At 34.5% G+C, this 72089-nt stretch overlaps 1 protein-coding gene and 1 non-coding gene across 2 annotated transcripts; both read left to right on the top strand.

Moving 5' to 3' along the window:
- Positions 1-15646: 15646 nt before the first annotated feature.
- On the top strand, positions 15647-34302 carry LOC133199917 (uncharacterized). The gene is made up of 4 exons (XM_061335720.1): positions 15647-16093; positions 16227-16442; positions 16771-17019; positions 33676-34302. Exons 1-4 carry the CDS (start codon positions 15647-15649, stop codon positions 34300-34302), a joined length of 1539 nt encoding a protein of 512 aa, XP_061191704.1.
- On the top strand, positions 30110-30183 carry Trnat-cgu (transfer RNA threonine (anticodon CGU)). The gene has a single exon. It is a non-coding gene; the product is annotated as a tRNA-Thr (tRNA).
- Positions 34303-72089: the final 37787 nt, after the last annotated feature.

Genomic DNA, 72089 nt, shown 5'->3' with positions numbered 1-72089 from the left:
TCATTAAAAAGTTATAGATGAACGACTTTTGGCCCTTCTGAGCCCCTAATTTGAGGGGTCAGCCCCTTTTTCTTGATATCAAATGAAAGGTCTTGTGATTTTAAAGTTTTTTTGTTCAACAACTATTCAGAAATTTCCTTTCGTTTAAGAGTTATATAGAATAACAATATTTAGGGGCCGGCCCTCCAAGTCCTTAATGGGGATGTCTTGCAAAAATTAAAAGGGTGTACATTGTTTAGAACATAGCTGCAATAATGTAGCCCTCTCCGATTTTTTTTTATCTGATTTTTTCTGGAGAGGGCTACAATTCCACAGCATCTCTGTAATGGTGCAAATATATTTTTTAAATACGGGCGACTGCAGGCAAAATAAATTGTTTTTACATTCAACTTACTTCTAAAAAGGCGAAATTTTTATTCACTGTCAACAACATAGCCCGTTAAACGCGAAAACCAGATAAAATAAATCTGCTTGTTTACCAGTCGCTCTCATCAGAAGCCATGACAGTTCTCGCGTGATGCACTGAGACTTGCGCTTGAAAATTATAAATTACTTTGTAAAGTAGATTTTCGGGGTTACTAAATGATTATGCTGTATGGCATCATTAAATATTTATAAATAAAACTATTCCATGTGACATTTTTTCGTAAACAGCGATATTTATGCCTAAAATAAGGTAATTCATACAGAGATCCGCTCCCTAGAGATCCCTTGTCTCATTGGCTGTCCCAAAATAAAATCGATCAAGGTCAGTAAACATGGCGGATAAATTCAAGTTGTGATGTTGACATACACGAAAAATAACCGATATATGGATTGTTCTGTGTATGTTTGGATTGATTTATGTTTTGCATAACTACATTTTTGGAGTTCAGGTAAGAAATGTCAATTAAATAGCCATTTACTGATAATTTAAGCCGAAATTCGTGCGGGAGTGAATCACTCCCGCACTTGCACCATTACAGAGATCTTTAGGAGTTGTAGCCCTCTCCCAAAAAAAAAAAAAAAAAAAAAAAAAAAAAAAAAAAGGGAGAGGGCTACATTATTGCAGCTATTTAGAACATTATTCTGAACATCTTTTGTTCAATATTGCTAATCAAAATAATTTCCCTTTTCGAGATATAAAGTGTCAAAGATTTAGCATTCTGGCCCCTTATGGCCCCTTATTACGTAACATACGATCAAAATTTTATAATATGTAGTTGCAGAATGTTAAGATGAACATTTTTGCTTCAGTAATATATAACAAAATATTGATCATTAAAAAGTTATAGATGAAAGACTTTTGGCCCTTCTGAGCCCCTAATTTGAGGGGTCAGCCCCTTTTTCTTGATATCAAATGAAAGGTCTTGTGATTTTGAAGACTTTTTGTTCAACAACTATTCAGAAATTTCCTTTAGTTTAAGAGATATATAGAATAACAATATTTAGGGGCCAGCCCTCCAAGTCCTTAATGGGGATGTCTTGCAAAAAATAAAAGGGTGTATATTGTTTAGAACATTATTCTGAACATCTTTTGTTCAATATTGCTTATCAACATATTTCCCCTTTTCGAGATATAATGTGTCAAAGATTTAGCATTCTGGCCCCTTATGGCCCCTTATTACGTAACATATGATCAAAATTTTATAATATATAGTTGCAGAGTGTTAAGATGAACATTTTTGCTTCAGTAATTTATAACAAAATATTGATCATTAAAGAGTTATAGATGAAAGACTTTTGGCCCTTCTGAGCCCCTAATTTGAGGGGTTAGCCCCTTTTTCTTGATATCAAATGAAAGGTCTTGTGATTTTGAAGACTTTTTGTTCAACAACTATTCAGAAATTTCCTTTCGTTTAAGAGATATATAATATATAGAATAACAATATTTAGGGGCCAGCCCTCCAAGTCCTTAATGGGGATGTCTTGCAAAAAATAAAAGGGTGTATATTGTTTAGAACATTATTCTGAACATCTTTTATTCAATAGTGCTTATCAACATATTTCCCCTTTTCGAGATATAATGTGTCAAAGATTTAGCATTCTGGCCCCTTATGGCCCCTTATTACGTAACATATGATCAAAATTTTATAATATATAGTTGCAGAGTGTTAAGATAAACATTTTTGCTTCAATAATTTATAACAAAATATTGATCATTAAAGAGTTATAGATGAAAGACTTTTGGCCCTTCTGAGCCCCTAATTTGAGGGGTCAGCCCCATTTTCTTGATATCAAATGAAAGGTCTTGTGATTTTGAAGACTTTTTGTTCAACAACTATTTACAAATTTCCTTTAGTTTAAGAGATATATAGAATAACACTATTTAGGGGCCAGCCCTCCAAGTCCTTAATGGGGATGTCTTGCAAAAAAAAGGGTGTATATTGTTTAGAACATTATTCTGAACATCTTTCGTTCAATATTGCTTATCAACATATTTCCCCTTTTCGAGATATAATGTGTCAAAGATTTAGCATTCTGGCCCCTTATGGCCCCTTATTACGTAACATATGATCAAAATTTTATAATATATAGTTGCAGAGTGTTAAGATAAACATTTTTGCTTCAGTAATTTATAACAAAATATTGATCATTAAAGAGTTATAGATGAAAGACTTTTGGCCCTTCTGAGCCCCTAATTTGAGGAGTCGGCCCCTTTTTCTTGATATCAAATAAAAGGTCTTGTGATTTTAAAGACTTTTTGTTCAATATGTTTTAACAAAATACTTTTATTTAAAATGTTATTATAAGAAATGTCTCTAAAATTCACTCATAAATCACGTCCTAAATTTTGACCCCTACCGAGCTTCCATACTTCGCACTTCCGGAAAATTTGAAAACCAAGGTGCACAACTAGAACATGTCCTCTATTACCACTGAAAGTTTCAGCACTCTAGCTTTTGTCGTTCTTGAGTTTTTGTGCAGACACAAGGTCTATAAAAAAATCGATCAAAGGGCGATAACTTCCGACCGGAAGTTATTTCTCAAAAACTGAAGCGGCATTATAAAATTCAGATAGCAACGCATTAACCCTGAAAATTTGAAGCAAATCGATCGAGCGATCTCCGAGAAATCTTCTGCACAAAATCGGTAAGGAAAAAAAAAAGAATAATAATAATAATAATAATAAGAAAAGTGAAAAATCAACAATAGAATAATAGAAGGGTCTTCCGCAGAAGACGGAAGACCCTAATAATAAAGGTAAAAAAGAAACCGAAGAATAATAGAAGGGTCTTCCGCTGAAGACGGAAGACCCTAATAATAAGAAACAGTAGAATCACTATAAGGTCTTCCGTGAAGACGAAAGACCTTAATAAGAAACAGTAGAATCACTATAAGGTCTTCCGTGAAGACGGAAGACCTTAATAATAATAATAAGAAACAATAGAATCACTATAAGGTCTTCCGTGGAGACGGAAGACCTTAATAATAATAAGAAACAGTAGAATCACTATAAGGTCTTCCGTGAAGACGGAAGACCTTAATAACAAAAAATAGTGGAAAAGAAACCTAAGAAAAACAAGAAGGTCTTCCGCTGAAGACGGAAGACCTTAAAAAGAATAATAATCTTAACCATCAGAATCAGTAGAAGGTCTTCCGTTGGAACGGAAGACCTTAATAATGACACGCCAATTTCTTTAGAAATAAGAAAGATGCATTTCTCGCAATTCTTTCAGGCACCCCGCTGTCTGCGACTAGCTACACGAGTTTTTTCTGAAATGGAGATTATATGAAATGAAAAGCAATAGTTACAGACTCCCCCTTCTGTAAAACTAATATTTTGCAAGAAAAAGGTACATATTGAAGTTATAACAACACATTTATTGGCCTTTTCGAAGAAATGGCCATGTCATTATGTAACATTCAACGTTCAAATGAAAGCACAAAACCTTCTATTCCAATGGAAAATTTTGCCACTTCAGTGTGCTTCATTGTATCGTCATTGCTATTGAAGGGATTCATTGCTGGTATTTGACTGATATTTTCTTTATATCACTTAGTATATGTTCTTCCTTCAGGATTGGGTTACATGTATATAAAACTTGAATCTATAGTGGTGAAGTACATTTCTCCGAAAATAAGGAAACAATACAGTGGTCTGCCATTTAACATTGACGGCCATATCGAAAACTTACTTCTGGTTACATTTCAGGTGCAAGAGTTATGGCGTCCGATACATTTTTAACAAAAATGACATAGAATAAATTGTAATAGACGGAAAATAGAACACTATTTTAATACTTAGCTTTAGATAGAATGTTTTATCGATAGAATGTTTTATCGTTAAAATTATAAATGTACGTCCTACGGACCCGGTTGTGAGGGCCTGTCTCGAGACACAGTTAGGTTATTCTAACTAACTTAACTTGAATAATGCGATGAAGTATATTTATTACTTTTCAAGGAATTAATATCTCATTATATGATGTCCTTTAATTTTTCTTTTTACAATAAATATTGTAGATCCTAAGTTCAATTCACAATTAATATTTCTAACTGTTAATTTATAATAGAACTGAATCCTTAATTAAAATGCAAAATATTCCTTATAAATATATAATACTTGAGCAAATGTTTAATACTGACCTTAAAATATGACGAGGTTGAGGCTTGTCTCGTGTCCCGAGCGTAAGTGTCGGGAGGGAGACGGGAGAAAAAATTTAAACCTCCAACCTGTCCTTTGAGAGGTCACTCAAGGGGGATAATTATATTTAATTACAGTTGCCATTAATAAAATTTAATCGATATCCCAAACGGAGCCTTGCAGGGATAGCGTCCCTTATTTTCTAAGAGATTGATTCAACTTGCTGAAGAGCATCAACCCTTCCATAAAAAAAATTAACAGAATAGAATGAAGGAATGCATACATGCGTGATAGCCGAAAGCAAAAAAAAAATTAAATAAATAAATAAATAAAAATGTGCAATGACAAAATTGATTCATTCTTCTTGAAGTGGCATATCCCGGTGAGCTTGAAATAAAAGGTACTATAAAGTCTGACACATCTGTTTCATATTTGGATATTTTACTAAAACAAAGACGTTAGTGGTAATCTAACAAATAAGCTTTATGATAGACGTGATGACCTAACTGTTTAATCGTCATCTTCCCTTGCTTATGCGGCAATATACCTTTATCACCTGCATACGGGGTTTATAACTCTCAGTTGATTCGATACAAGAAAAACCAAAAGTCCTTGACTACAAGGGTAACCCATTATCTTCTAACATAGTCGAGTTCTTCTGGTACGTCTCATGACAATATTCATTTTAAAGAATGGGTGGACTTCACTAGCCAGAAAAAAATCCGTAAAGTTTCATAAAATGTTTATTTCTTACCATTATATAAATTCCCGGAATGTATTCATTGGTACAGATATGAATTTAAAACGTTCTTGACGAGGAAAACTACATTATTATCGAAGGCATGCGGTCTGAAGATTTCTTGATTGATTGATTGATTTTTATTGTTTTACGCCGAGTCGGCAATATTTCAGCCATATTTCGGCGGTATGAATTATAATACTGTATGAACGGTTTTGAAAGTTTTTGGGTTTCTCTGGCGGCCCCCAATGAGCCTACTCTTTTTCGAAAACCAGAGAAACGATCTTTAGCGTGCCAAGGAGGTTGTTATCCTTGTCACGGGGCACCGTTTTACGTCCCATCCGACGGACTTGGAATTTAAAAATAAAAACACTTAAATTGAAAATTATAAAAATGCTAATAAAGATATATACATTTAAATCTTATTGTAAAAATCAGTTTCTTGCAAGTATTGCAAAATTGCACTAGGACTCACATTTGAAAAAAGTTCATGCATCGTTTGCACACCATTAAAATACTTATTTCGAACAGGTGTAAAATCAGAACATTCTAAAAGTATATGATTCATAGTTATTGCACAGTCACAAGAGATACATTCAGGTTGTTGTTCCCCGTTCAGTAAATATGAATGTGTAAACCTGGAATGTCCAATTCTTATTCTTGAAATAATGACTTCGTCTTGACGTTTCAGGCCAAAGTCAGCTGATTGATTAACTTTGTTTTGTATGGTATACAGTTTATTATTATCACAAAAATCCCAAAATATTTGCCAAAGAGAATTTACGTAAAGTTTCACTAAGTACTTAAGATCAGTGTAAGGAATTTTAAAAGGTACAATTTCATATTGAAGAGCAGTTTTTGCAGAACTATCAGCCTTGTTATTACCTGGAATACCATAATGACTCGGTATCCAACAAAATTCGACATTTTTACCTTGTTTAGTGAGGTGATAAAACTTATTTAATATATCCTAAATGTATGGATGATCAGTGTTCATATTGTGTATGGATTGTAAACATGAAAGCGAGTCTGAAAATATTGTAAAAGAGTTTTTACTAGAAGTTTTTATATATTCAAAAGCAAGTTGAATAGCTTTTGCTTCAGCTGTAAAAATCGTTGCTTCGTTTGGAAGTCGTACAGAAAAAACATTATTATTGACCACTGCAGCGGCAGCAACCCTGCCTTTGTCCTTTGAACCATCTGTGTAAATTTGTATTGTAGGATGTATAGATTGCTTTATTTCGGCTAATTTCTGTTGAAAAACGAGAGGGTTTGTTTCTGATTTCTTTAGTTCGGATAGGGATTTATTAACTATTGGTTTAATTAATTTCCAAGGTGGTATTTCAGAAAGAGTAGTAGGTTTTACTATATCTAATGGTAATTCAGAATCTCTAATATGATTCTTAAATCGTAGACAGATTGGTTTTATGCATTTCTTGTTTTTATCATATAAATGTGCATGTTGTGTATGGAAAACACAGTCATAGGCAGGATTGTCAGTGTTCGCCTTTAATTTAATAATGTATTGTAAAGCAAGTTTAATTCTTACGTCCAGGGGTGGCTCATTTGCTTCCACATATAAACTATCTTTTGGAGAAGTTCTATAAGCCCCCAAGCACAATCTAAGACCTTGATGATGGATTGCGTCAAGAGCCTTTATATAGGAAGTCCTAGCTGATCCATACACAATACATCCATAGTCCAATTTAGATCTAACAAGAGAGCGATATACGCAGTACAGTTAAGGTGAGCAATGGAAATATCACCAATTTTTAGACGGAGGCTATCAGCCTCCTCTATTACTATCGGTCAGCTTGCATATGACGTCGATAATGAACCGGAAAGATTTGGCAGACACCACCTAGCGGCGAAATTATGTCTATCATACTTTTTCAGTTTGATAAATATATAAATATGCAACATTTAAAAAAAAAATTAATTTCGGTTATTTCGTCATCTACTGTGCTTAGAATAAGAATTTTATATTCTATACTCGCCCTTTTCCGTCACCGTTGAAATGGCTGAGTAGTTACGATTGTTCTATAAATATGTCACTCGGATCACCTTGGCCTATTCCATATAGATATAGGGTATGGTTTGCCGAATGATGAATATGTATGAGAATAATGAATAATGATGATGTTTGGGGTTTACATGCAGGGTAGTCAGTTAAAGAAATAGTTCAAATTGTTTATGTTATTAATTGCATCAATAATGAAAGTATATGGTAAAACGTTACATAAATATTGTGTATGTATATTTTTTATGCTAAATAGTGGAACATGGACTAATAAAAAGAGATAGATATTGTTTCATAACAATGCGGATGAATAAACAAAAATAGTGCGTAGCGTCATTCAGGAAAATTTGCAGGAAGAATCCAGAGGCATTCAAGCAAAGAAACGTCAACAAACACAGTTTTCCACGTTATCCAGAGTGTTCTCAAAAGACAAAGGTAAAGAATACTTAATTATTGTATTATTAAATATTCACCACAGTCTTGGCTCTGAAACGTCAACAAACACAGTATTCCACGTTATCCAGTAGCCTATAGTGTGTTCTCAAAAGACAAAGGTAAAGAATACTTAATTATTGTATTATTAAATGTTCACCACAGTCTTGGCTCTCTCTGTCAATGTAAACTATTTATGTTGGTGTAGACCAGTTTATTCACCAGCTGTAACGTTAGATCCTTTAATCTGAGCACGTGGATACTTACGATTTGACACTGTTTAGATCTAATCATTTTTTTTTCAGAAGTTTGTCAGTTTTCTCACATCTGCTTATCATGTCTTAGATGTCACTTGTTTAGAAATATTTCTCACTTATTTTAGTTAATACTGTGAGAAATTAAGCTTGTGAAAATTTTGTGAAAACATTGCTTGACTACTGAGATGAAGCATGAGAAAAGCTTGAGATGAGGATAAAAATTGTTGAATTGAAATAGAGAAAAAAAATAAGAAAAGTGTACAGAAGTGTGAATTGAGATACTAATTGGAACATACAAAACATAAGGGAATGCTCAACCTATGAACCTCCAACCATGGCGAAGCTAACATAATAATTGTGAATATTGTGAGTTTCACATTTTCTCAGAACACATCTTCAAGACTAAGATAATATAAACTTGTCAATAATTATGTAACCATTATCAATAAGTAGAATTCACAAATTTGAAATTAACTGCTACTGAATTTAGTTGAATTCATAATTCTGAAATTTAAGCCACTAAATCCTTTGCTCAAAGTTGTTCAAATAAGAATTGAACACTTCATCACAACAAAGAGTAAATATTGTTTAAAAACTGAATTCACTTTTAGTAAATCCTGATTTAATACACTTTGGATTTGAAATTTAAGGAATATTGCAACCTCACAGTGTTTGAAATTTCACAAAAATTGCCCGTCATGTTTGAATTTCCACAAAAATTGCCTGTAATGCAATTCAAATTGTTGATAATTTGTTGCTTTTTTAAATTTCTTACTTCAAAGGCACAAGAGGACCAATGCAAAAGTCTATGACTTTTTATTCCTTATACTTTGTAACCATGTAAGGCATTTATGATCTGTTTCTACATCTTTATGTATGTAAACAGGTGTGTTGAGAGAAGCTTTTGTTTTTTGGAACATTTTAGCTTATGATGTAATTAAAACATCAGTTATAAAGAATTTTGTTACTAGTAACAGTGAGTGTTAACAAGATATCAGAGTCAACAATGTACATATTTAATAAATGATCAATATAGAACGTTCAGTGACATGACATTCTCATCAGAAGAATTAGCAGCTCAAATCTAAAGATTATATACAATATGGAGCATCATCCAAGTCTTGCTTTGCCATCAAAGATCCTATGTGCAGATTATTCTCAAGGTGGATCCCATTTTCCATCAACATCAAGAGGCAAGCAATGTATGAGCAATTGCTTTATGTTTTTACTATTCACACAATTTGTAAAAGATGCACCTTCTTTGTCAAGACATGACTTGCATGCAATTTTGGAAGCTGGTGATATTTTATACACTTCCCTTCGTAAGTCAGATGAGTTTTTGCTGATATCAGAATTACCAAATCATGTCAAATTTAGAAAGAAATATTTTTCATCATATGTGAAAAAACCTTTGTGGGTTGTATGGGTATTAGTAGCAGTTCAGGGATTGGTGTGTCACTTGAAACTTCTTTGAATAGGACTTTAGCAGCAACTGAAAATGCAATACTCATTTTCCATTCATCTGCAGTTGCTATTAAGCATCATGGAGGATATTATTATGTTTTTGATTCCCACAATAGGGGTAAAAATGGCCTTTGTGATCCTGAAGGAAAATGTGTTGTTTCAATGTTAACTTGCTTTCCAGCTTTATGCCAGTTTTTGAGAAATCTTTGCCAATCTTTATCAGCAACTGAACTTCATAAAGTTCAATATGAAAGTTGTGCTATAACATTAAGAGAATTGTGTTCCAGGCCTCATAAACCAATTGTAAATATTAATGAAGATAGGAGGAGTTTTCTTTTGAATACCACTGGCATTGCATCGCAGTTGGTGGAAGATGTTACTTTAGGAAAGAGAGTTCATGAAAGCCTTGAAAGTGAACATTCAACAGCCAAAAAAATTTGTTGTGAAATGAAGGAGGATATTAATGAAAATGGTGTTTCATGTACTTCAGATCTACAATTATTAGAAAACAAATCAGACTCTAACAGAATAAACAAGGCAATAGAAAATAAATCAGAAAGTGATAAGGGAAACAAATTGAATAAACAAGTTCATTCTGCTATTGCTAACTTTAAAAATTTTGTTGCAAATGGTCCGTCATATATTTGTTCCTGCTGCACTCAGACATGGTTTAGGGAAAGCGTCTTTAAAACTGAATCTTTGCACTCCTCAGTGTTTGCTAGGGCATATTTACTGAACATAAAAAGTGCTGAAAAAACTGAGTGGGTTTGTTTGACATGCTATCGGCATTTGAAACGGGGGAAAGTTCCAGCTTGCTCAGTTCAGAATGGTTTTGGTTTTCCAGAAAGACCACCACAGTTAGATATAACAGAAATGGAAGAGCGCCTGATAAGTCCACGAATCCCTTTCATGCAAATAATGGAAAAACCGCGAGGTGGCCAAAAAAGTTTGCGTGGAAATGTCGTTAATGTTCCGTCTGATGTTAGTGAGACAGTGAAATGTTTACCAAGAATGTTTGCAGAAACTGAGACTATTCAGGTTAAATTGAAGCGCAAAAATGCATTCAAACATCATGTATTACATGAGCCTGTGAGACCAAATAAATGCCTTGATGCCCTACAGTGGCTAATTGAGAACAGCAAGCTGTTTAGGAGTGAAGGGATAACAATCAATGCCAGTTGGAATATCACAGAAGAACAGAAAGAGTGGTATGATTTAAACAGGGAACAGACAGAGGACAGTTCTGAAGAAATAGTCATGAGTGTAGAGGAAGAATGCACAGACAACTGGACAGAGGATCCAAACTTTCACACTAGATTAACTGGTAATACAGATACACTGATGTATCCTACTGATGTAAGGTCTCTCTGCAGAAATTTTTCTTTTGCGCCTGGTGAAAATCAAATCCCCCTAGGTTTATATCAGGATCCACATGCTGAATATCTAGCTTTTCCTACAATATTTTGTGGTCAGGATCGTCCATCTAACAAAGACAGGTTAGTTCCAGTCACATATAGTACCATATGTAAGTGGGAGTTGAGATCAAAAGACAGGAGAGTAGCTTGCTCAATGCCAAATTTGTTTTTCAAATTAAAAAAGATACAGGTAAAACAAATTCAAGACAAAGTAATTCTTGCCATGAGAAAGTGCCAAAAAGATGGCAAGAAGATAACAGCTAAGCAAGTTTTGAACCCTGCTGCTTTTGACAATATTGTACGATTAAATGAAGGTTATAGGGTTCTACGGACATTGAGAGGATCCCCTGCATACTTGGAAAGTGCTAAAAAGGATAAGACAATTGGGAATACCAACGTGGTTTTGTTCATTTTCAGCTGCAGAAACAAGATGGACTAGTCTGCTAAAAATTCTGAGTACATTACTGAACAAAACAGAATTATCTGATGAACAAATCTCTGAGCTCTCTTGGACAGATAAATGTGAGCTTAGAAAGATCCAGTGACTTGCTCAAGGTATTTCCATCACAGGTTCCAGATATTCAGGCAAAGAATCTTGAAAAGCAGTTTGAATCCGCTTGGGAAAATTGTTGATTTCTTTTTCCGTGTAGAATTCCAGCAAAGAGGTTCTCCACATATCCACATGCTCTTGTGGATTGAAAATGCCCCTATTTATGGAGAAATGACAAAAACAGACATAGAGGCTTTTATCGACAAGCATTGCACATGTAAAGAATGATGAAATACCAGAACTGATCAATTATCAAACACATAGACATGCTCATACATGTAAAAAGAGGGGAAAAAATGTCTGCCGATTTAACTTTCCTTTGCCACCAATGCCACAAACAAAGATTTTGGAACCCCTTGATGACAAGGAATTCGAAGAAAATACTCAAGTACAGCAGGATTATCTTAAGATTTTTGAATATTTAAATGAAATCAAACTAGGGGAAGAAATCACTTTTGAAAATTTCCTAAAGGAACTAGGAATAACATTTGAATCCTACGAAATGGCTATCAGGTCAAGTTTGAAATCAGCAAAAGTATTCCTGCAGCGTAATGTGTCAGACATAAGAATTAATTCATACAATGAAGTTTTATTAAGAGCTTGGGAAGCTAACATTGATGTCCAATTTGTGCTTGATGGATATGCTTGTGCAGCATACATAGTCTCGTATATTTCAAAATCACAGAGAGGAATGTCCAATTTGCTACATGAAGCTTGTGAAGAAGCAAGGAATGGAAACATGTCCTTAAAACAGCAAGTAAGGAAGATTGGAAACAAATTTCTCACACATGTGGAAATATGTGCACAGGAGGCAACATATCTAATATTGCAAATGCCTCTGCGTAATAGTAGCAGAAGTGTTGTATTTGTCAATACTAATGAACCAAAACAAAGAACATTTTTACTTAAACCGATGGAATCCTTGCAGGAACTACCAGATAATTCCACTGATATTGAGTCGGACAACTCAATTAAACGTTATCAAAGAAGACCAAAGTCACTACAAAATTGCTGCTTAGCAGACTTCATCTCAAAGTTTGATGTAATTTTTCCTGCAAAAGATAAAGGGCAACAACACATTGACTTACACCTATTGCCAGAGGATGAAAGAGAGGAAATAAATGAAGATGACATTTTTCAAGAAACAGATACTGCTGAAAATAACTACGAAAAAGAGTATCAAATGAAAGATGGTTCAATACTGAGGCAGCGAAAAACACAGAAGATCATAAGATATGTGAGATTTAACAGGGAACAGGACCCAGAAAATTACTTCAGAGAACAACTGATGCTGTTTTTACCATGGAGAAATGAAGACCATGACTTAATGGGGAACTTTGCCACTTATGAGTTGTATTTCTTTCACAATCAAGAGACCATAAAAAAGAACAAGAAACAGTATGAGGCTGATAAAGGAATAACAGATGTTGTAGAAAATGATATGCATCATATGTCAGTTGATGGTAATCATGTTGTTTCAGCAGAAATTCAACATCAAGAGGAACTTGACTTACAACAGGATGTTGAAGTATGCGAAACACACGGATGTTTCAATCCACAATTTATGGGAGCAGAATATGATATAGGCACAGATTTGGGAATCACAAGGAAGTAAATTGAGACAAATGATGTAGTATTGCATCAAATGACTGACACTGAATATAAGAATAAAGTACGGTCTTTAAATGAGGATCAAAAATTATTCTTCTACCATGTACTTCATAAGGTGAAAATGGGAAATTTTCCATTCTATAACTTTTTGACAGGAGGTGCAGGTGTTGGTAAAAGTTTGTTGACAACATGCCTATATCAAGCCATCACACGATACTATGCAAAACAGCCAGGAGAAAATCTTGATGAAATAAAAACTGTTCTGTGTGCTCCAACAGGTAAAGCTGCATATAACATAGGAGGACAAACCATTCATTCCTTGTTCTGTATCCCTGCAAATCAAAACCTGTGTTATAAACCTCTTGATGCACAACAGCTAGATACAATAAGAGTAAAGTTTCGCAGCCTGAAAATAATTTTTATTGATGAAATATCAATGGTTGGCAATAAAATGTTCAATTTCATTAATTTACGACTCCAAGAAATCTTTGCAAGAAATATTCCTTTTGGAGGGTTAAGTATCATAGCAATTGGTGACCTTTTTCAGCTAAAGCCGGTATTTGATGGGTGGGTGTTTGAAAATCTTGATGATGGATATGGGCCACTTGCGATGAATCTTTGGAGTGAATTATTTCAGGTGTTTGAACTAAAAGAAATTATGCGACAAAAAGAAGACAAAGACTTTGCAGAACTACTGAACAGATTACGGGAGGGATTGCAGACAGAACAGGACATAGAGCAATTAAAAACACGCACGTCTTGCTTGAATGCATTGCAGAATGTCAATCTTGTTCCACATTTATTTACAACAAATCTAAGGTAAATTGTCACAACATGAAAGCATATAATAGTGCTGCTATTGAAAACAAATGCACTGTTTCAGCAATAGACACAGTAGGTGGCGATGTAACCACAGATATTAAAAACAAAATTCTTGCACAGGTATCCGAAAACCCCTCAAAAACAATGGGATTGCATAAGGAACTTCATCTTGTGAAAGATTTGCCAGCAGAAATATGCACAAATGTAAATGTACAGGATGGACTAACTAATGGTAGCCCGTGTGTTGTAAAGAAATTGGATTTTAGAGTTCCTGGTTTCAAAAGATGTAGTATTGTGTGGACTTTGTTTGATGAACCAAGCATTGGGTCTGCCACTAGAATGAAATATGCCCATTTGTATACCAAAGATATTTGCAAATCTTGGACACCTATTGTTGAAATTTCACCAAAATTTACTGTAGGGCGTCATAAGTCCTGTTACGTTACAAGAAGGCAGTTTCCATTAAGGTTAGCCTGTGCCAAGACCATCCACAAAGCTCAAGGGTCAACTCTGAATGATGTAGTAGTAGATTTAGGGACTAGAAAAGAAGAACATATGCATTATGTTGCCTTAAGTAGAGTGCGCAAGATACAGAACTTGTTCATACTGTCTTTGAATGAACAGAAGATAGCAGCATCTGGCAACGTTATCAGTGAAATGCAGCGGTTGAGAGACAATGCTGTGTTGAGGACATGCTTACCAATATTGGGAAATATTGCATCAGATATGAAAATCATATATCAAAACTGCAGGTCCTTGCACCTTCACATGAAAGATGTCTATGCTGACAAAAATTTGATTTTAGGAAACATTATAGCATTCTCAGAATCTAGGCTTATGCATAAAGACAGAGATGAAGATTTTCAGTTGCCTGGTTTCAACATGTATCGTTTTGATGCAGATGTTTCAAATGAATTAGAACGCCTATGCACTGGAATGGTGCTATATTCCCAAATTGAGTTGAATAACCCAAGAAATTTTATTTTATGTGGCATAGAAACTGTAATTGTAACTTTAGGTTACAAGGAATGTGCACTAAACCTTGTGTTTATTTACTGTCCCCCGAAAAAAGCAAGCATCTCTAATTTTTGCCAATACCTGATATCAATTATGCAGTTACCTGAGGCAGACATTCCAATTTTGATCATGGGAGATACAAATATTGACTATTTTTCCCAAAAACAACTTTCCGCATTTATACAAAAAACAAAGCTGAGACAAATTATGCATAGTTATACAAGAGACTATGGAACATGCTTAGATCATATTTATACTACATATGTGTCGAATTCAGATGTTTCTTGTGCCACCTTAGAATCTTATTACTCGGACCACAAACCAATTATTGCTTATTTGCCTCTGAATTAATGGGAAACAATGATTTTTTTCTATACTGTTTCATGAAAATTTCATATTTATTGGCTTTTAGAATAGATGTACACACTGATCATGGGTACTATTTTAAGAATTTCCATATTTCCCCTAGAATGTTAGTCTAAGACAGCTTTTCTTTACTTTTTTTCTTTTTCCTGTAGTGTTTCATTTTTGTAGTGTTTCATTTTATGTTGCATTGTGAGACATATTTATTCGGTAATTGTGCAATAACAGAACATAAAGTCTTCAGATTTAATTAGTATCCCATATAAAACTAAAGCAAAGGTTAATGTTATTAAAGTGGTTGTTTATTTTCAATCTACTGATTATTAATGACTTCATCTTGTGTCAAATTTCTTGCCAGTTATCTATAAAAACATATTTTCTTAATTCAGATGCAAGAAAAATCTCTGAAAGAACTGAGTGAGGAAAGCAAAACCAAGGAGACGGTAACCTACCCACTGGGGAAGTTGGTTGTGAAAGTTGCTAAAGTTGGCCACACAGCAAAATTCACAGGAAGCAATGGAGTGCCAGGAAGCATGCTAAACTTTAGCATTGCTGATTCAACAGATGCAATGTTGGCTACTCTGAGTGATGAGACGCAATTTAACAAAATAAAGGAAGGAAGAACCCTTCAACTCAGGAACTTTCTGGTGAAAGGAAAGAGAGTAGTGCTTTCAGGGCACTCAAAAGTCATAAGTGCATCTGCTCTAGAACTGCCTGATGGACAAATTCAAAAGGCAACACTTCTCATCATGCCTCCATCTCCCTCCAAGACGCTGAGGGAAGCCATGGACTCCCCTCTGCGTGACATCGTAACTATTCAGGGCCAGATAATTCGGGTAAATATTAGAAGTTTGTTCCCTCTAGTAGTGCAGAAATTGAAAGCATTCATATTTTCCATTTACTCACATGTACATGTTTTGCTTTTATTTGAACATATTTCTATAATCTATTGTGTATATTATTTTTTAGGATGAAGCAGTTAAGTTTGTTCAAGTTGGGCAAAAGGAGACAAAAATTCGAACCATCACCTTAGAAGAACACGGAAACACAATGGAGGTAACACTCTGGAGGGATTTGGCAGAAAGCCAGCTTAAAGTGCAAGACTTCGTTGAAATTTGTCATTGTGTCGTGTCTGAGTGGCAAAAGAAGAAATCACTGAACACGACAAGGAACTCTTTAATCAAGGTAGCATACAAGTATTAAATAATGGAAAACTCAAGTTGAATATATATTTTTATGAATAAAAGGAAGCAATGTTGAAGCATCAACACCAGTATAATCGGTAAAATGTTTTAGTTCATGTTTTTGTTTAAAGCATATATAATTTTTGGAAATTGTGTATTTTCTTAGGTTCACTAATGGAAGGTAGTAGTATTGTTGTTCAGAATATAACTTGCTTGTTTTGTAAAGGATTGTCCTTAACATTGCTCAGTTCCTTTCTAGCAAATTATTAAAACTACCTTGCAAATTACAGTTAAATTCTGTAGCTTAAAATATCCATCATACTTTTCAGACTGTTGCTCCCCGTGAAGTTGATGTGACAGGCCAAGTAGAGGCTTTGGCGATACTTGAACAGGACGTGGAAATGTGTATCAGAGACGAGACGAAAGGTTTGAAAGATGTAAAATTTGAATTGGGTTTGCTGAAATTAGAGTTCAGTTTAAGAGAGGACGAAGGAACTATGGAAACTGATGCAGATCTGGAAGAATTCTTGATCACGAAATTGCCGTTCAAGGTTCAAGTCAAATTGACTGGATCAAATGTAAACTCTTTTGACATCCTTGAAATGTAAAGCTATGTTGCGGGTATAAATGACTCGCCTACTATTGTGTCAAAACACCAATGATTATAGAAGGTTTCTATTCTACTTGTGAAACTTCAAAGTTACTGCTATTTTTCATTCATTTGGTCTTTTTACAAATGCATGTGAATATCATTTCCATGTTTTTTTAGCATCAGAGATTTACAAATTGTGAAACATACAAGTATTGTAATGATCCACTTTGGTATTTTCAATAGTAAATGTGTGGTAAATATATGTGCCATTTTTACAGATAACTCAGGGATTCACTTTTACATCTTGTCACCTGATATTGATCAAAACATAAAAATTTTTCATATCATTTCAAGGCTCCTGAACAGCAATTGTCACTTGCAGCAATGCTGACGGTATGAAATGTTGCATTTAGATTGTTCCTTTGTATTTGTGTTACACTTGTAGATAATTCCTTGATCTATGATTTATGTACAGACAAAATTAAGAATGACACATTTTTTCAATTTTAAAATTCATTGCAAAGCTGTACTTCATTTTTTTTTTTTTTACTTTTATAGAGAATTGTCTATTTTCCCTTTATATTATTTCTTCTTTGCATTTGAATGCTACAGCTTTTTGCCCTACATAATTGCTGTGACAGTGCATGATGCTCAAGATATTTTGCGCTTGTGTACATAAAGCTTTTTTCCCTTGTCAGACTGAAGGCGATTCAATATTGTCAGCCTTTGATGTGTTAATATTAAAAACAGTATATGGAAATCGTTTTCATATCATGATTTAATGCCTTATGATCTGCTTAGTGTTACTTTTATGCACATTGATATTGTTTTGCCTTGCATAGCTCTAAGGATTTCATGTAGCATTGATTTTGGTTTTGTTCATCTGCAAAGATTTTTCTTTCTTAATCTTGCCAATACAGGACATTGTAGTATATGTTGTACTTTATTATTATTTTTACAAGTTTTGTATCATAGTATACTATAGTTAGGATAGTTTTTTTTTGTGTGTTTGAATAATTTGATGCCATGGGATTTTTTCCCTGCCAAAGTTTTGTGAAATACTCATGCAATGCAATTTTTCCTTATTGGTATGGTTTTTTCCTATATATACATTTGATGTGTGTAAGCCTTTGCCATATTTCTGCCCTCATATATTTCATTGTCATGGCATAAACGTAGCATAACAAAAATTCAGTATTATTTTGTTTTTAAGACGTCAGATGCTTTACCTTGCATATCAGCTTTTTGGACTAAATTGTGCTATGTATTTTGCCATTTGTAAAAGTTAAACACATTTTTAAACATTTATTGATAATTTGTTTTGCTGATTCTTCCAGTTTTTATCAAATTGGGTTTTACCTGGATAAAGTAGGCTCTAGCTGGCATCATTGTTCATTTGTTATCTGTAATATGCTTGTATATTGTGTGTTTTCTTGCTAAATTAGCACATATATTTAGCAACCAGTTGGCTTGCTTAATCATATTTTGATAATATCTTTATTGTCAATTTCTTTTCCATGTAGGTGAACTCTAGTCAGATCTGTTAGATGTAAGTTGACTTTAACCAGTGTGACCTTTTAGCTTAGTGGAGAATGTTTCAAAGTTGCTGATATATTTCCTATGTAAATATTTGACTTTTACTCCCATAAGTTTCTTGATAATTTGGACCATTATTCTTACATTACTTAGCTTAGGTAATGTTATTTTTTTTCCATTGGAAAGTCAAATCTTGAAAAAAAGAATCCTTCCAAAGATATAGAGCTTAACAGTAATTGAAAACATTCTTACTTCATGTTTATAAAATTTGATGAATTCAGACAAGGCTTGTATCATATTGTGTCAGACACCTATATTACTTAAATGTGCATTGAAACTCTTGTATTTTGTAAATGTCATATTCTCTTTAGTCTAGATACGTATTCCAGTTTATTCCATGAAATCATGTCATCTTCCCATTGCATTAGAAAAAAAAACCTGCATTTATTCTTTTCATCTGTTACTATGGTGCTCAACAATTCAAATCCTTAATGGTGCCAAACTGTGTTCAAGTTTTTGTATTTAAAAAAAGCATTGTTTTATTTTGTCGGAAATGTCAAATAAATTTTGGATTATTTTATATGTTATTTTGTTATTATGAATATTTAGCGATATATCCCTAAAGCAGAGGAAAGGATAAATGGAATCACCCTGCGTGTCCATCTTTGTTAATTTTATATGCAGGTCATAACATGGTGTACACTCGTTATCTGACTTTATGAAGCACAAGGTGATTTGGTTCAAGGTCTGTGTCAAAATTTGTATGTGGTCAATATTTCTGCAAAATGTTAAAATTCTATTTGATCTAATGTAGGATTCCTTGCACACAGAAACTATACAAACGGTGTTACAAGCTTCCCTGAATTGAGGAACAGAGCACTTTTATATGGTTATATAACAGAATGAGTTTGACAGGATGCTCTTATCAAAAGTATAAAATCAACCTTGCTTAGGTGCCATAATTAAACGCCCCAGAATGGACAGCCTCCGTCTCTCAGTACTTTCAGTACTTCGATTTGTGATTAAAAATATATTCATAATCAGGATGGCGATTTTTTTTAGTACATTACTTATATCGGACAATTGTAATTATGGTTGATATCTACATATTGAGGAGGATTAGATTTTATATTTAGACTTGACACGTGATGCGGCAGTCACGTGATTTAACCACATTTACTTGCGGTATTGAGGTCACCTTTGAATCTCACTAGTGCAAGGGCATAACCAAGTTAAAATTCTAAGTTTAGTTTAAAAATATTTTCAACACGCATTGTAGTTTCTGAAAAGTGCTGCCATCCTACCTAGATTCTGCTATTTCATTTTTAAAATCGTATTTGTATGACCGAATGCTGTATTTTTTGCTGGTCAATGGCATTAAATATAGATATAATTAAATTATTTTCAAGATTTCATCAGGATCGCAGCACTTTTCAGATACCTTAATACTTCTAGAGTTGATTTGTAAAAGCTTACTATGATCCATTGAGTGTATGCCCTTGCACTAGATCGATTTATTAAGACCCTCACATTACCCTCTGATGTACTTGCATACAAATATACGGCAGTGTCAATTAAAAAGGAAATATACGAAAAAATTTACGAAAAATATTTTAATAAAATCGTAAAGAAGACATTAAATCCAAGTTAATGGCCTATGAAATATCTGTAAATAATATTTTAAAGAATACATTTTTCGTTGAAAAAATATTACTTGACCCGCCTCTAACTGCATACAAACTGCGTCAAGTTTTACGAAATGACGTCACATCGACAAGTGCATTGCGATCAGTGACTTATTTATACCTTGTTATGTGGGATTTAACTAACGACAAAACAGCATGTTATAGTAAGTTTTGATGTAGTTTGATGGTCTCCTAAAGATTAAAATAGTAAATCACCTCATTTTGTGGTAATTTTAGGAATTGTTGGTTTTGTATGATGTCATAGTTAATTTTTCCCGTACAAATTAGGCTCCGCCCCCTTTTTGTAGCCTTAACTGTGCTGCGTAGTTTAAGTAGGGTACTTTTATCAGCTCCCCATTTTGTGTTTGCTATAACTTTAATAATATCTAGTGCTTTTGAGCATTTCTCTTTAAGCATCTTTATGTGTGGAATAAAGGAGAGTTTATTATTAAAGATGACACCTAAAAATTTTATTTCTTTAACTACTTTAATTGGAGTTCCGTTTAATAGCAATTGTGGATCATCATGGATTTTCCGTTTTAAGCAAAAATGCACACATGCTGTTTTACTCTGTGAAAATTTAAAACCATTACTATCGGCCCAATTTTGAATTTTGTTTAAGCATGATTGTAATCGCCGCTCAATGTAATTCATATTTTTAGACTTGAAACACAAAACAAAGTCATCAACATATAAGCTACCATGCATATCATTTTTAAGTACTTCAGCTAAACTATTTATTTTTAAACTGAATAAAGTGACTGAAAGGATACTTCCTTGTGGTACACCCATTTCTTGTTCGAAATTGTCTGAAACTGTAGATCCTAATCGCACTTTAAAAGTTCTATCATTTAAAAAGTCCTTAATAAAATTAGGTAAATTTCCTTTGAGACCAATATCATAAAGATCTTTTAAAATACCATATTTCCATGTAGTATCGTATGCTTTTTCTAAGTCAAAAAATATAGATACAGCATGCTCTTTTTTAACAAAAGCATTTCGAATATAGGTTTCCAGTCTAACTAGCTGGTCAGTTGTACTTCGTTTTTTTCTAAAACCACATTGTATATTTGTAAGAATGTTATTTGTTTCAAGAAACCATATTAAGCGTTCATTGATCATCCGTTCCATGGTTTTACATAAACAGCTTGTTAATGCAATTGGTCGATAATTATTAGGGTCTGCATGGTCCTTTCCAGGTTTTGGAATAGGAATTATTGTGGCTTGAGTCCAGGAAGGTGGGAATTGACCTCCTTCCCAGATTGTATTAAAAATGTGCAGAAGACACTCTTTACTCTCTCTAGGAAGATGTTTAATTAATTGATAATGGATTTGATCTGGTCCTACGGCTGTATCGTGAGATTTATCTAAAGATTTTTGCAACTCTTCAAACGTAAATGATTCATTATAACATTCTTTGTTTTCAGATGTAAAATCTAATGTTTTCTTTTCTTGTGTATTTTTATATGTTATAAAATAAGGACTCATGTTGTTTGTCGAGGAGTTATTAGAAATTGTATTACCTATTTCATTAGATATTTCCTTCTTATCAGTAATAATTTGATTTCCAATATTAAGATGTTGATATTTTTCAGGACCTTTTCCTTTTATTTTTCTTATTGCATTCCAAACTTTATTGATAGGGGTATGTGTATTAAGGTTGGAAACAAACTTTTTCCAGGACCTTGTTTTGCTAAAATTAATAGTTCTGCGGGCTTTTGCTCTAAATACACGGAAGTTGCGTAAATTTGTTGATGTAGGTAATCTATTAAATAATCTTTCTGCTTTCTTGCGAGCTTCTATCGCTTCATCGCATTCTTCTGTAAACCATGGCTTTTTAGTTCTAGTAGAATTTGCCGAGGTTTTAGGTATACATTCATTTGCAATATTTAATAGTATTTCAGTAAAATTTTGAATAGGATCAGGATGGTTTTCAAATTTTTCAACCGAAATATTCTGTAAACACAAGTTTTCAAATTTATTCCAGTCAGCTTTGTTTAATTTCCAGTTTTGAACATTGTTATTTTCGGAGGGTTTGAATACTTTAAGAATAATTGGGAAATGATCACTCCCGCATAAATCATCATGCACTGACCAACATAGATCTAGGAGTAAAGAAGGATCTACTAAACTGATATCTATTGAAGAATATGAACCATTACCCGGATGCAAGTAACTGTTTGAGCCGTCATTAAGGATACAAAGATTATGATGCAATATTGCGTTTTCAATTATTTTCCCTTTATCTGTGATTTTGTCGCTACCCCATAGCGGATTATGGGCATTAAAGTCACCGACAATCAGAAATGGAGCAGGGAGTTGTTAATTTTGTAAGGTCTAAAGGTTGTAATTGATAGTGTGGGGGTACATATACAGAACAAAGGGTAATTGATTTATCAAGGGAAAGGCGTACAGCTACTGCCTTAAGATTAGTTTTCAAATTTATTTGGCTGTGAATGTATTTATTGTTAATTGCTATAGATGTACCACCAGATGCCCTATCAGTCTGAGCATAATAGTTATAAATACTATAGTTTTTAATGCTAATCTTATCTGTTTCTTTCAAATGTGTTTCTTGTAAACATATAGCTACCGGGCAATGGTCCTGAATAAGTAAAGATAATTCATTAAAATTGACTCTAAAACCTCGGCAATTCCAGTGGATAAATGAAGGATGATTCATTTTTCTTGAATATCATAGATAATCAGAGTCATTCGTTTTTTCATCCTGAAATTAAGTCTGAATACATAATCAAAGTCTGAATACATAATCAGCGCATGTTTGTCGGTTATTCTTCAGAAAACTGAAGTTGTATATTTTATAAGATTTAATAAACATAAACGAGTCTTTAGAGGCTGTCACTTTACAAGGTCAACAAGATGTAACGTTTAAGATTTTAACAGCAGATTCTTCGATCAAGACCGAAATCACAGGGGACATTATGAGATGTAAGCATCTAAGAAACGAAGCTGCAGCCAAAGCTTTTTTTTTTCCTTGGAAAATGTATGGAGGAGTCTGACATATTTAATAACAGTGAAAAGGATTTTGGAAGAAAATGATTATAGTGACGATAATGATATGTAGTAATGATATGATTAAAGATGATTGGAATTTTTTTTTTCTATTTAAAATTAAAACATAACTCTTATAACTAAAACCTTGCAAAATTTCATTGTACATATAAATAAACAAATACAGAATAGAACTTAGAAGTTTTACCTAAATCTATGTTACTCTGTTCAAATAACTAATTTATATATGTATTTCCACCCATCCAGTGCTTAACTTCACATGTATAGACCATAAAAATAACACTGATATCAGCATACTTTGTGTCTAGAAACTAGGAAATTGCTTCAAAAATTCATAATTTTCCGGGGGGATGCCACCGGACCCCATTAGCAGGATCACGCCTTCGGTGTTCGCCACACGGTACCTCCTATTTTTGTTCAAGTACCACCTGGTTCAAATCTTTCTGAAAGCCCTTAAAATTTTCAATACTGAACTACTTTCTGCATTTTTCTAGCCAAAGCTCTCGGGTGAATGATGAAGTCTACGATATTCTAGAAGATGCCTTTCGTTGCATTATTTATTTACAAAGTCTTTATGTGTCTTTTCCACCTACATTTAGTTTTGCGTGCCAGAACCAACCGTACTCAAAATTAGAGATTTTCTCGTAAATCTAGGTGTGATGCTTACCTCTAAATAACCTATTGAGTTTCCCTTGTCCGGCATCATCAGGAACAAATCTAAAGGATTTGAATAACATCGCAGCAGTTGGTGCTATACGGAGCTATGTTAAGGCTCCCCAAAGCATTCAAAGCATATCATTACATATCCAGGTCGTTATTGATTCAATATGTAGACTATGTAAATACAAATAATGTGTACAACTAATCATCAACTTATTGAGAAAGAAGAGCATGAAGATGACACAGGAGCTAAAGAACTCAACATAGATTTTCCTCTCATTAACAAGGACAGAGTTATGGCACTGGAGGAAAACCTCAAATCCGAAAATGCCTTGATTGATTGATTATTGTTGTTTTACGCCGAGTCGGCAATATTTCAGCCATATTTCGGCGGTCGAAAATGCCTTGAAGAAAAAAGTATGCATCAACAAAATGATTTTTCACTTTTATTTTACTTTTAATTATGTATGAATTATTAAACGTTTGGAACTGAGTGCCACAAAGTATTCCTAAACAAAACAAAAATTGTCGCCTGCGTGGATTTTCACTATATAATCAATATAGAGCCCTACCCTCACACAAGAACCCCTGACGCAAGGGTCATGAAATCGCAATTTTGAAAGAGGCGCCCTTGCACATCATAACTACATATTTGGTTTGTTTGCTTCATACACAGGAGCAGAGATTTTCAAAGAATCAATGCATTTTCTCAATATAATCATTACAGCCCCGCCATATCACCAGAACCCCTTACTCACGGACCGTGAAATTCACAATTTTGGAATAGGTACCTTTCCTTTTCATAACTATGCATTGTTTGTTTAATACCCAGGAGCAGAGAAGAAGATCTTTAAAGAAATAATGCATTTATTTGACCTAATAAAAAATGACATCTCTGATACCACAACAGGTTGGGATAACACATTTGTTGGATTTGCAGGAGTTTAACTTGACATTGAACAGTCTTAAAAATGATTTTTTCTAAAATATTGTTTTGAATGCTCACCTTATTTCGGTTATCTGGTTAGGATTGAATTCCCAGTATCATGGTAATGGACCTACTTCAAAAACTTTAACATGGTAACTCATCTGCAAAAAGTAAGTCAAATCCACATCTGAAGCAAGTCCAGTATTGTGCATCCTTAGATGTATCAGCCATGCAAGTTTTATTTTATTTTGGAGACCGTACATTTTAATCATAGAACACTGGCTGATATCGATGAGGCAATTTTTTTAGCCCCCCAAAAAAACCCTGAAAATTTTATTCCCTAAAGCTTTCTTGCGAAGGTAATTTTTTAATGCTTAAATTTTCTTTGTGGCCAGTGGGATGCTTTGGTTAGTCATATACTCCTTGGCAATTGTAAATTGTCATTCACTGAAATACACTTTAATCAATTTTGCTAGTTTAACCTATCCCTGCCCTATCTTTGTTACTAACATTACCGTTTGTGATCGATAAAACTCGAAATATATTCACAAACTGGTAAATGAGACCTATTTCCTAGGATGTACTATGAAGATCAAGTACTTCCGAAGTGAGACTTGGGTTTCAAATTAAGCCAAACAGTTTGGCAAAAGGGGATTAAACTGACATTTAACAGTCGGAACGTAAAGGGATACAACAACGATCTGCATAGTCACACTATTGCTAATGTGTTTGATAATGCCAATCAATGCAAAATGCCACTTCAAATGCTGCTTTAAAAGACTCCCCAACACGACTGAAAGTGAATTTAAACTTAGGAGTAGCAATCGTAAGATCGGACAATGCATGATGCTTCTCTGGGACGTGGAGACCGGTCCTTCGGATGAGACCGTATAAACTGATGTCCCGTGTCGCAGTAGGTGCTGGCACAAAAAAGATCCTTCACTGCTCAATGGCTGTAAGTGCCGAGTATAGGACAAAATTTGCACTCTCCACCGGCAAGTGGTGGCGTCTCCATATGAGTGAAAAATTCTCCAGAGGGACGTTAAACAATATAGAAACAAACGTCCCAATCGAGATTCGAACTCACGACTTTCCGATCACGGAGCGAGCGTTCTGCCGACTGAACTACCGTGACTGTTAGCTACATTTCGAAAAAAAAATGTATTTCAGATCTTACCAAACTTTTTATGAAAAATTTTAATATTGAAGTAAAGCAAAATCGCAGAGTATATTTGCTTGTAGAAACGTTACTCCATAGTGAAAACGATCTCTCTTTTTTTAACATTTCACTAAGAAAACCTACACCTAACCATCGAAGAAGACATTAAATTTAATGACTGTCATGAAAATAGTTTCAGTATTTCAGATTTAAATGTTTTACAAGTAAAAGAAAAAAAACTTTATGATAATTTAAAAAAAAAATTATTCAATAGAAAATAATTACCAAACCTGCCAAAAATCACACCGTGTAGTCAAATGCAAGAAAACTTATATCGCCATCTTTAACGCGCAACTGTGCTGATTATAGTCAAGGAACATATGCAAGCATACTCATAAAGTTTTTGGTATATAATTAAAAAGAGAAACAGACCTGGAAGGTTAACAGATACCAACAAGTAATGTCCCAGATAAGATCCAAACTGCTAGTTCATCAATTACCCCACAATCAAAAATGACCGAATTGAAAGAAATTCATGAAAATAAAAAATAATTTCTGATCAGCTCCGAAATTACAAATCTGTTCAAGATCATAGGCTGGACAATGTGCTTCTTGCTTAGAACCATATCATATCTGCAAATGAGGGTTGCCCAAAAAAAATGTAACGGTCATTCCTGCAGTTCTCCAAAACTGAAGAATGGCATCAAATGTCTTAAATGAGAAACAACGAAGATTTAGATGTACTTAAAAAATTCTTCTGGGGATAAGAAAAAGAAACCTTCAGAAAATCTGGAATAAAATCGAGATTTTCAAGATGAAATCTCTACCTCTGATATGCAGAACTCAGATTCTGATCAAACTCAAGTAGAGATATCAAAGTACAACTTTACAAACATCAGAGTTATGACCATCTGTCTTCCATAATGATGTACTTCGACCTTCTTAGCCAGCAAATTTACCCATACAAACAACGGAACCCTTGTTCAATGTTTTCAGCAAATCAGCAAAAAGTTCTCTTAATACAAAAAACCCCATCTTTGTATTGTAGAAGAACAACAGGTATCCAAAATAACAGAAAACAAGATAAAATATTTCCTGTTCCATCAGAAAAACCAAATGAAAATCTTTGAGTGATAGTACCTTTCTCCTGGCTCGGAAGAAGTACGTAAAATTTGATGATTTCATCGCCACCGAGAAACACGGCAATGCAAGATAAACAGATCCACACTGGTTAGACCTCTCCAGTGAAAACGTTAAACTTTTAAGAGGTGTGCGTCTTGTAAAGGGGTTGTAGAGATATCGGCGATGAAACGGAAATATGGCAGACAATGCTTTTTTCGAGTAGTGTTGAGCTTTAATGTAACCTTCTGGATATGCGTTGAAAGGACTTTTTGTATTCGTTTCGGAGTTGAGCTCTTTTTCTTGTATTTTGGCAACATGAGTTAGAGCGATCGGCAGCCGTGATACTGACCAATGTATGTATTGTAAAAATCATGTTCAAAGAGGACGTCGGATTGACCACAGAGGCATTAACTTCGTGTTCAGTTGAAGATGTCTTTAAGTTATTGAAACCACAACGGAAATAAAATTCGGTATTATATATTGTTACAACTGATGAATATGTATTTTTTTCTTCTTTTCAAGAAGCTGTATTTTACGTATTACTGTGTAATTGCCTTTTTAAACATTTATGGCTTCTCTATTCATTTAAAAAAAAGGACAAACATTTATTTAATCATGCATTGATTGATTTTGTTGTTAATTTACGAATCTACAGTATGATTGTTTTGAATTTAAATTGACATATTTTGTTTACAAATCTCTACAAAATTAAACAATTTTTGCACAGTTTTTAACATATAAAATCAAAATTTTCTTTTATGTGTATTTTTAGGATGAATCAATTTCTCTTGAGCTCTTGATACTAAAAAAATCCAAAACCATGTAATCATATAAAAACAAGCAAACAGACAGAGATATGACCTACTTTAACATACTGTAGACACACGTTTAGGGTGTGTCTAGACCTCTTCCATTCATCCTGCTCATAATCTTTAATCAGCCTATGAACACCCAGATATTGTTATTGACTGTATTAATGCAGGTTTAAGGTGGCAAAGAATTTCAGGCCCATTTACACATCCATCCCTACCACATTTTAAAACTTCTCCAGTGGGGGTTACCTTAAATCTGAACCAAATAAATTTAGAATCATTCATGATCTTTCTTTTCCAGCCCAGGGTTCAGTCAATTCAAATATTCCTAAAGAGTGCTCAAAAGTCTATTATGATTCAGTTGACACTGGTACATCAGTTTGGAAAGGGTCTCTTATGGTTATTTCAGATATTAAAGATGCATTTCGAATAATACCAGTACATCCGTCTGATTATCATCTTTATATGTTTATTTATGTACACGTGTAATACACATGTTAAGTTATATTCATGTTCAATATGTTTTGAATATACCAGGCATAATTAGCAATTGATTTCATTTTTTAGCTCACCTCAACGAAGTTGGGGGAGCTTATGTAATACCGTCGGCGGCGATGTCGGCGTCCCAGGTTAAGGTTTTTGGAGCAGTTTTCTTTTCAAGTATTTCTATGGCCTATATTAGTCAGAGATGCATGGAGGATGCTTCTAGAGTGTTTCATTGTACCAGTCAAGGTTTCAGATGCTGCAATTTCAGCTAAAGAATTAACAGGTTACTGTTTTTGGAGCAGGTTAAAGTATTTGGAGCAGGTTAAATTTTTTGGAGCAGGTCTCATTTCCAAGTAACATCTAAGGATGCACACTACTGAACTTGCTTCGGATGCTGGATCTGACCTACATTTTCCGGATGAGTGACCAGGTTAAGGTTTTTGGAGCAGATGTCATTTCCAAGTAACTATAAGCCCTATATTGACCAAACTTCCATGCGTGATACATCTAATGATGCACACTACTGGACTTGCTTCGGATGCTGGATCTGACCTATATTTTCCGGATGAGTGACCAGGTTAAAGTTTTTGGAGCAGATGTCATTTCCAAGTATCTATAAGCCCTATATTGACCAAACTTGCATGGATGATACATCTAAGGATGCACACTACTGGACTTGCTTCGAATGTTGGATCTGACCTATATTTTCCGGATGAGTGATCAGGTTAAAGTTTTTGGAGCAGATGTCATTTCCAAGTAACTGTAAACCCTTTATTGACCAAACTTGCACGGATGATACATCTAAGGATTAACACTACTGGACTTGCTTCGGATGCTGGATCTGACCTACATTTTCCGAATGAGTAACCAGGTTAAAGTTTTTGGAGCAGATCTCATTTCCAAGTAGCTATATGGCCTATCTAAACCAAACTTGCATGGATGGTGCATCAAGGGACGAACAACCTCAAAACTTGCTTCGGATGCTGGATTTGACTTACATTTTCTGGATGAGTGACTAGTTTTAAGTTTTTGGATAAGTCTATTCCCAAGTAACTGCAAGCCCTATCAGACCAAAACTGCATAAATGTTGCATCTAGGGATGCACACTCCTAGATTATTAGTTTATTGTGGAACTTTGCCTTACTTAAAGACAACATTCGTTGAGGTGAGCTCTGTAATCTCTGATTACCTATGTTTTTTTTGTAATTTGTAAATAATTAAAATATTAATGCAAACTTCAAATGGAAAACTAAATGCCACATATTGGGATTTTGAACATGTAAAACCGATATGCATTGGGGGCAACAATATTCAAACATGTGATCGGAGATTACCATCCTTTTTGAAGGCGGCAACCTTAGCAACGCCATTAAATTGGAGCGAGAAAGGAATTAAAAAATAGAGTTCTCAGGTCTAAAATTCATTCAGGCATAATAATGAGTAACAGGGTATTAAACATCTTTCTCTCAAGTTGTCTTATTCTACTATATACACGAATATGTTTTTGATAAAGATATCAAGGTTAATAGGTGAAGATGCACTTGTAATATCAGTTATTGTCTTAATATGATATATATCTTGGAGTCTGTACAAACATTTGTTTTGGTTTCTTTGAAGTTTACCAAATTATTTATAATTTCAATTAAAGGCTGACCGTTCACGGTAGCTCAGTCGGTAGAGCGCTCGCTTCGTGATCGGGAGGTCGCGAGTTCGAATCTCGGCCGCGACTGACCTAAGTCGATAAAAAATGGGTAGCAACTGTTTCATCGCCATGCGCTCGGCACTTTGAAGTGAAAGTTGCGGGTCCTTCGGATGAGACCTTAAAAACCGAGGCCCCGTGTCACGGCAGGCGTTGGCACGATAAAGATCCCTCACTGCTCAATGGCCCTGAGTGCCGAGTAAAGGTCAAAATTTGAAGCTTCACCGGTATATGGTGACGTCTCTATATGAGTGAAAAATTCTCGAATGGGACGTAAAACAACATACAATCAATCAATTAGAGGCTGTGTGGGAAAAATTCTGACATGCAGCTACAAAGAAGACATTGAAAAGACGGACGTTAAACGACAAACGAGCAAACAATAACACATTCTTTGAAGACGTGTGTTTTGACTTTACTGGGAAATCACGTTTTTATATTGCAATCCCGACCCCGATTTCGACATTATTTGTATGAAAAATCTATAATTATCCTGTACTTAGACTCAGTACTGATTTCAGTTACAATGTCATGTATTTTAAAGAAATATCATCGTATCTCAGGCCCGTAGAACGCGGGTATGGGGGGGGGGGGGGCAGGACCCCCTTCCCCACTTTTTTTAGTATACTATTTTGCTAGTAAATTGTAGTAAATTTTTCTTTGAATCCACCCTCCTCCCACTTTTTGATGTTTTAAGGTCGAGCATTCGGACAATAAAATAATCTTTTCTTGCTTGTCAGTTGTCAGATAATTTTGGAAAGTTGCCATCCCCCACTTTTGGTCAATTTAGGTTTTTCTTTCTTTTTTTGACTTGTCAGATTATTTCGGAAGTAGCCCCCTGTTGAATGTTGAAACTGTTGCTACGGGCCTGTATCGGTATTTCCATTTAAATTATACCAGTTTTATTTGGGTATTGCTATGACCTAGTTACGCATGTTTACATACGGGTGCTTGATCTATATAGAGAGATGTACGGCATCTGTTAAGGGAAGTATCTCATGAGAATCCAAAGCAGTGTACAGTTGTTGAAAGGTATTTTACAGATGTTTTGAGTGACTACAGATTTTAATTACTTAAGTTATTGTAATTGAAGTAAGGTATTTAAGCGACTAGGTATTTTAATTATACTGCCGTACATAATCAAGGAGAGAGATAGAGAGAATACAGCATAGTGCCATAAATGAGTCAACTTTTTTAATGGCCGCCAATGTTTTCTTTGATACAAACAAAACTTTAAATGAACACTCACTTCTTCTATGATATGGTAAATGTTTAATACTTTGTAATATCTACTTTTTGGACCAACACCTGCCTGCATCGGCGTGGGAGGCTTGAATATAGTCGTTGGATATAAAATAATGGCACATCAAACCAAGCACGCAGCAATTCTGCCTTCAGATCATTTATACTGTGTACCAAATAATACAAATAATAAAATCGACATAGGTCAGTCGTGGTCGAGATTCGAACTCAAGACCTCCCGATCACGGAGCGAGCGCTCTACCGATTGAGCTACCGTCAACTGTCTATATGTTTAGATAAGTTGTGTGTAGTATTTTTAATGTAATGCTTTGAATCATTTAATACATAATTTCTGAAAATTAAGATGTATTATCATTTTTATGCCTGTAAGCAGGTGGTTGCTGTAGCAAACTTTTACCTGCGTTTAATTATAAGTACATTTGTCTGAAATGTGAGCTTAAAAAAATTGATGAGTTAGCAATTTATTTAATGTTGAATAATTTGAGAAAGAAAGATTTCAATCTTAGGTTATAATCCACTTATGCTTGATCTAAGAAAAAAGTAAGGAACACAGTTATTGTCTTAAGTGAAAAGGTATTTGATGTATATTACTTCACAACATTTTCTTGTAATTTTATTTTGTACTTTTCAGCATTTTATCAATTAATTACTACAGTAAAATACAATACAATATAGGTAATACTGCTGTCTTTGGAACAGTACAGTACAAAGCCTACAACTGTCCTACTGTGAATGCCTTCATCACCTTGACATGACATCTCACAGATCACAATGAGTGGGTGATCAATAAGATCCAGGATCCGATTCCTTAAAATCTGAAAATCTGAAAACAGTTGAAAACTGAAGAGGCTGTAAATTTGACAGATCATCACTTAGAATTAAGAATACACCGAAAAATTGCAATGACAGAAAATGTTTTTAACAGTTTAAACATCCATGAAGTTCTTTTTGCCTAAACAAAATGCGAAACGTTTGAGTGTACTTGAGATTAAAGAGTGTGAAAGAAACATCAGTAGAAGAACTAATAAATTTACATGGTGACAACAAAACGTGTAACTTAATATAGAGTCACAGTGCACAACCGACTAAAAATTCTTAAAGACATCATTCTGAGCACAGTAATCAGGAAATGAAACATTTTAACATGACATTAAGGGGCTACAGAATACTGAACGTTGAAGAAACTGATCCTAAACATGCAAGATCTAGTTTCAAGAAAATGTGTCGCACGCCTCACGATCCTCAAAATCTTCAAGCCAAAGTCTGTCATCGATCGCAACCAAGAGGTGAGCAAAGGCCCAGGCCCTGAAGGCTTCCATAAAAGTATACAAAAGATCACGCAAAACTAGAAAGGAAACAAGCAGTTGTCTTTAAAATGTGAAATTACAGAAAATAAAAGTGCTTTTGTTAACACAGAAATGACTATTGAACTGAAAAAGAGAATCTCGAGACCTGGAAACTGAAGCGAACATAGAAGAGAAAGGCGAGGAAAGTGATTTCATGAAATCCGCTCCTAGAGCAGGAAGTTTCATTAGACCGACTGCTTATGCATCTTCATCTGCTCTTACAACATCGACATCAAGTTTGCCTACTCAGCTTCTGGAGTAACATTATAAACACCATCAACTGCAGAAACAAAATCAATTAGATGCCTATTTTCTTTGTTTTAGTCTTTTATTTTGTGGAAATTTGTTTAAAAATATAATTCAAGAAATTGAAAAGAAACTTTTAATTTATATGTTTATAATTAGTTAAAAAGTTACGTATTTACATTAATTGACTTTATCAATAACACACGAATAGGCACTGCCACATGACTTCCTCAGTATTGAATTTTAGCGTCATATTTAAAGGGGAATATCTCAATTTTTGCTTAGAATTAGTAACAAAAGAGTTTTGTTCATTTTTGGTAAAATGAAAGTCATTTAATGCATATATAATCTATTGATAACGAATGAATTAAAATCAATAGAAACTTTATTTACATTTTAAAGTAAATGAATTAATATTTATTCATTTATAAATATTTAATATTTAAAAAAAAATAAAAAATAAAACATTCTGCTTAGACGCAAAACTCACCAAAGAATGGCAGATATACCACATACACACCACAGCATGATAGATATGCCACACACTCATTACAGCATGGTAGATATGCAACGCACTCGGTACTGCATGGTAGATATGCCACACACCACAGCATGGTAGATAAGCCACACATCCATAACAGCATGTTAGATATGCCACACACCACAGCATGGTAGATATGCCACACACTCATTTCAGTACGATAGATATGCCAAGTATTCATTACAGTATGGAAGATATGCCACACACTCATTACAGTATGGTAGATATGCCACACACCCATTACAGCATGGTAGATATGCCACACACCCATTACAGCATGGTAGATATGCCACGCACTCATTACAGTATGGTAGATATGCCACGCACTCATTACTGCATGATAGATATGCCACACACTCATTACAGCATGGTAGATATGCCACGCACTCATTACAGTATGGTAGATATGCCACACACCCATTACAGTATGGTAGATATGCCACACACTCATTACAGTATGGTAGATATGCCATAAACTCATTACTGCATGGTAGATATGCCACACACTCATTACAGCATGGTAGATATGCCACGCACTCATTACAGCATGGTAGATATGCCACACACTCATTACAGCATGGTAGATATGCCACACACTCATTACAGCATGGTAGATATGCCACACACTCATTACAGCATGGTAGATATGCCACACACTCATTACAGCATGGTAGATATGACACACACTCATTACAGCATGGTAGATATGCCACGCACTTATTACAGCATGGTAGATATGCCACACATCCATAACAGCATGGTAGATAAGCCACACATCCATAACAGCATGGTAGATATGCCACACACCACAGCATGGTAGATAAGCCACACATCCATAACAGCATGGTAGATATGCCACACACCACAGCATGGTAGATATGTAAATGATGCTGCGCAGCAGAAGCTCGTGATGAAATGTCAGCACAGCCACACATTTTCAGTTGAAGGGGCACTATCAACTACCAAAAACCGTTGACAAGCAAAAAAAAAAAAAAAAAAAAAAAAAAAGCCATAAGCCGTTTTTATTGAGGGGGCACAAGCATGTAGTAGTTATGTTTTCTATAGCCCACCGTGCCCCCCCCCCCTCCGGTTCCTACGGCCATGCCATATAATGGAAGCGTCACTGGACACTATTTGCAACATAAAAGCAGAAGAGGAGATAAGATATGATTATGGTGTTCCAAACCTTCCATGTCGAAAGGAAAGGACTGATTCTAAGGACCAGTTTCAATGCATATTGTATCTATTAAAACACATTTATTTGACAAAGATAATTTAGACATAGCCGGGTATAAATGAAGAGGCCTTAATTGATTATTATTGTTTTACGCCGAATATGCAATAATTCGGCCATATTTCGGCGGTATGAATTTCAATATTCTAGGAACGATTTTGACAGTTTTGGGGTTTCTCTGGTGGCCCCCAATGAGCCTACTCTTTTTCGAAAACCAGAGAAACGACCTTTAGCGTGCCAAGGGGGTTGCAGTCCTTGACATTTAACGTGCAATTTGACGGACATGAAATTTAAAAATAAATAACAGTTAAATTGAAAATTACAAAAAACACTAATAAAAATATGTACATTAAATCATGTTTTACAATTGTACAAGGATTAACGTTTGTAAAAACATCATGCACTGTTTGCACATTATTAAAAAATCTCTTTCGTATAGGCGAGAATTCAGAATATTTCAAAAGAATATGATATATAGTTGTTGCACAATCGCAAGATACACATTCAGGTTGATTTTCTTTGTCTAGAAGATATGAATGGGTAAATGTCGAATTCGTACTCTTGAAATAATGACTTCGTCCTGACGTTTCAGGCCAAAATCAGATGATTGATTAACTTTGTTTTGTATTGCATACAATTTATTATTTTCACAAATATCCCAAAATATCTGCCAAAGAGAATTTACATAAAGTTTTACTAAATATTTTAGATCTGTGTAAGGAGTTCTAAAAGAAACAATATCATATTGAAGAGCAGTCTCTGCAGAACTATCGGCCTTGTTATTACCCGGAATACCAATATGACTCGAAATCGAACAAAATTCATTTTTTTTACCTTGTTGAGTCAGATGATAGAACTTAGTTAATATATCCAAAATGTATGGGTGATCTGTGTTCATATTGTGTATGGACTCTAAGCATGAGAGCGAGCCTTAAAATATTGTAAACGATTTTTCACTATAAGTCATAGTTGTATAGCTTTTGCTTCGGCCGTAAGAATTGTTGCTTCGTTCGGAAGTCGTGTAGAAAAAACATCATTTTTGACCACTGCAGCGGCAGCAACCCTGCCTCTGTCCTTAGAACCATCTGTGTAAATTTCTCTTGTAGGATATTTAGATTTTATTTCAGCTCATTTCTGTTGAATTATGAGAGGGTTTGTTTCTGATTTCTTTAGTTCGGATAAGGATTTATTAACTACTGGCTTAAGTAATTTCCATGGTGGTATTTCAGAAAGAGTAGTAGGTTTTACAATATCCAATGGTAGTTTAGAATCTCTAATATGATTTTTAAATCGAAAACAAGTGGTTTTATGCATTTCTTGTTTTTATTATATAAATGTGCGTTTTTATTGGATGAAAGACACAGTCATGAGCAAGATTATCGGTGTTTGCTTTTAATTTAATTATGTATTGTAAAGCAAGTTTAACTCTTCGTAAGTCTAGAGGTGGTTCATTTGCCTCTACATATAAACTATTTTTTGGAGAAGTTCGAAAAGCCCCCAAGCACAATCTAAGACCTTGATGATGGTTTGCGTCAAGAGCTTTTATATAGAAAGTCCTAGCTGATCCATACACAATACACCCATAGTCTTATTTCGATCTTACTAAAGAGCGATAGAGTTTAAGTAGAGTACTTTTATCAGCTCCCCATTTTGTGTTTGCTATAACTTTAATAATATCTAGTGCCTTTAAGCATTTTTCCTTGAGCATCTTTATGTGTGGAATAAAAGAGAGTTTATTATCAAAGATGACACCTAAAAACTTTATTTCTTTAACTACATTTTTTGGATTTCCATTTAATTGCAAATTTGGATCATCATGGTTTTCCGTTTTAAACAAAAATGTACACACGCGGTTTTACTCATTGAAAATTTAAAACCATTTCTATCGGCCCAATTTTGAATTCTGTTTAGACATGATTGTAACACCGCTCGATAAAGTTCATATTTTGGACTTATAACACAGAACAAAGTCATCAACATATAAACTACCATGCAAATCATTTAAGTACTTCAGCCAAACTATTTATTTTTAGGCTGAATAATGTGACTGAAAGAATACTTCCTTGTGGTACACCCATTTCCTGTTCAAAATTGTCTGAAACTGTAGTTCCTAATCGCACTTTAAAAGTTCTATCATTTAAAAAAGTTCTTATTAAAATTAGATAAATTTCTTTTGAGAGAATATTGTAAAGATCTTTTAAAATACCATATTTCCATGTAGTTTCGTACGCTTTTTCTAAGTCAAAAAATATAAAAACAGCATGCTCTTTTTTAACAAAAACATTTCTAATATAGGTTTCCAGTCTTTCTAACTGGTCCATAGTTCTTAGGTTTTTTCTAAAACCACATTGTATATTTGTAAGAATGTTATTGTTTTCAAGAAACCATATAAATCGTTCATTGATCATCTGTTCCATGGTTTTACATAAGCAGCTTGTTAACGCAATTGGTCGATAATTATTAGGGTTTGCATGGTTCTTTCCAGGATTGTGAATAGGAATAATTGTGGCTTGAGTCCAGGAAGGTGGATTATGCCCTCGTTCCCAGATAGTATTAAATTTTTGCAGAAGACATTCTTTACTATCACTAGGAAGATGCTTAATTATTTGATAGTGGATATGATCCGGTCCTACAGCTGTGTCGTGAGACTTATCTAAAGATTTTTGCAACTCTTCAAAAGTAATTGGCCCCCGTGGGGACCCGGGGTGATAAGAATAGGTCCCTGGCACCCCTTTGCACGTCGTATGAGGCGACTAAATGGGGCAACCTGTTAGCCGTGGGTTGCGACCCGTGTTGGTGGAGAAGGGGATCCTGGTGGCTGAGGTCTGCAGGTGCTGGGTGTAATGCACTTGATAGACCAACTCTCCACTTTGGCCCCATATTCATCTAGACGGGAGGTCAAGTTTGGCCCGACTTGATCAATCGGCTAGTCATGCCGAGCTGATAATATCTACATGCTCTAGTATTGATGTTTCGCAATTAATTTTTATTGTCTGTTTACCTTTGTTTTGCAATTTCCAATACGCCGACGTTTCCATGTTGTTATTTATATATTAAGCGGTGGCTGAGGGTCAATCAGGCATATCGTGTCTGAGTATAGTTTCTTTGTATCCTCTTGGTATCAGTCTTACTGGATGTCCGTTTGACTAGATATCGCCCTTGTTGGCGCTCCGAGGCGGGCGGGGAGCAAGGATTCTGAATCTTTCTTCATCTAATCATGGCTCTCTCAAAAAAACGTTGTTACCCAGCAGGTTTCGATATTACTTTTAACGATGAGCAACTGAATTCGGTCGTTGAGAACTGGCCCTGCTTCATCACACTTGAAGCACAAATTACAGACCAACATACGAAGCCTTTAACAAAGGTATCGCCATTTGTCATACAAGGAATCATCGGTACTCCCAAATCTGTTAAAAAGTTGAAATCTGGTGCTCTTCTTATTGAAGTCACCAAAAAACAACAGTCAACTTCCTTTTTAAGTTTAAAAATGCTTGCCGATATTCCTGTTATTGGTAAAATTCACAGTGGATTAAACCAAAGCAAAGGTATTCTTTTCAACAGGGATCACGACCTGGATGACATTCCTGAACAGGAAATCCAATCTGAATTGGAGTCTCAGGGAGTGGTCTCTGTGAAACGGTTTACTAAAAAGCGGAATGATAACGTAGAACCGACAAATACATACCTTTTGACTTTTGGTATTAAAGTTGGGCTTTATCGAATGAAAGTTGAAATGTTCGTTCCAAATCCGCTGCGTTGTTTCAAATGTCAGCGATTTGGACATGGACAGTCCAATTGTAAAGGCTCCGAAGCATGCTTCAGGTGTGGTGAGGAGGGGCATGATGGTAAAGGCTGTCCAAAAGACCCCAAGTGCAAAAACTGTAAGGGTGGACACATGTCTTCCTCCAAACAATGCCCAGTGTGGAAAAAGGAGAAAGAAATACAAAAAGTTAAAGTCGAAAAAAGAATACCTTACCCTGAAGCCAAAAAATTGGTCAACATGTACAGTGTTCCGAGACCGAACTTGACGTACGCAACTGTTTTAAAATCGTCCTCTTTAAAGGACACTTCTACACAGTCTCTGAGAAAGACTTTCTTCAGCAGACCTCATCATGTAAAGAACCTTTGTCATCTAATCACAAAGGTAAATCTACTTCAAAACCTGCCTCTGCAGGTCCTGCAGTTGCGGCTGCACCAAAATCTGTAGCTACGACTACATTAAAGCCAGCAGCTGCAGGTAAATCAACATCACCAGGGAGACGTAACAAATCTCCCTCAAAAAATACCCCAAAACAGTCAAGTGATCGGTTGTCCAAAGGGGCCATCACTCTCCACAATAAATTTGGGGTCTTCGAGGAGATGGACATAACACCAAGCCATTCTTCCTCGCGAGTCCGAAGTGTTTCACCCAATAAAAATAAAGGGAGAATATCCCCCATTTCTCATAATAAATAAAATGATTCATCCTACTTTTATACAATGGAATTGTCGAGGTTTTAAAGTTAATTTTAATGAATTATCTTTACTTATGCAGAACCATTGCCCGGTAGCTATATGTTTACAAGAAACACATTTAAAAGAAACAGATAAAATTAATATTAAAAACTATAGTATGTATGACCATTATGCTCAAACTGAGAGAGCATCTGGTGGGACTTCTTTAGCAATTAACAATAAATACATTCATAGCCAAAGAGATTTAAAAACAAATCTCCAGGCAGTAGCTGTACGCCTTTCTCTTGAAAAATCAATTACCCTTTGTTCTGTATATGTTCCTCCAAACTATCATTTACAAGCTTTAGAACTTACAAAATTGATACAACAACTTCCTGTTCCATTTATGATTGTGGGTGACTTTAATGCCCATAACCCATTATGGGGTAGCGACAAAATAACAGATAAAGGAAAAAAAACTTGAAGATGCAATATCACATCATAATCTTTGTATACTGAATGACGGCTCTAACACTTACCTGCATCCGGGTAATGGTTCATACTCTTCAATAGATATTACTTTAGTAGATCCTTCTTTACTCTTGGATTTTACTTGGTCAATACATGATGATTTATGCGGGAGTGATCATTTCCCAATTATCATTAAACTAAATATACCCTCCGAAAATACCTCTATTCAAAACTGGAAACTAAACAAGGCTGATTGGACGCAATTTTGAAAATTTATGCTTACAAAATATTTCGGCTGAAAAGTTTGAGAACAATCCAGATCCTATTCAAAAATTTACTGAAATACTATTAGATACTGCAAATAAATGTATACCTAAAACCTCGACAAATTCTATCAAAATTAAAAAACCATGGTTTACCGAAGAATGTAATGATGCTATTAAAGCTCGCAAAAAAGCAGAAAGACAATTTAATAGAATACCAACATCATCAAATTTAAGCAATTTACGCATATTTAGAGCAAAAGCTCGCAGAACTATAAATTTTAGTAAACGCAAATCTTGGAAAAGGTTCGTTTCCAATCTTAACTCTCATACTCCTATCGATAAGGTTTGGAACGCAATAAGAAAAATAAAAGGTAAAGGTCTTGAAAAATATCAACATCTTAATGTTGGAAATCAAATTATTACGGATAAAAAAGAAATATCAAATAAAATAGGAAATACAATTTCTAAAAAATCCTCTTCCAAAAACACCAGCCCTAAGTTTAGTAAATATAAAAATTCACAAGAAAAGAAAACGTTAGATTTTACATCTGAAAGCAATGAATGCTATAATCATCCATTTACTTTAGATGAACTTCAAAAGTCTTTAGTAAAATCTCATGACACAGCGGTAGGACCGGACAAAATCCATTATCAAATAATTAAACACCTTCCTATAAACAGTAAAGAATGTCTTCTGCAAATTTTTAATACGATTTGGGAGCGAGGTCATTTTCCACCTTCCTTGACCTAAGCTACAATTATCCCTATCCCAAAGCCTGGAAAGGACCATACAGATCCTAATAATTACCTTCCAATTGCTTTTACAAGCTGCTTATGTAAAACCATGGAAAGGATGATTAATGAACGCCTTATATGGTTTCTTGAAACCAATAACATTTTAACTAATATTCAATGTGGTTTTAGAAAAAACCGAAGTACTATTGACCACAGACGGACGGACGGACGGACATACATGAACGCCATAACATAATACGTCCCGTCTAAAGACGGGCGTATAAAAATCAGAAACGAATTCTCTCGTTTTTAAACAAAAATTGGCCGAAATAAAACATTCTTAGGGTTCTACAGTCGAGATTTATACAGATGGTTCAAAAGATAAAAACAGAGTTGCGTCAGCTGCAGTGATTGGAGATAGTGTTTTCTCTACACGGCTTCCAAATGAAGCAACAATTTTTACAGTAGAAGCAAAAGCCATACAACTTGCATTTGAATATATCAAATTTTCTAATGAAAACATATTTACAATATTTTCGGACTCGCTCTCTTGCTTACAATCCATACTAAATAAGAATATTGATCAACCTTACATTTTAGATATATTAATTCAGTATTATCATTTCGCTCAACAAGGTAAAACAGTTAACTTTTGTTGGATTCCGAGTCATATCGGCATCCCTGGAAACACAAAGGCCGATTGTGCTGCAAAAACGGCACAACATGAAATTACTTTATTCAAAATTCCTTACACCGATCTGAAATATTTTGTTAAAATTTATGTTGATTCTCTTTGGCAAATTTATTGGGAGTTTTGTGATGAAAATAAGCTTTATGCTATAGAAAACAAAGTTAACAGATCATCTGACTACGACCTGAAACGTCAAGACGAAGTGATTATTTCAAGAATACGTATTGGTCATTCAAAAATTACACACGAATACTTATTGAATCGGGAGTCTCAACCAGAGTGTATATCCTGTGAATGTCCGATAACTATTAATCATATTCTATTGGAATGTTCCGATTTTACACCTATTCGAAGTAGACTTTTTGGTAATGTGAGAACGATGTATGAACTTTTTACAAATATTAATGTTTTTACTGTTTTAGAATATTTACAAGAAACTGATTTTTACAGTAAAATTTAGAAGAAAATAATGAAAGCAATTTTGATGAGAAGTACATGTACATAGATCAATTTATTTTTTAACAGTTTACATATTTTTAAACATTTTTAGTCCGTCGGACGGGACATTAAATGGTGCCCCGTGTCAAGGATTACAACCCCCTTGGCACGCAAAAGATCGTTTTTCTGGATTTCGAAAAAGAGTAGGCTCACTTGGGGCCGCCAGAGAAACCAAAAATCTCTCATAAACCGAATATTTAAACTTAGTTAATCCGCCGAAATGTGGCTGAAATATCGCCGACTCGGCGTTAAACAATAGACAATCAATCAATCAAAAGTAATTGGTTCATTATAACATTCTTTGTTTTCAGATTTAAAATCTAATGTTTTCTTTTCTTGAGTATTTTTGTATGTAACACAACTAGGACTCATGTTGTTTTTCGAGGAATTCTTGGAGATTGCATTTAGTTATTTCATTAGATATTTCTTTCTTATCGGTAATAATTTGATTTCCAATATTAAGATGTTGATATTTTTCAGGACCTTTTCCTTTTATTTTTCTTATTGCATTCCAAACTTTATTAATAGGGGTATGTGAATTTAGGTTTGAAACAAACTTTTTCCAAGAATTTCTTTTGCTAAAATGAATAGTTTTGCGAGCCTTTGCTCTAAATACACGAAAGCTACTTAAATTTGTTGATGTAGGTAATCTATCAAATAATCTTTCTGCTTGTTTGCGAGCTTTTATCGCTTCATTGCATTCTTCTGTAAACCATAGTTTTTTAGTTCTGGTAGAATTTGTCGAGGTATTAGGTATTCATTTGCGATATTTAATAGTATTTCAGAAAACTTTGGAATAAAAAAACATTATGATTGTACAGACAAGTACTCTGAAGTTGACATTAAAAAAGACGCTTGAGTTTCTGATTGACAATATCAATTGTTAATTTTTTCAAAGGTTGCTGAGGAATGTACAAAAGACCAAGGGAAGTTGCAGGAGAGGGAGAAGGCAGTTGAAAGTACATAGTTTTACTAAGATTAAATTGTTTATCATTTTACGGAAAGAATTGACATTCTTCAAAGGATATTCAGATGAAAATCATTCTTTGCCTTTTATTCCTAACAGGGGATGCAGAAGATAAAGATATGGAGAAGGGAAAGGTAACAAATGAACACAAAATAATTTTTTGGAAAGAAAAAGAGATAAAGAAAATCAAATTTTTCTCTCCCTCTTAGAAAAGGATTTAGAGCTTCGTCTCAATGGTTAATTTTTCTTCAAAGGTTGCTGAAGAATGTACACGACAAGGGGAAGTTGCAGGAGGAGGAGAAGGAAGTGGAAGGTACAAAATTTTTCTTAAGATTCAAATATTTATCGTATCATTTAAATAAAAAAGAGAGAATCTACAAATGATATTCAGACAAAAATCATTCTCTGCCTCTTATTCCAAACAGGGAATGCAGAAGATAATAAAGATATGGAGGAGGAAAAGGAGGGAAAGGTAACAAAAAATGTATTAGAAAGGGAAAGAGAGAGAAAATGGCAAAATTCTCTCTCTCCGAAAAGGATTTAGAGCTTCGTCTCAATTGTGAATTCTTTTCAAATGTTGCTAAGAATGTACAAAAAACCAGGGGAAGTTGCAGGAGAAGGAAGTTGAAGGTACATAATTTTACTTGGATTCAATGGTTTACGCCATCACCGTTTTCGGGTTTCTCTGTTACGTTAAATAAGGGGTATGACGCAAGCGCTTTATTTTTAAAACGCTTGAAAATATGTATTCTAGAAGCGCGTCTTTTGATTTTGAGAAGGCAATAGAATCGTGGCCTGTTGAAAAATTAAAAAAAGAACTGATATCCAGAGGAGCAACGACGAAAGGCAGAAAGGCAGACTTAATAGAGAGGTACAGGGCATACAGTAATTATTTACATGTATCACGAATGAAAACTTTTATTCAGCTGTTCAGTTGCGTTGTCAATGTAAACATATCGAGCTTAGTCCAACCTACCCAGTTATCTTTTTCGAATTCTTGTAAATGAATATGTGTTATTTAAGTGTACTACGTATATGGTTAACTAGGTTAAGAGCATACGACAGAAACAGAAATTTTGAATGTGACCCAATCTTGATACCTAACCCCCTTGGAAGTTTCATGGCCTTCAAAAAGATTCCAACAACTTACAGAGATCCACAGAGAGGTTATTCCACAACTCTGTTTGGAACAATTGATGTGTATTTTGTACACAGATTGGCCGGTAATTCATTAAATTTTGATACTTAGTAGTAATAATTAGTAAGAACTCAAAATATTAACATCATATGATCTGTTGATACATGTATTCCAAAAACTACAAAATGTATTAGATTCATTTAGGCAGTTATTATTACACAAGTGACAAACAATGTTCTGGGGACGTAAAGGCGATTGAAAAAAGGCCGAGACCTGGTGGAAAGTAGGCGAATTCAAGCAGTTTCCTTTCTGTTTGAAGAAGGTGATATGTACCTGTCAGGTATTGTTGGAGCATCCATGAAAAATAAGGTAATATGTTGAATTTAGTAGTAAGTTACCAAAAGAACTACTGAAATATTACTTTGCAAACTATAAAATTTACATTATACAGTCAAATTCAAAGGTCTGTCCAAAACATGATTTAAGTTCCTCGAGTCACAACATGTTCTCAAGACCAAAATGTACATATATATAAACACTTGCCATATAATCTACATTATGCTTTCAAGTTAAAACTTGATAAAGTTACTGGTGATATCCTCAACTCACACTGCGAGTGCCCCGCTGGCCGTGGACCTCATTGTACCTGTAAACATGTTGCAGCAGTTGCTCTCATGCTCTCAAAGTTTATGTCAGGAGGTGAGATGTATATCGAAAAGTCCTGTACTGAAAACTTACAGGTCTTTCATAAACCACGGTCTAGTTACAATGGTAAGTAATAGTTAAAGTACATTAAGCAGTACTTTACAAGAATGTTACAAAAGGGGGATAAAAATATGTCAACAAGTGTACTTTCATTCTTTTTTTTTATCCACATTAAAAATATAATGTTTAAAATCCAATGTGTAGTGGAACAGTCTAAATAATAAACAGTGTATGAATTCAGTGGGGTTTTTTTTGGCCCCTCAAAATAACTCGGCCAATCAGTGAAGTTCCATATTAAAAAAGTACATTTTACACTGCAGGTTCACCAGTGAAAGCTGAAGAGCTGCCAATGAAAAAGAGGGCTGACGGAGGATATATTTGAAGACCCCAAACCAGAGAAATACAGGAACAGTACTTGATTTCCAGACAGAACCAGAAACTTGGTACTTAACTACTGTTCTATGACGTCAGAAAATTTGACTTATTGATATGTACATTCCAAAGCAGATATGCAGGTACATGCATTACAATCTATTTTGATTTTTGATAAGTTACATATTATTAGTTCTATAAAACATTGAACATTAAAAAATTAAGATGTTTCAATCTCAAATGTACATGTTTTTATTTGATAGACAGGTACATTAGATCACAATTACCTTGAGAAGCCTATCACTGAGTACTGGATAGACAGTGCTTTACAAGTAAGTCATTTACACATTACCCAAAATGGCATTGTTTTTATTTTGTTGAAAGTCTTGAACTGCTATGAAGTCTAAGGTTTTATCATACACAAAGTAATTAAAATCCAATGTTGTGTAGTGTCGATCGGGTTTGGCCTACACCCGGCAGTGACATCACCGGAAATCTCTCTTACTGCGAAGCCTTTACAGACCAGACGACGTATATCTGACCCTTAGGTAAATCCATGTGCATCTTATCTCGTGTGGTATTAAGGAGTCGTTATTATTGTACCAAGTGTACAACATTGGCGCTGCGAACAAATCGCTTGGGGAATAGTATTTTCCTGTATTTTTAGCATTTGAAGCGAGTTCACGTGCTAGTGGCGATTTTTCGTCTGCACAAGGAGCTCGGGGTTCCATAGAGGGCTGGGAATATTGTTAAACGGGGTAAAAAAGTTGGTTTAACGATACAAGTCTTCTCTACAGTGCGTAGATTTAATTTTTATGGGAAACTGATCGTCGGAGTGTGGCCAGTGTATGTAGTTCCATCGCTAAATGGGGATAAAGTTTGTTTGGCGTGGGTTAAATAAACAATTTAAACCAAACGGGGATAAACGTTGGTTTGGCTGGGATTGTTTATTTTTACAAGCAGTGTGGGGTGTGTAACATTTTCCATCGCTAAACGGGATAAAAGTTGGTTTGGCGTGGTTTAAATAAACAAAACTTGTTAAACGGGAATAAAAGTTGGTTTGGCAGGGATTGTTTATTTTGATTAATAGTAGGTATATTGATTGGAGGTCCGTGTTTGCTCTGCTCCTATTTTGTATTGTTTGATGGACTTTTGAGCCTGAATACTGTTCGTTATCTTCATATATTTCCTTCTAGAAATGTTAAATAATTACACAAATAATATGTTTTCGTGTTTATATACTGAGTAAATCGATGACTCTAGGGCTTGGGTAAAAAGAAATATGTTTTTTAATGATAATCATTCAGAAGAAAGTAACATTAAGTTGTATTTTTGATATTGTAATACCCCACAACCATTATTACATTTTTAGAGAAAAAAAAAACGAGTTTTTAGTCTGTCAAGACCTCAGACAGAAATACCGAGAAAGCGCATAGGTATTTTTGTTTCAAATCTGCCAAGACAATAAAACAGTATCAAAGACGAACAAAGTTATAAGTATTTTTAAATTTATAATATTAAAATCAACAGAAAAGACAACCAAAATATCACTAAGAGTCATCTGTACTCCATCTAAGATTAGGGTGAGTTAACCATGCATCGGACACATACCTTGCTTCGGACAACTTTAAGCAATAAACTTTCATGGAACCCGAGTCTCCCCGTGTTTTTACTTGTTTCTGTCTTAAAGGCGAAGTTTTAAACTTTTAATGATGCCGATTTTTATTTTCGTGTTGTGATAAAAATACCACAAAAATGGCCTTGAAAAAACGTCATATTTTGCATCATCAAAGGGGAGTAACCAGAATTTTACGATTTTGCAATTTGTAGAGTTGGCGTTCTTTTAAATAGACGTCAATGGAACGGGTCGGACCTAGGTAAAATTTATCAATGATTGATAATTTTACAGAAATTTTTCAAAAATTTTACTTCAATGTTTGTATAATATTCTTTAGAGTTGTTTTTAACTAGTATGCTTATTTCACCGTATATCGGACACAAATTAACCATGCATCGGACACTTTCCGATGCATGGGTAATCACTTTCATTTCCATATATACCGTTCACGGTAGCTCAGTCGGTAGAGCGCTCGCTTCGTGATCGGGAGGTCGTGAGTTCGAATCTCGGCCGCGACTGACCTAAGTCGATAAAAAATGGGTAGCAACTGTTCCTTCGCCATGCGCTCGGCACTTTGAAGTGAAAGTTGCAGGTACTTCGGATGAGACCTTAAAAACCGAGGCCCCGTGTCACGACTGGCGTTGGCACGAATAAGATCCCTCACTGCTCAATGGCCCTGAGTGCCGAGTAAAGGTCAAAATTTGAAGCCCTTCACCGGTAAATGGTGACGTCTCTATATGAGTGAAAAATTCTCGAATGAGACGTTAAACAACATACAATCGATCAATCAATCCATTTTCATACAAAACCCAAATGACAGCCGTTTTTACGGAAATAGAAAAAAGAAACTCTGAATTTTCAGTGAAAATACAAATAATCGATAGATGACGACTAAATTGGACTCAATTTATTAGTCCCCTACCGGTGAAACCGGAGGGGACTATAGTTTTCCTCTGAGTCTGTCCGTCCGTCTGTCTGTCAGTCTGTCCCACTTGGTTTTCCACACTTTTTTCCTAAACGCTTGCAGATATTGAGCTGATTTTTGGTATGTGAGTGTATCTTGATGAGTTACAGATCAAGTTTGCATTTCGTTCCGCTTCATTGATTTTTGACGGAATTACGGCCTTTTCAATTTTTACGGGTTTTCCGCCATTTTCTTCTAAACGCTTGTAGATATTGAGCTGATTTTTGGTATGTAGCTTTACCTTGATTAGTTATAGATCAAGTTTGCATTTCGTCCCGCTTCATTAATTTTTGACGGAATTATGGCATTTTCAATTCTTCACGGGAACAGAACCAGATTACACTTGCCGGTAGGGGACTAGTATTGCTTATGCAATACTCTCAGAATGCTTGTTTCCTTAAACTAGATGATGATAACCGCACGAGACAATAAAATCGATATCGTTAGAACTTGCTGAAGTGCGAGGGTGTCCGATGCATGGTGAATTAACCCTAATGTCCATATGTCTGAAGAACATCAAGATTTACTGCCGCTACCAAAGACTGATGTCTATATGTCTGTAGAATATCAAGATTTACTGCCGCTACCAAAGTCTGATGTCCATATGTCGGTAGAATATTCAAGATTTACTGCCGCTACCAAAGTCTGATGTCCATATGTCTATAGAATATCGAGATTTACTGCCGCTACCAAAGACTGATGTCCATATGTCTGTAGAATATCAAGATTTACTGCCGCTACCAAAGACTGAGTAGTTGCTGAGAAAACTGACGAAATTTTGTTACGGACAGACAGACACACAAGGGTAAAACAGTATACCCCCTCTCCTTCGGAGCGGGGGTATAAAAAATGAATAATGCTCTAAACAGAACACTGAAGTTATTGCGTTACGATTTCTCAGAAAAGTCCTATACATAATTAATTTTCTATTCTTATATTCATTTGTAATTATTCTACATACTGCGTATGCTCTACTTCACGAAAGATTCTCTTCCTAACGCACTTTACATACAAATGGACAATTATGCCTGTGGACAACAGGGAGAATAAGGACTGGTGAATCATCCATAAAGATCAGGTACAATATTTGAATACTTCACAATATTTTGTATATTTGTTTTTTTTATTTTTAGGGATAAAATTTTATTTCTGCTTACAGCAATTCTTGACGAAGTATGCACCAAACTTAAATATTTGTCAGGAAAGAACAGCATAGCAAACATGAATTACGAAACCTCTGAAGCCAGAAAATCGGGTCTAAAGAGGAAGTTATCGTAGTTCCATGTTTTTATTAACCCTTTTTTCGACTAAGACTTTCTGTTCCAGCCTTTTTGATTTGTTTGGTGTATCAGAGACACGAGTATCACAAATAGCGTGTACATGGATAAATTACATGTTCCAGGTTTTCAAACCTCAACTGAAACGGCAATCACTACAAAGCATCAGAAAACATACAAGGTCTTTCAAACAGATATCCCCCATACAAGAGTTGTCATAGACTACTGAAATTTTGAAAATATTACACCCTTTTCATGACAATTTGCCTCATTTTACTTCAAAATAAATTGCAAGTAAAGGCAGTTAAAAGTATGACAATTTTAATGAAAAATTAAAATTAAATTTTTATGTAATGCAAAATACACCTAATTTTGGTGCCACATTAAATACAACCATCGAAAGTGAAACATCGCCAAAGAGAGATAATTATTTATAAGGACAATAAATAATTACTTGTACAATAAAACTTAAAATGTATCAATTCATGGAATAAAGCATAATTCACAAGAACGATACTTGTTTTCCATACAGAACGTATGTAACTTCACTACTTATGCATTTGCAATTGAAAACGATTAAAAATGATGTACACTTTTGGCAGTAACATTCCCAATATGAAATATAAAGTAAGTACGATTGAATAACCTTTTCTGTTGAATGAGACAGATGCATCCAAACGCAGCAGGACGGATGGAGCGTGTCACCCAGAAGGTTTCAGGGAGAGGAATCCTTCTGTGGTGAAAAAAAGCAGCTCGCCAAGCCTGGCAACCCATACAGCAAAGACACATTTGTCTGATGATGATGACTTCCAATAGCAGATGCAACATCTTGGACATGTTGGGTGAAATGGTGTCATGGCGCCCGTGTCGTGGCGTCCTCACGATTTTACTGATAAATAGTATCATCTTATGCTAAAATTCTTTTCTTTCTTTAAAATATGATAGTGTTTCTTAAGAAAAAATAAAATATTTAGAAGAAATAGTTCCAACGAATTACTGACTATTTTCAATTATTTTAGAGCTTACAAAAATTACACCTTACCTTCTCGATTCTGCAAAACGGAAGAGGAAGAATAGCTACTTGATTTTCTTAACTTGTATTTAAATCATTGGTTGTGGAGATCTTCCATCAACCAATTAGATAATATTTTGAATACCGGTATACATTGATGGAGTATAAAAACACGAAATTTTTGAACTGAATGTTGTAGATTTGCGACACATTTTGTGTATGTCCTAAATTTTAATTACAAAAGAACATTATTTACGGATTAAAGGCATATACTTTATTGAGTATAACATTATAAATGATTTTAAAGTTAAACTAGAACTGTCCAAAAGGGACAAATACCCCCCGCTGGGTTTTTCCGAGAAGGTACCAAATCACTAATGTTTTCTAGATGTGAGAGGTGTTCACAATTTGCTTTAAATTTATACTGAAAATTTACTCATATTTTTTTAATGAATGAAGCTAAGGTGCAGCGTAATAAAAACATCAATACTAATAATTACAGTGTTTTTTATTACATTGAAAAAATAGTTTGCAACTATCTGTCATCTTTGTGAGAGATGACATTCTGCAAATTGATTGTTGAAAAAAAAAAATTATCATAATTTATTACACAAAATCAAATTGATATTAATACCTTTATATCAAACTCATTTTAAAAACAAAAGGCTGGTTCCAGTAACTATGTATTTTGACAGATATCAATTAAAATTAAGAGACATAGACAACAAAGATCTTTATTTCTTTCTGCCCAATTCCCAGGTGATATAGATAAGACCTGCTTGATCAGAGATGCCCTAACAGCTTCCCACACTGAACTCATTAATCTTTAACTGGATGCATGTCCACTCATTACTCCCAAGGGACAAATGGATTTACACTATCTGCTGTGTAATGTAAAAACTGTTTTAATACTTTGTGATATTTTTTTTTAGTTCTAATGAGTTGTTTTAAGCTGTAGCTCACATTTTTGTACAGATGTTCTAGATTCTATGTCTCAAACCTTAGACATGAACCCGAAACGACTTAGTCAATAAAAATGAAAAAACAAACAAACTGTAAAATGCAGAAAAATTATCAAATAATGTTGAAAATACCAGGTGCACATCTTCATATGGTAAATAATAAGTGTACAAATTTTCATACAAATCTATGCAATAGTCTCTGGGAACAGATCCAGACAAAACCACAGAATAAAAATGAAAAAAAAAAAAAAAACACCTGTAAAATGCACAAAAATTATCCAATCATGATGAAAATACCAGGTGCACACCTTAATATGGCAAATAATAAGTGTACAAATTTTCAGACAAATCCTTGCAACAGTTTCCAAGAAATGGTCCGGACAAAATGTCGTCTACATACAGACGGACAAGCTGATTCCAATATACCCCCCCCCCTACACTTCGTTTGCGGGGGGTATAAAAAGTATTAAAATCCCTCATTGTCTTGTGTAGTTATCGTCTATATTTAGGCAATTCTCACATCGGGAAAAGTGTAATATCATATACGAACCCAAAGGCAAGAATTTGAAGTTAACGTCAACAACGTCAAACTTATTGACTTCGCGAAGTCAATAACAGGATAATGTCCGTTTAAGGTGCTTGGACACAGATTTGAAGTTAATATTTTCTCTCGTTTTCTGTATTATATCATGACTTATATGTTGCTATAGCATTTCAAACGGAAATAAAATTTAAAAAAAACTTATTTTATCTGGAAATTATTTAAAGTACAAATTTCGGGACGCGTTTGATTGATACATCCTAGCACTTTCACAAAGCAAAGTTTATCCTTAATACTTAAAGCTGAACATGATTCGTAAAATCAATGTGTCCGCCATTTTTGTTCGGATTCTCGCTATATCTGAGGACCCCTATATAAAGGGCCTGACTTGGACACTGTTCAGTATAATCAGTGGACACCGGTGTAGACGGACGTATGCTATACAGCACTCGATAGCGACAAAAATACTGTAATACCTCGTCTAATGCAGGAAAGTCAGATACAAAAGAAACTTACAGTTATAGTTGTACAGGTGAGTGCTGTATAAAAACAAACACAGATAAACGTAACTACAATAAAATGTAAACAAAGGTAATGCAAGATAACCAGCACGAACACGGGTCGCCATTCCACGCCGATACCCGTGACAATAAAGCAGTCAGGTGTAACGAATGCGAAGAGTATACCCTGGTGTTGATGTATCGTAGATATAATATCGAAAAAAGCGTATGCCTATTTACGAGTCGTGTTCAGCTTTAAGAGAAGTAAAATTTTTGTTGTGTATTCATGAAATATATTCAAACTATAATCGACAGTTCACGGTAGCTCAGTCGGTAGAGCGCTTGCTCCGTGATCGGGAGGTCGTGAGTTCGAATCTCGGCCGCGACAGACCTAAGTCGATAAAAAATAGGTAGCAACTGTTCTTTCGCCATGCGCTCGGCACTTTGAAGTGAAAGTTGCGGGTCCTTCGGATGAGACCTTAAAAACCGAGGCCCCGTGTCACGGCAGGCGTTGGCACGATAAAGATCCCTCACTGCTCAATGGCCCTAAGTGCCGAGTAAAGGTCAAAATTTGAAGCCTTTCGCCGGTATATGGTGACGTCTCTATATGAGTGAAAAATTCTCGAATGGGACGTAAAACAATATACAATCAATCAATCAAACTATAATCCAGAAAATCCAGAGTAGAAATCTAAGAAAGCAAAACCAACTCACCAGTATTGTCAGTCCGTGCTCAGTGATTTGTGCAGATTTTAACAAATTGAACACACCCGGTGAAACGTAGACATTAACAATAACAGAGCTCGTGCCCTGTTTACAAAAACAGTTTACGTTTCACGGGTGTGTTCAATTTGTTAAACTGTACACAAATTTGAGAAAATATTAACTTCAAATCTGTGTCCAAGCATCTTTAAAGCAGACGCTCTAAACATTGCGCCCTTGGGTTAAAATATCTCTATTTGAAACTAGCATGACGTTGCGAAGTGTCTCTGCTAAGAGACCGAAAGCTACAACCACTCCTTGAGCTAACTGATTAAAATATTTCACTTGACCTAAAAACGAATATTTACTGCACAACTTATCAAAATTCTTTGGTAAGGAAAACTTTAAGTTGTCTTCAACGTATTCGTGTGAATAGACTATAATTTTAGGTCTTTTTGTACTGATTTTATCAACAAAATGTTTCATCTATCTGATCTATACAATTTCATGTCTTACGCTTCTTCAATTATTTGTTTGTTTTTTTCGGTGTTTTGAGATCGATCACCGATCGTAATCTTTACCGTTTTCATTGCTTCTAATTGGAAAAGAACGTCAAAAAATTAAAATCCTTGGATGTTGGGTTTTGGCTCAGTAAGTTTAAGTATTTCTCTAATTTGAGCCGGCATTTTTTATTTATAGATTTACGAAGACCAGAATGAAAAATGAAAAAAGTTCCGTAGGAGGTGGAAATATTTTTAAATTATTTTTTTGGATAAATTATCGACTTTTATACATTCAATTTTGCTACCTTTCTTATGCTCTTCTAACAGGCTCCTTGCCACTGGCCACACAGTGGTTACAGATAGGAAGGTAGAACCTTAAATTGTTTATTTCATTGTCTGCCAGTTGAGTACAGTGATATAAAATTTGAGATGTCCGTCAAAATACAAATTTAAAAAAAATCAAATTTTTGAACTCCTTCAATATATCTTCATTTTTTATAATATGTGTTAAGTGACTGTGTAGAAATTGTTCTATAATCGAGACCTCAAGTAAATATTCCTAAACAGACATGGAGTATTGGGAAGGTTATTAAATAATTAACATCGACTGTATTACAATTTACAAGACAAGACACTGAGTTAATTTAATTTCGAGTCGGCGTCAAAGTCTGACAATAACAGAAAAAAACGCATAACAGTCTTATTGTAAATATGACGACTATATACAGGGTAAGAGAATATGCAATAGGCACTTCTATCTTTCTTGTTTTACTATGATTTTTTCCATAATGCAATTCGCTCTAAAAAGCTAAATGTTGTTCTTATTGATCTATAAAGAAATCAAAATCCTACGCATGTGTTGTGGATGGCACAGGATCCGCATAATTTAGTGACTTGTCTGAGGTTTAAGCAGAGAGATATAATCACAAGCTACATTACCCTCAGTTGCGTTACCAGACCTGTTTACCCAAAGAAAAAGTAAAACCTTGCTTTCTTTCGAGGGGTTTCTGTCATTTTTAAACCACTGCTTTCTGGCAACCCGAAATCACGTAAGTGTTAGAATTTTCAGACATCATTACGAAGAAAACTAGCTGCTAGAGTCCAAATGAAAGGATTTTCCGATTTCCGTATTTTCATTATAGCAAAACGTGAGACGTATTTTGGACACAAATCCGTATAAAATACGGCGAAATCGTAAGAGTAAACAGGTCTGCGTTACAGATCTATCATTAAGTCAAATGCTGACCGACTTTTTTCATACTAATTGTTAGGCTATTATTTACACTCTGAATTGTCGACAGATTTTTCCGTTATTTCCCGATCATAAAAAGGAGCACATGGCGGGTGTGACCGGACAGCAGGGGATGCTCACTCCTCCATGACACCTAATCCGGCTTCGGATAGTTTAGAGGTCCGTATTTGCTAATACTCTGCTCCTAATTTGTAATGTTTAATGGACTTTTGAGCTTGAATACCGCTCGTTATCGCCACATCTTTCATCTAGTCTAAATGCATACATTCCACAGTTACCTAAGGGACACTTCCTCACTTTTACAATGTTCTTGTGTCTTTGATTTTCATGTCGATTTAGATTTTTCACACTTGCAAATATCTTCCCACAATATTAATATAACACCGATTTCCGAACGTCCATTCTTTACCTCTTTACTACTAACACAATCTTTCAATTTTTCAGGCCTCGTACATTCCTTCCAAACCTCGTTGCATTTCTGTTTACAATGATTCGATCTCAATTCGACGCCCGACTCCGATTTTAATTCGGTGTCTGTGTTGGTTCCCGGTACGACGTCTCCATTCCTAGATTCTACTTAACAATTTCTTTGTGAAAAAGGCATTATGTTTAAGCACAGAACCCTGAAAATTCCAGAGATGGAATCAGGCGCTAGGAAGAGTAAGCGGGTATCTACTGTTTGCCGGTCTACATACGTCGTGTGCTTAATGCGTCTACGATAGAATGAGTTTGCGTACAACACAATAATTCATACCTTTCAAAGAATTAAGTAGCTCATTCCCAAAACTACTCGTATTGGCTTATGATTAAAGATAGTCATTAAGCCCAGTGGATATAGTTCTGATCCCGCTTCCCTAAACTCTGAGACTCAAAAGGTCTGAGATTCGAATGACCTTAACAACTTCTGTTGCTGTATAGGTGGTCTGTATTTCAGAAAACAGGATACTAAAGGCTACAACCTGCTAAGGCCATTCCAAGTTTTTTCTATGTTTAGCGTCCGCGTGCGCCTTGGTGTTTGAACCCAATATCAGAAAAAAAAAACAAAATCAGGAGACCCGAAATTGATTATTCTGGTCGAATTCTTTGAATTCCATCATTTCCTATAATGATCTGCCTACAATTGTTCATATTTAGTATATTTTAAGCATTTAGTACCTTGCTTTTGTTAAAGTATAGATCTAGAAAGGACAAAAATATAATTTTTTTGAAATCAAATCATTTGAATGACGTTACTTTTATTACTATGAAGTCTGTTTTCCTTTTTTTTTTGTCTGTGTGTTTTTTGCGAAGAGGTAGGTAGGTTTTTGAAAGATGAGTGGACGCTAAACATAGAAAAAACTTGGAATGGCCTAATGCAGAATGATTTGTTTCAATAGGCATGGGGTGAAACGCTGAGTGGAGTGGAGTCTGTATTATATCAGTACAGGAAGTTTGGAAACAAAACGATTTCTTTTGTATACAATCCCTCTCCTGCATTGTCACTTTGGATTGTGTAACAAGAATGAAACGAGAAACGAAAGAAATCCATGTAGCCAAAAACCTAATGACCTTTAAATTTCACATAGAGAATCATAAAGAAATGCTTTACTAGGTGATACATTAACTACATCTAAACTAAGCTAGATATATGACCTTGCTCGCCTAACCTCAATATCAAACAGAGAGAGGAGTAAACAACTGGACTGCGGAACTGATGACAATTGAATTAGTAAGGCACATAATTCAAATACATTTTTAGGCTTTACAATTAAAGTGCAAGCTTCCGTCTTTGTTGGTATTTTAAAGTCATTTTATTTAAAATTCTTTATTCTATGTATTTATATAAACATACACATATACGTCCCTTTTTCTGGTTAATTTAGGGGAAATGCTAGAGAATCTAGGTATAGACCCAATTGACAAATACATTTTTGTCAGTTGGGTCTATCATAGTTAAATGTCCAAGATAAATTACTAGTACAAGACATAAAAAGGAAAATATGAATCAAAACAAACTCAACACGTCATGTTATTTTTAATTTTTGTAAGCATACATTGTGCATTTTATACGACAATGCATGGTGAATAATCACTTTTACAATTTATAACCTCAGAGCTTCCCAGACCTTCTGCTGGTGGAATCTTTATGACCCTCCCGCGGCGAAAACGTTTCTCTATCAGCAGAAAGAAGATGACAACGAGTAACAACAGTAACAGGATGCTCGGAGTTACGACAGCTGCCTTCAAGAAAGTCTCTATAAAAGAAAGAAATGCTTAAATGTTAATAAACAATTATATTTAGTTAAATTTTAAAAAGTCGTCATCAAATTAATTGGAAAAAAATTCTTTTTTCACCGGCATCAATAAGATCTCATGGTGATGTAGAGGGTCGTGTTCTCCGTTAGAGATTGATTAGTCGTTGTTACCAAATCGGGGGTTGCTAGTGTTCGATTAACGCTCTCTGCCGTTGTCTCCGTCGTTCTGATTTTCTCCCCTGGAGTTTTGCCGGAAACGGGACAAGCCGTAATTCTTGTCTTTAAAATATTTGAAATAATAATAAAATTTACTTTTTTTGGTGAAATCTGTTCATGCATTTTTTTTAATTTTAAAAATACGACTTTCACTTATAAATTATTTATCATACACATGTACGTTTAAAAAAAAATGCTTTTTTCACACGAACAAAAAATAGTAATAAAACCCCGTAAGGAATAAGTGCGGAAGCTCCATTGATAATAACAGCTGGAAAACCTGCAAAATAAGAATTCATGGTACCAGATGTGTCAACATGATCGTTCGCAAATTTGGAAGACACTTCGGTGATATAGTCACTCTCTGGCTGTGGGGGTTGATTACATGTATGATCAGTCTTTCTCCTTTGAGCAGTTTCTGTTCAGCATTTTCACATGTGAGGTCCTCCATCTTTTTACAGATCAGTACTTTCCCCTCTCAATTCAGGAACGGGAAAAGCCCCCCCCCCCCGTTCCGCATACGCAAAACACAGAATTACTTACAGCTTATTTTTTCATCCATAAAAGGGCGGGGATGTTTATTCGGTCACGAGATTGCTGAGATATGTTATAAAGCCTACAAATCTTCTTACAGTGAGGTTATCCATTTCCCATTTCATTGATTAAAATCATGAATACTATCCTGTCGGGCCTTAAACCTAATTCTATGGAATTTACTTTCTCGCTTGCTGTCTAAAGGACCCTTCTGTTTGCTATCTCCACTCCAAAACGGTTTGGGAGTGCTGCAAAATATGATAGGGAAGCGCTTTTAAAAATTACAACTTTCTTTATTCAGGTCTCCGATAGGAATGCATATTTACAAACAATAGTCACCAGGCACAATAAAAATACTTAACTAACTGCTCAAGGCATTACAAAGGTGAGTGCCCTATCTTACTTAACATCTGGTGACTAACAGAGTGGTCAAACATTAGTACAAATACCCACTCTATATATAAATCTAAACAATGGATAATAAAAGAGAAAGTAAGTAAATATTAATAGCCATAGTCAATGAGCACATTGTAAATGTTACCGAGTAAATTCGAACTAATACTTTATATAGAAAGAATGAAATATATGAAGATAACGAACAGTATTAAGGCTCAAAAATCCATCAAACAATACAAAATAGGAGCAGAGCAAACACGGACCTCCAAACATCAGAGGTGGGATTAGATGCCATGGAGGAGTGAGCGTCCCCTGCCTACCGGTCACACCCGCCGCGTGCTCCTTGTCATGATCCGTCGACAATTCAGTGTGTAAATAATGGCCTAACAATTTGTATGAAAAACGTCAGTCAGCATTTGATTCAATGATAAATTATTTGCTGACAAGGTCATTGTATCGACCATGGAACTTACGAAATGATGACTTTAAACGAGACAGCTTTATATTCTTGTTTCATCAACTTGTTTGTCAATAATTTACTACGTTTTAGAAATTGTACATACGTAGAGCATAGTATCTGATTACAGCACAATCAATAGAATCATAATAAAAAGAAACTTAGAAAACATTTACCCGCATTTTCGGTCAGTGCTTAAACAAACATTTCTAACTCCAGACAAGAAAGAGTTAATATTGTAAACATATAAAAGTGAAAAGGTTACACAATTCAATTAAAATTCCGGAGCTCATAAGTTAACTTAAACAAAACAAATGTATAAGCATAAAGTAATTTAAAAAGGTTTTGTTAATTGTAACTGTATTTACTTTTTACTCAAAAGTATAAAACTGAATAATATTAATTTTAAACAAAATTAGAATCACACTAAATAATATATATAAAGTGTGATGATATAAAAAGTAATGAAAGCTCAAATTTCTTTACATCAATATTACAGCTTAGCTTTGTAAAATATCTTGCTACTTATATTACTTAAAGTATAAAAACTATACCTGCAAAATATGACAGGGAAGCGCTTTAAAAAATTACAACTTTCTTTATTCAGGTCTCCGATAGGAATGGCCGAAATAGGGACGCCGTCCGAATCGGAGACCCGCGCTTCCCTGGGCAAGTTTTACCCAATCAACACAGAGTTCTTTGTTAAAAAACTAAGTTAAAAGAAAGAAAACCTTTTAAAAGACCTGTTTACTCTTACGATTTCGCCGTATTTTGTACGGATTTTGAGTCCAAAATACGTCGCACGTTTTGCTATTATGAAAATACGGAAATCGGAAATCTTTTTGTTTGTATTTTAGCAGTTAGTTTTCTGTATGATCTCTCTCAGTTTGATGCTTTTCAATCGGTAAAAAAGTGAAAAATTTCGGGCTGCTAAATCGCTGTGGTTTAAAAAAAATGACAGAAACCCTCCAAAGAAAGCATTATGTTTTTCTTTGTTATTAAACCATGTTTTGGTAATAGGAAATGTAGTTATTATCTAGCAAAATCGATGGAAAGTGAAATCTTACGGGCAAATGCCAAATCTCACTGACGAATCTAATAAAAAATACAGAGAGACAATATATGGGTAAACAGGTCTGTTATTAACTCTAGATCACGTGACACAGGTCAGTTGACACTGACCATTACCTTGATTTCTGACCTAACACTAGTAAGAATAATCCTATAACCAAAGGACACTTAATTTGATATTGGTTTAAACATGAAGTATAAAAGGTAAAAAGGAAACCCTAGAAAAAACAAACAACTCATCACCTCTGTACAAATTACTTCAAGGTTTTTCCTTTTTGAATGATGCAACTATATATACGAGGGATTAAACAATTTACTGTATTTTAACACAAGCTATTTACATTACCAAATTGCTTAGTTTTTGCTTTGAACAAAGCCATTCCTTCTTTTTGTCTAAGAGTCAAAAATAAAACTACATCTAGCTTATTCATCTGTTCTAATAAATCTGACTATCTACTAAAAATTTACAACCGATTCAATTTCTAAACTTAATACAGGTGACTCTCGATGGCTCGAAGTCCGATCTCTCGAAGTGAACCTCCGGTCCCGTTTTTTTCCTCTATAGAACTAAGCAAATTTACTCCTGATCTCTCGAACTCCCGATCTCTCGAAGTTCTCTATCTCACGAACCAAGACCTGGATCCTGTTGCACATATTTCATTGTTTGTTACTCTCTAAGTTTTGATTGCGCATGTATACAGGTATACACGGTGTTTACATAGATGATACTATACCTGTGAGTCGACCGAGTGTTGATATAATTAATTGGTTAATTATAAACAAATCGCTTCACAACTTATTTTGACTGGACGAGACGTTAATTTTGAGAAAATAATTTAGGGTCGTGTCAGTAATTTTCCATACATTATGAACTTTAATATTATAAGAGTCTACACAATCCCAGTTTGGCAAACATTGCACAAGAAATCCTATCTCAAGATTGTATACCGATTACGAGCAATCTTGTGAAGGACCGATCAAGCCCGCGCCCGTGGGGTAGCAAAATCGACAATTGCTATTCAGGTTTCATGTAATCATGAAATGAAAACAAATACATATTGAAACTTAAATTAATCATTTTATTTATTCGAAACACGGTCATTGTTGTTAAAATCAAGTGAATTACCTGTAAAATACGAAAGAAAACGTGTAATGACATTGTCAACATATACTTCCTGTATGTATAATAATAGAACAATGATGATCGGAACTGAAATTTTCGGATTTTATTCACTTTCATTCTCTCAAACCCCTCGATCTCTCGAACTTTTCTTACGGTCCCTTGAACTTTGAGAGATCTCGAGTCACCTGTAATTAAAATATGTACAAAATGAATCCCTTATATTTTAACAATAAATATTTGACAAAATAGTCTTTAATTATAACTGTCCTTTCTGACATATTTTATTTTATCAAATAAATTCTGCAATATGACTACTTTCCCCCTTGCTCCAATAGCTTTCGTCCCTGAAAGCTCAAATTTCAGAGTAATTAACTAAGTATGACACCATAGAGACTCTATCGTGCAAAAACAACAAAAGAAAAGAAAAGGAAGAAAAATGAAAAACAAAACTACAACAAAAAATAATGTACATGTAATGCAATACAACAGAAGTACTATATACAAGAACAAGTGGTTTCTAGTTACCAAAAAAAATTGCATATTACGAAAAAAACAAAATGCTACCTTTATATTCTGCAAGAAAAAGGAAACATATGCTGCCATGCCGTACAAACCATTTTTTTTAAACCTGTAAGTGAAATGCAAATGCATTAATTAAAGAAAATAGAAAAAATGAATACTGAGCTTTGCGATTCTTGAATATGATTGGACATAATTTAAAAAAAATGTTTATCTTAAACCAATGTCTTTAACTTTAATCTTTTTCTGTAAGTAAGTCATTTCAGGGGATGTGCCTGTATGAAAGGAAGGAAGGAATCTGTTCAGAGGATTTATGTTGTACCTCTTGTAAAATTAACGTTGATAACTTTGACACACAACACAATGCATGCTGCCAAACATATACCAGCTACACCTAGTGAAACCAATGTTATGATATTTGAGTTACTTGACCATTCTTCTGGTATTCTTATTGCACCATCCACTATAAGTTCTGCTAAAGTTTTGAAAATCTTTTAATCATTTTTAACAGCTTTAGCAATTTTCTTTAAATTTAAATGTTCTTTATGATCATTAGCCAAAACTGATTATGAAATTGAAATTCTGGTATTGACATATTGATTGGCGTTGAAAAGAATGTATCTCCAAAAATATGATTTAATTTTGATTCATCAAAGAACTCTTGTAACAAGGCTAAATTTACAGGGTGAATTATCGAATAATTTGAAGTTGAGTTGTAGGAGTTTACCAGTCGTGGGGCATAAAATAATGTCTGAGTTGAAAATGAGCATCTACATGGAATATGTACTACACAAAATACACAGCCTTTTAAAACTTTCATGTCTTTGGGACAGTCTAAAGCAATTTGTGTGTGTATTGTACAATAAAACAGATGTGGGTGTCAGTTCTATAATGTTGGGTTGAAGTAAAGTCTGAATGAATTTAAAATTACACAATTCTTAAACTTGTTTGATGTTGTTTGAAAATAATGCCATAGTGCAATTTGGTACTGTTATGGGAGTTAAAGCCAAAGTTGTGTTGCACAATACTGTAGATCCATGAACACAATTTACTAAATCTTTTGAACTTAATGACACAAATTGATCATGATGTCTAGTTATCGCAAAGTAATCTGGAAGGGACAACAATATGTGTAGCCTGCATTTATGAAGTTACATTTTTGGATGTTGGCACAGGAAGACTTATGATTTTATACAACTGAAAGGGCATTCTGTGGGAGGAAATAGGAAACTTAATAGTTATAAACAAATCATTTTTGTTCCTAGCAAAAATAAATTTTCCATTTGCACAATAATAAGATGGATTCACATGGACAAGATGAAAATTTTTGTAGGATTTTCTTATCATGTGTTTAACCTGAGAGATAATCCTACCCATAAAATGCTTTGGAAGTAAAAATGGACTTATTTTCCCTTCTAACAAACCTTGAACAGCATTTTCCAGTTTGTCATATTGTTGTCTTAGCATAGAAGCTTTATTCACTTGGTTTATCAAAATTTCAGACACATTGGTAAAAGAGTGTTCGAAATTATACAATTTGTGATTAAATGCCAAAGCAACCTTGGAAATATACTCAGCATTTATTTTAAGACCTTTGACTGAATTGTTCATTCTCCTATCCGTTAATGAGATAAATGAGGATAGATGAGCACTGTGTTGCTCCAACGCTTTTGCAGTGTTTTCAGTTTTACGGTTCAAAGCATTAATATGACCAGCCAAAATGTAAATATCGTCCATGGTTGCAGTGCCAAAAATACTTTTAGATAAGGATCCAATAAATTGTAAAAAAGCTCTGAGTTGTTTTTGACTTTTAATAACTTAAGTTTGTGGGATTATGGTCCTAATTCATTGTATAGTTTCTTTAAATGCAGTAACGTTTCCTCATGTAAACCATGGATGAAATTAGCCATATTGTTTAACAATGAACGGGAAGTTCCTACGTTATTAGTGTGACAAAAAAGAAACCTTCTGTGAATGAAAACGACTTGGCAGTTTAACATGAAACGTATGCAGCCAATATTCTCTTGCTAAAATGATCCTTGATTCTTGCTTAAAAACTACACCATAATTAATTCTTTGAACAGTGTTGTCTGGATTTTCCATGGGACTTGCTTTAGTGAATCCTGCACAAACTGCTACAACTGTAGTGAGGTAGAGCATGTAGTGTTCAATTCCAAAATTTCCTCCAAAGACATAAATGGGGAAAAAGACTCTTAAGGATGTGGTGACTAGATCGTGAAACATGAATCGATCGTTATTCAAAGTTTTTAGCACTAATGAACTGTAGATAATTATAAATGGGTTGACCACACCACATCAATGAAATATATGGAGATAACGAACAGTATTCATGCTCAAAAGTCCATTAAACATTACAAAATAGGTGCAGAGCAAACACGGACCTCCAAAACATCTGAGGTGGGATCAGGTGCCATGGAGGAGTGAGCATCCCCTGCCGACCGGTCACACCCGCCGTGTGCTCCTTGTCATAATCGAGAAATAACGGAAAAACCCGTCGACAATTCAGTGTGTAAATAATGGCCTAAAAATAAGAATGAAAAACGTCAGTCAGCATTTGACTCGATGATAAATTGTATTTGCTGACAAGGTCCTTGTATCGACCATACAACTTACGAAATGATGACTTTAAACGATCAATAATTCTTTAATCCACTGTAAATTTTTTTGTATATGTTAATGTCAATTTTAAAGCAAATATATAAAAAGGCTAGCCATAGAAGGAATGCCACATACAAGTCTGTCTATATCACTAAGTTACTATTGTTCTCTCCTTTTTTGAACTAAAAGAACTATTCTTGGACTACAAACAAAACTCAACTATAACCTGATATCCATTAACCTTATTAAACAGCACTTAACCAATGAAAACCCATTTATTTAATTTCTCTAAAACCAATATACAGTACAAAATTGTTTTGGCATATTGTCCTCTCAACACTTTATGCAGTACAATTAAAGTTTTGGTACATTACAAGAGTATTGAGCTAAATCTTAAACTTTTGAAACTTTTTAATATTGTCTTTTAAAACAAGTTTTCCGTACAGTGCCAAGTTTGGTATACTTTCGGTTTATAAGTTCTAATGCATCATCATCAAAGCAATGGTCTGGTTCCCAAGTTTTAGAACCATCTTCCCATTCTACACGTATTTCTCGTCTTCCATTTTTAAACCGACCTTTAAGAAATTTCTTAAATTTCCATTTTTGATTTGGATCATTTATTTCCTCTGAGTCATCCTCAGTCATTTTACCTTGTTCATTTACTTGTTCATCTGGAAGAATATTTTCTTCCTCATGATCATTAGCTCTGATCGGTTTATCATTATTTTCAGTTTGACCTTGATATGCGTTTTGACTTGCATCATCATTTGCTTGACCTTGTGGAGGATCAACTGTATCCCCACCTTGACTTTGTTCATTTTGCACCTGTTGTTCAAAGTTGGTTCGAATCACATCTACATCATGATAATGTTTCAAATTGGATGCATTCATCACAGAATTGTGAAGCTTGTTGTTAGAGATCTTTCTAAGCTTGTAAGTAAAATTGGGACATAACTCTACAATTCTGTATGGCCCATCTGCTTTGTCATGCTATTTGCTTGACAGACCTTTAGGTACTTTATTGACTTTAATGAGCACTTGATCACCTAATTTAAAGTCTGGCATATTGGTATCAACATCGTGTCTGACCTTGTTTTGCTGTTGATGCCAGTGTAAGTTTTCTCGAGAAACTTTGTCTCTGAATTTTATGTTGGCTAGAAACTCTTTAATGTAAGCCTTAGCATCTCTCCCAGTGCGTTCTAAAGGTTCAAGAGCTACATCAAAAGGAATGTGCAATTCTTCACCAAGTAACAAGAAAAAGGGTGAAAACTCTGCGGAGTGCTTTGAAGGGGACTTTCTATATGCCATCAAAATACCTGCAATCAAATCTGGCCATTTTTGTTGGGCTCCCCCACAATAAGAAAGTACCGTATATACTCGCCTATAAGTCGTTTTTTTGGGAGTTAACATTTGGTCCAAAACTCTATATCCGAGTTATAGGCGAGTCATCAAATGCTTGGTATTTTTCTGGATGACGATATGTAGTATTTTTTACATAACATCGACGATTATCGTTGAGAAATGTCTAGACATATTATATTATTTATGTATTCTAAGATTATATATAAAATACAATTATTTACATGTTTTAATGATTTTATTTTGATCTCAAGTGTATATTATTTATTTGATTAATTATTAACAAAAATATCCCTTTAATTAACTTGTGATTTACTGTAGATCTATCATTTATCGGTAAATTTGAATTGCGAACCCGATATAATACGTTCAGCATTAATGTATAATTATATGTACCGTCTGCAATGTTTTTGACAATAGATATAATATTCTTAAAAAATAATTCAGAATATTAGAATATTATTCTGAAGTCTATTAAAACGCGATTGTTTATGAAAATGCTTCCCAAATGTGGTACACAATTTGCTCGGGGCGCGTGACACGGTGTCAGGTAAGGGATACAGGTAATTAAGAGACAATAATTGCCAATAATAGATCAAACACAGCGTTATTAAAAACTATAGATATGGCTTGGACATTAAGCACCTCCTAATTAAATATCATCAAAATGTTGATAGACTCGTTACAAAGTTCATCACCATGCCAAAGAGACCGAGATCCGCCTATGATCGAGATCGGTGTATAAAATATAGAAGAAAAGGGATTTAACGCTTAAACAAAACAATATAAAAAGAAAACTAAAATGGTAGTGGTTTAATTTGTTGAAAAATAAAAATATTAATTACCGATGTCATATCCTAACACATTATTTGAACACAGTTAAATATATAAGAGTATTGATATGAAATTTATAAGAGAAGAAAAAAGAGAGATAAAATATGGGCGTAATTTCTCAAAATATTATTTGAAACACATGTTAAAATATTAGAGCATTGATTTGAAATTGTCCACCGATTCTGGCAAAAAGTTGTACCGACTTACAGGCGGGTCAATGGCAAATCCCTCCAAAATAACCTCAAAAATCACAACCGACTTATAGGCGGACTGACTTATAGGCGAGTATATACGGTAGTCATATTTCAGAATTTATTTGATAAAATAAAATAGGTTAGAAAGGACAATACTATAAGGTGATTGTAGTTTGGGGAATTCATCTGTACAATGGATTCTCTGCTACATGTATTATATTCTTCAATCGTTTCTATCAGACTGAAATGGTTTCATTGAAAAGTTTCTGATTGATAAGATCTTTCTGAAGTATTTCAAAGGAAGACTGTGTTAAAATTGATCTCTGGTTGCAACAAAGGAATCCATTTCAAAATCACCAAGTCTCTGTCTTAAACTTATAAACAACATCAGGCTTTTCAGTACTAGCTACTTTTGAATAAGAAAGAGACGTTGTTGACACAATGCGTGCAGTTGCCACGACCATTTGATTCTGAAAGGAGGGGGTTACATAAATGACAACCAGTATATAACCTGTTATGAATATTTAAAGCGTATTTTAAAATCTTTTTTTTAATTCCAATAACAATTCGCAAAAAATTGAAAAGTAAAAAATAATATTTCCTAAATTATTAACTGACATGAAAAAACGTCATTATCTGACATGAAAAAACGTCAGATATACCTTTAATAAAACAAACTTTTTTCACCATCCAGAGAATTACCGGGAGTTAACTTTAGTTATTGTTTCTTCCAAAACACTCCTAGATTGTTGCGTTTTGTTTTTACTTTTTACAGATTTCTAGGATGGTTTTGTCAATATGGGAATTAATTTTAGTGAATTCATCACTCTGCCATGGAATTGCATGGATGATGAATTTACCAACGCTTTCTTCGTCACAGAACATTTCATACCTGTGCTCATCTCATTTCCCACCCCGTATTGGCTAGATGGTCTAACGCCTGTTTTTCTTCGGTGCTTTCTAAAATGTTTTAAATAAAGTTGATAAAGTGACCAGATAGAGGGTAAATAAGTAAATATAACGCATGTAAATCAAATGTTTTCTAGGTCCTTTTTTCAAACATAACTTTCCTTGGCTTCTGTTCTTGTAGCTTATTCTTTGACCTTAGGTCTGACTCCAGCTATTTTATATTAAGTACCTTTTATGGCCGGTCAATAGGGGATGTCTACTCCTAGGCAACTGATCCAACCTCTTAAATGTCCATACTCTAACAAGCTAGAGGTTCGCGACGATATACTTTTGACTTTGCGCCGCGTAATCTCTGGCATTCAAGTTAAAAATTCTCGCAGATGATAAACCAAGTGGAAGATTATTGTTTAATTAAACATTCAGGCTTTGAACATTTACAAATGATACAAAAAAAAAAATTATAACTACATGTGTATTTGCAATAAAAGAATAATTTGCTTACTATTTGCGATAAAACTTGCACATAAAACAATGTTAAAAATGTCTGTTCATTCGGGAATGGAATGCCGAAAATCTGACGAAACGAAACATTTTTCGCTATGAAATAACTTAAATTTTCGTTTTCTGACTAGCAATCCGCAAAATTAATGGGAAGTCAAATCGAAAGTACTTCTGGTGACACATTGAAATAATGACGATTTTGATAAATGAGCAATGGTGCATACTGAATAAAGTGGATTTATAATTTCTTGTCACTTTTAAACCCAATGCAAACACGTAGAAAGATAAAGATACATCGCTGCTCAATGAAAAATCTATGATGAACAACATATAAAGAAATTGCGTAAACATTGTTATCCCCACTGTGCACGTTTTTTTTCTTTTTTAGCCCTCGGTATTCTGTCTAAGAATTCACATACACCATCACATGATTCCAGCTTCATGTTTGAAATTCCGGGATTACCTGTACAATTTAATCCAACGCGGACTTGTCGCTGAAATACACACATCCACAGGTACACTACACCAGATCGCCAATCTCAAATCAATCATTAAACGGAAAGCCAGACAATAAACTTAAGTCCACAATTAACATAAATCTTAATGACCATCTTTACGCACGAAAATTTTAAATATTTAAATGTCGAACCCGATTGGAAACAGGAAAAACTATTGACAGACCTGCCTACCCTTCAGCTTTTGGCGTAATTCTTCCGCTTTTGACCACAAAATTACGCTGTTACGCCATTAAATTTAATTTTACGCTTTTAAATATTTTTTCTAGACAAATTAATGAAAGGCTTACTTGGGAGTTAAAGAAAAGGCTTTCCTAAATAAAAACGAGAAGGTAAAAAATACTAATAGAGGGTTTCGGGTCTTCGAGATATGATTATTTACTATACAAACAACATACGTAATATATCTTGTAGTTATGTCTTTTAAACTGGTGGCATGCAAAAAATACCCCCCCCCCCCACAAAATACCCAAAAAACTATTGAATGGTATGTGCAAAAAGTAAAGTCAGTTTAATTTTAAATTCAGTTTATTCTTACATTGCTTAGAACAATAAATGTAAGGAAAACAAAATAGCGCAACAATGTAGAACTTGTATTAACATAGAAACGAAACTCTGAATTATGTGATTTGCTAGAAATTTTCCAAAAGTTCATTAGGCATATAAGTTGAATAAGTTTGATATAACTGCATTTAGGATACCAGTTTTACAACACATGGACGTTTTGTCAATAAATAATTTGGAAAACGTTCATGCCTGCTTTATTCAATGATGTACAATTACAGGTTTATTTAGACAATATAGTAGCATTGCAAAACATCAAACTAGGCAAACATAAAGGATTACGCTTTTACCTCTGAAATTCTTTTTCCTAGCATAACTGATTCTCTTTGTTATGACATCTTTTAAGGTTGCTTCAGATGAAATAACGAGGTCGTTTACCTTACACCTAACAACATTTTGTAAGTCGTTTCAATTCCACGATTTCTAAAAAAGTACCAATCGCGATGGTTTTTATTTCACGCTGCAAGAAATTTCAAATGTCTTATAAGCATTAAAACGCTTTTAAAAACTAATGATAGAATTCAGGATGGGTTTAATTTCGTGAAAAAATGATGAATCGCGAACAAAGTGAAAATGAAAATCATCGTAATTATTTGCTAATCTACAGTGATCGAAAAAAAAAGATCAATATGAAAATACTTAAAAGGATTTTTTTTGTCAGTGTATATTCTAGATTCTCCATAATATAAATACCAATTAAAAGGTAAACAGAATGAGTGTTTTCTTACTTTGAAGGTCATTAATTTTGTCACCATCAAGGACAGTCCATGGATCTTCTTTTTGTCTATGCCCTTGTCACGAGTCAGTAATGAGAAATCTCTCCCAGGAGTTTGTAGGGGTGTGCACCCTGGCTTCTTTGATTTTCATCCTGAAGAAGTGGCCATCCTTATGCCTTCAGGGTCAATTTCTTTGTTTTACCCTCAGTAAGCTTTATCTGGAAAAGTAATTTACGCTTTCTGCCCCCCCCCCCCCCCCCACCAAGCGCTCGGCAACCTGAAGTAAAAGTTGTGTGAAGTGTCCCCTGTAATAATGGCTGTGGTGCTAGAAGTGGAGGAGGAGCTCATTTCCATCAAGTCAGTAGAGGAGGGGTGCTTTCATCCCTTTCAGAGGGGGGTGATGACGGCCTGGATAGTGGTGGTGGCTGTCGTGGCACCACTACCAGTAGTATCAAACTAAGGTTCCTGGAACAGACTTCACAGACTTACTTCTGAGGAATGAAGTAACACACCTTTGCAACGAGAATGTAACTATGCAACAAGACTGTAACTACGCAACAAGACTGTAACTATGCAACGAAATGAGCCCTAAGTCTGCAGACTTCGCTCTGGAATGTGTGACGTCACGCAGACTGCAGACCTCTTTAAAATTCTGACAGGTATTTAAAAATAAACCCCAATACAAGTGTAACTAAGCAATGAAATATGTGCTAACACTCTCACAGATAGCTGTGTATTTAAACAGATATTTATTGTAAACATTAATTCGAAGGAGACAAACGTTCTCGACTGACCATTAAATATTTAGCTCTTCTGAGCCAAAGGTCGAGCTAATGATATGGCTATTTGTGCGGCGTGCGTTAACTTTTTAGAATATGGGCCATAACTCAAGAACCCCTTGGCCAATTATTGTCAAATTTGTCATAGGGTATCCTTGGCCCAAGGGCCCCCGTATATACTAAAACTAGGTTGTGACCCTTAAACAAGGGGAGATAATTAGGAAAATAGAAACAAAAGTACTGGTTGCTAAAAAATCTTCTTCTCAAGAACCAACGGGCAGATTATCACCAAACTTACACAAAAGGATGAGGATATGTTGTAGATTAAAATTTGCACGGCGAATCACCCTAGGGCAACACTATAGGAACTAGGATAATCAAATCTTGTCAGTTGATGCAGATAAAGACCTCATATCATGTTGACTCAAAGTAGGTCACGGTGACCTACTTTTTAAAATTTTGCGGTCATTCTTTTTCAAAATGATTAAGAGGCATATTTTGAACAATTTAAGGCTTATGATCATCAAACTTTATCAGTTGATGTATCTTGGTTCCTCGGAGTACGTCAAGGAGAAAGTAGGTCACCTTGACCTACTTTTTGAATTTTATGGCTAATCTTTTTCAAAACAATTAAGGTCATTAATTCGAATACTGAGAGGTTAAGAATCATTAAATCTTGTAAGATGATGCATCTTGGGGCCGTAAAACACAATTAGCGTCTTAATGACACTTTTTGTAACATAACTTTTAAGACTTTTTATATTATTTTTAAAGTGTTTTAGGAATTATTTGAGATTATTAATTAGTAGTTTTCGGCCCAATTAACTAAAATAAATTCCTATTTATACCTAACCCTAGGTTTAAATAGGTAACCCTAGGGTCTGAAAAATCAAAAGTGTAAATTGTAACATAAGTCATTTGGTCTTGATAACGAACGGGGTTAGCGGGTTTAATATTGGGTTTAGGAGTGTAGCTAAACCCCTCAATGGTTTGTTTCAAAACCTATTCTAACCCCATGCTGTAAAAACCACATAAAAATCGAATAAAAAATTTCATGTCTGGGGGTATATCCAACTCCACATTTTCCTCATGTTTTTGAAAATTCTTAACGTCTTATGCCATAAAATGCTTAAAAACCGGCCGATTTCAATAATTTTTGGAAATGTTGTAGATTTTAGTGTGTTCTTGGGTGTAGCTAACTTAAAATTCGCGAAAAATGGGGTTTCTGAAAAATATCCACTACCCTAACTTTTTTCTCAAAATTTTAGTTATGTTACATTTTACACTTTTTTAATCCTAACCCCCTGGGTAATTTTGGGGGGTACAGGAAAACTCTTTGTGGGTCCTAAAAGCATTTTTAAATCTCTAAAAAGGTGGCATAATTTTTCATGGCTATGAGCATCCTCAAAAAAATAACAAGGGTTTGAAAAATGTAAAATGTAACATAACTTTTTATATCATATAAAGAGAGTTTGGTCTTGGTCTGGGGTTAGGTCTAAATATAGAAGTAGGTCATAACCCTTCTTAGAGGACATTGTTATGGTGACAAACACAAACTGTAGCGTTTTCTAAATGACCTTTAGGGCCTAGTTACTGAGTATGGACAAAAATCAAAAGTGTAAAATGTAACATAAATATTTATGACATTTCCTTTCTGGGCCCCATTTTCTTATAAATCAATCTGAAAGAGATATTTTAGGAAAAAATACTTTACTTTAAGATAAACAATAAAAATATAATACCAGAATCTCTCAGTTATCTTTTATATGACCTCTGCTCAGAGGTAAGCAGCATTTTAGGTGAATTTTTCTAAGTCCCAACAAAAATACAATTTCCTCCTATTTCTTTAAAATACAGGGATTTTAAATAGAAATAAGACTTATTTTCCTTAGTATTAGTAAACCGTACAATTTTAAAGCAAAAAATATAAGGTTTATGCGTATTCGACAAAAATAAGACTCAATCAGGAGTCGCGACATGACGAAATCCATGAAGTCTTTCTTAATATGTTGCGACATGATTTTTCAAGTAACCGAGTGCTGCGAACAATTATAAACATAGTATATTTTGATTTTTCAATGCATTTTCTATTTTCTTCTTATTTAATAAGGACATAAAGTTCAAAAATTGATTTATGTTACCTTTTACACTTTCTAAC

The sequence above is a fragment of the Saccostrea echinata genome, unplaced genomic scaffold (assembly GCF_033153115.1).
Source record: "Saccostrea echinata isolate AGI-Se365-2 ecotype Australia unplaced genomic scaffold, CSIRO_AGI_Sech_v1 ptg000036l, whole genome shotgun sequence".
NCBI classification, from domain to species: domain Eukaryota; kingdom Metazoa; phylum Mollusca; class Bivalvia; order Ostreida; family Ostreidae; genus Saccostrea; species Saccostrea echinata.
This window is presented reverse-complemented; position numbering and strand designations above follow the sequence as displayed.

What these genes read in the sequence shown, in the direction of transcription:
- LOC133199917 (XM_061335720.1), top strand. Translation starts at nt 15,647, where the DNA reads ATGCAAGAAAAATCTCTGAAAGAACTGAGTGAGGAAAGCAAAACCAAG. An exon ending in TTCAGGGCCAGATAATTCGG is followed by an intron (nt 16,094 to 16,226) that starts GTAAATATTAGA and finishes ATTATTTTTTAG; the next exon opens with GATGAAGCAGTTAAGTTTGT. An exon ending in TCAAATTGACTGGATCAAAT is followed by an intron (nt 17,020 to 33,675) that starts GTAAACTCTTTT and finishes CACACACCACAG; the next exon opens with CATGGTAGATATGCCACACA.